The 72089-nt window shown below is 40.0% G+C and overlaps 3 protein-coding genes and 1 long non-coding RNA gene across 4 annotated transcripts in view; 2 read left to right on the top strand and 2 right to left on the bottom strand.

Moving 5' to 3' along the window:
• LOC124286165 overlaps positions 1–2378 on the top strand; it is an 8557-nt gene extending 6179 nt beyond the window's left edge. Inside the window, exons 9-10 of the mRNA XM_046722515.1 lie at positions 285–376; positions 2210–2378. Coding sequence (XP_046578471.1) covers positions 285–376; positions 2210–2378 — 261 coding nt within the window. The remainder of the gene's footprint in view (positions 1–284; positions 377–2209) is intronic.
• A 223-nt stretch (positions 2379–2601) lies between these two features.
• Positions 2602–12768, top strand: LOC124286155 (mucin-5AC-like). Its single transcript, XM_046722503.1, has 8 exons — positions 2602–2638; positions 3136–3243; positions 3636–3755; positions 6917–7675; positions 7708–9801; positions 10221–10238; positions 10552–10565; positions 11630–12768. The coding sequence occupies exons 1-8, from the start codon at positions 2614–2616 to the stop codon at positions 11900–11902; spliced, it is 3411 nt and encodes a 1136-aa protein (XP_046578459.1). The 5' UTR covers positions 2602–2613; the 3' UTR covers positions 11903–12768.
• A 5746-nt stretch (positions 12769–18514) lies between these two features.
• On the bottom strand, positions 18515–22410 carry LOC124286146. Its single transcript, XR_006900958.1, has 2 exons — positions 22374–22410; positions 18515–20105 (listed from the first exon to the last, which is right to left on the bottom strand). It is a non-coding gene; the product is annotated as an uncharacterized LOC124286146 (long non-coding RNA).
• Positions 22411–26428: 4018 nt separating this feature from the next.
• LOC124286158 (leucine repeat adapter protein 25-like) lies at positions 26429–43053 on the bottom strand. Its single transcript, XM_046722507.1, has 2 exons — positions 42632–43053; positions 26429–27127 (listed from the first exon to the last, which is right to left on the bottom strand). The coding sequence occupies exons 1-2, from the start codon at positions 42632–42634 to the stop codon at positions 26819–26821; spliced, it is 312 nt and encodes a 103-aa protein (XP_046578463.1). The 5' UTR covers positions 42635–43053; the 3' UTR covers positions 26429–26818.
• Positions 43054–72089: the final 29036 nt, after the last annotated feature.

The raw sequence follows: 72089 nt of genomic DNA, 5'->3' as shown, positions 1-72089 counted from the left end.
CAAAGGGACGCGACTCTATTTGTTGTGCCACAGGTGACATGGCTCACGTTTGACACACGTGTTATTTAATGCTCGATGCATAATTATTTAATCTACGCTATTATATAATTGTTATTGTCAATTTGAGCAGAATGAAATATTAAGCATATTAACATTGTCTTCAGGAATATCATAACAGATGGAACTATACCATCTGAAAGATGATGATCCCATGAGTCATCAGTATTCTAACACACTGTCCTTGTCGAGTCTATCATACCTACCCTCGTGTGCTCATGTTTCAGTCTACAGAGGCACACGCAGTATTTCCAGATCAAACTGTGTTAACGTGTCCACAGGATACTACCTGTACTATACCAGTCATGTTCACACATGGGTAAGTGTTAATACATATAGTACAGCAGTGTTCGTGCCACGTTTGGGGACAGTCTAAGAAACCTCCAACACGCAGTGTGGGGTTGTGACCATTTGATGTCCTGTAAAAAGGTGGACGTCGCTTCGACTTCCGTTCCACATTAAGCCGACACTTAAACCGTGATATATACTACCCATCAAAAGTTTAGACTCACTAAAAGCACTCACTATATGTTTGCATATATCTGTGGTTAAATCGAAGATGACTTTCTCCACTAACTTTGGGGGACCAACTGCAAACTTTATGCAGATGAATTGATGCAGATGAGGACCATGCATTAAATTGCTAAAAAGCATGTGCAAATTTCGTGCATGTGAACAGCTGTGTTGTGGTGTAAAATTTGTTGAAAATTCGCCAATTTTCACTCAGTTTCATCATTTTTTAAACACATGACAATAATCTTTTCAACGTTACGAATTTGGTTTGCAACACATCAGTTCATGCTCACCCTCTTGCAGATCTGTTTTTTTGCGATTCCATATACATTTGAATAAGAATTTCCATGCTTTCTGCAGATCTGTTTTGATTTAATATCGTTCAATAACATCAAATAGCCAAATCCGATTCTGAACCCACCTAAGAATTTTGCTTTTTAGATCTATGCATGCATGGCAAAATCCAAATTAGGTAATTTAGCTAACAGCTAAGAAACTTAACTTGAGGTATATCGATGATTTAATATCGTTCAATAACCATCAAATAGCCAAATCCCTTCCACTGATTTACCCACCTGAACTTGAAATTAAGGAGACACGTGAGTTTGCCTCGACTGTTTCATTTTTAGATCTATGCATAAAGATTCAGAGTGAAAACCCCCAACCCTCCACAAGGCTGTATGACAAAAGGGATGGTTTCAATTCGCAATAGTCAACTTTCGAATATCCCAACAGCTCCAGCATTCAGTGTTTACATTTTACAATTGTCCAATCGAGCATGCCCTTTTCACCAATATTTCAACGAGCTTCATCTCGCTCATAAGTTGTACGATCAAGGTTACAACACTCAAGGCCTCAGTAAAGCTTTCAAGCAGTTTTATGGTAGACATGTGGAGGACATTTCGACATTAGATGCATCAGTGACATAAATGATGTCCGATGCAATTCCCTATTTTTACTTGTACCATACGTTCCCGAATATTTCAGGTGAACTATTGACTAGACTCTATGGTTGGTTATGACGGTGCCACCTGGTCGACACGATACGCTCACCTTTTCGCCAACACCTGGTATCATCACTACTTCATAAACACATGCTCTGCCATCGTGGGGCGGTGGGGTAGCCTAGTGGTTTAAAGCGTTGGCTCGTCACGCCGAAGACCCGGGTTCGAATCCCCACATGGGTACAATGTGTGAAGCCCATTTCTGGTGTCCCCCGCCGTGATGTTGCCTGAATATTGCTAAAAGCGGCGTAAAACCAACTCCCTCACTCACCCAATTATTCAGCTAAACTGGTCTCCATCAATATGTTCATTGCCTCACAAGTCCTTCTGAGACATCCCGATTGGGACTGACGCGGTCAATCTTTCAGTCAGTCTGCCATCGTATGGCATGGTTGCAATCACAGGGTTGTCTGGTTGAGACTCGATATGAAATAGTGAAACATTGCTGAGTGCGGTATAAAACAACTTTCACTCACATATTACCGTATGACAAACTTCATAAATGGCAATTAAGAACTGCTCCTGGGGCAAAAGCAATGACATACTATATGATTTCAATAGCGATATGAAGTTACATGTGCAGGCCGTACACCATATGAACCATGTAGTGCTGAAGAAGTCATCTATTCCTTCAGCACTACGGGGGTCACTGTTTTCAACTCTACAACCCCGGGGGTTGGAGTCGGATCACTGAGACCGGTCAATGCCTCATTACAACCCACGGTCCAATCTGAAGTGAAAGTTGAAGCGTCAACACCGGGAAATCAAACCATCTGCCTCCAAGTATCAGCCCATGCAAGGTAGCAATTGTCAAGTCGCACATGTCAAGCTAAATTGGTACAAGAATACATAATTTTATCAATGTACAACTTGCATTATTATGATAACTCAATCTTCTTGAAACATTGACAAAAATATCAGTAAAGTTTGCCTCTCTCTATACACTAAAACAATTATCATTTCCAAAATGTATTATATACGTGTAGTTTACGATATTTATGTCAACCATATCCTTATATTCAGTCGCACGGTGTCCTGTATGGTGGTGGCAGTCATACCTACAGGTAGGCAGAGTGTTGTCAGTGTATTGAACTGCTAAATACTAGGATTTACTAAACGATAGGTCTTGCAGTAAACATTCTCACTCATTTTAATCACCTTACGTCATAATAACGTGATCAGTAGTTTACGGATCCTGTTCTAACATTTCCTCAAGGATGACCTTGACCTAAAGGGGCATAACTCTGGAAAATTGATGCTTCTATCTGGAAATGTCACTTGAAATATCACTTTGTTATTTCATGAAATAGATCAATGCAGACTTTAATGATATGCTCACATTGATTAAAATACAGTTCTATACATGGCTCCACGCAACACCTAGTTATAAAAGCATTGGTCTCCATTTGATCTATTGTAATAGGTTATCTCATAAGCCCATAGAATGCAGTCAGTAATGAATGTGTCTTGTATAATGCTCTTCATCTTGTTTTGACAATCGAATTTCGCAAAGTTATAATGCCATATAAGAAATGTTTATATTGGGATTACTTCTTTACAGATCCGTGTTTGAGTGAACCCTGTGGTTTGCATGGGGAGTGTTTCTCCAGCTGGGATACGTACAAATGTGTGTGCAAACCCCACATCACAGGCAAACACTGTGAAGTCGGTAAGGCCTACATACGTCATGTGCAACATCTGCTACCCCGCGCCGACTGGTGGCTACATAGACACTATACACGACTCCATATCGTACAAACAGGTTCCCGGCGATGCAAATTTTCACCAGCATGCAGATAATGGAATATTGTGGAAATTGTACATCCCGATCACGCAAACCATTTATCTTTGAATGCAGCAAAATCTTCCCATCGTATAACAATGAATGTTTAAGATATGCATGCGCTGATAAAACATAAGTAAAACGTGCCAGTGTCGTAATACGTAACTGACATCTTTTACCTTCCGTTTGTTAATATTTTAATGGTTAAATGTTTATCATGCCTGCTTTATATTTAAAGTGTGACTATCGATAACTGAGAAATGTGTTTCACACACCAGTCGTGGACATGTGCAAGTCTTCCCCCTGTCTGCACGGTACCTGCATGTCGTTCCCCATGGCTGTCGGTATGTACTTCTGCAAATGTGACGCTGGATGGTCCGACAAAAACTGCGATAAAGGTGATGCTTGTTGATATGTTTTCTTACAGATTTATTGAGTAAGTGAATACAAATTAACGCCATTCTAAACCCTATTCAAGGGAGATAACTGCTTTAACTTGTTCGTTATTAATATAACAATAAAACATACGAGTGGAATGAACTTTAATACACCAGAGGAGAAACTAATACAAAGCCACATGCGAGGGCTTAATACAGACAAGAATTATTCCTCCAAACATCCTGAAATGTAAAATAACCTGCTATTAACAGAGGTTAATGATGTGTTGTCCCCATATACATAAATCTGAGTAATTAGCCATAGCCTCAAAACAGTAATACTACTGGGTGGGTGGGCTGGTGAAAATTATGAGCGCTGTACCGCCATGAGGGCGGGGCGTGCTTACTTGTCTAACGTGCAATGGAAGGGAGATAACTCCAGCTGGACTTATGACGATAGGAAATCTAACGGAGGCAACTGTGCAAACATTTACTGCCTCACGTTAAAATATATTTTAAAATATTAAAATAACAATTTAACTTGTTCGTTATTAATATAACAATAAAACATACGAGTGGAATGAAAGATTGGCAACTTTTATACACCAGCGGAGAAACTAATACAAAGCCACATACGGGGGCTTAATACAGACAAGAATGATTCATCCAGCCCAGGGTATTAAACAGATTTATGGTAAGAGTAGAAAACTAGCAATAACATTGCAAAATTAAATAAATTTGGAAACTTAGTCACACTGTGGGGCTATACAGGAAACATACATACATTTGCTTGCATTTTTTTATCAATACTCATTTCTAGATACCTACAATAGGCTGAACTTCTCCAGTAACCTATCTTATGTATGAGCTCACCTGGCAAACCCAGCGCGAATGCCCAGGTGGTCCCATCTCTGCGAAAAGAATGACCGGACACTTGGTCAAGAATACCTTGGGAAACAAGAACATGTCTAACTATATCAATAAACAAACTGTAAGAAAGAGCAAAACCCTTGTTGTCACACATAAGTGGCTGAGTAGACGTGTCAGTACAACTAGCATGTAATGCAAGTAGATTTTTCATGGCTGCAGCAGGATTCAAAGGGTGATCACCCAGATCCGGTAAAAACACTTGTAGTACCTTTTCCCGAAATTGGAGCGTCTTAGACCACTTTAATGATACAGTAAAGCCCTATCCTGTCTCTCTACATCTCCAACTGTAATGTGCTTTTTGGGGTCAAAAAACACCAACACAAAGAAAATTTCCAGGACGCAACATTCCGAAGAATCCTAGTAAACATCCTAACCAAACAGATGCCCCTGTACAACAAGACATATCCAATCTACCCCTCAGTGTTAACAAGTGGGCTAGGCACAATAGGCGTTGCTCCCTGTTGTGCATCACCTACTTCCCTCTTTACACCCTTGAGTAGAAGAGATATTTGCCAATCACTGCCGACAGGATCTGGTAAATTGTTAGCCCGATGCAAAAATGTGATAGCACACAAATACTGCCTTACAGAGGCATATTTTAGGCCCTTAACATCCACCAGATATATACAAAGCAATAGAGTCAAATTCCATAGGCACAGGGTTGAGCCCAACGGTTTCACAAAACTGCATAAGACACTTTAGCTGACACTTATACGTCCGCTTCGAAGATTCTGCCCATGCCTGTCCTAAGAGTCTTGCCACTGTAGACTGTAATCGGTCAGCCAGTAGACCCCCAAATGGAAGAAATAAATTCTCTTGACATATGTCCTAACAGCATATCTTGATCAAAGGTTTGTAATTGTAAGTTACCCATGCTTTCAAATAGCTGGGTCAATCTGCCACTTTCATGTAGTCTAGATATAACATCTGCTAGGGTATTCTCAACACCTGGTATAAACTCTGCTTTCAGACTAAAGTTAAAGCATAGTTTTAGCCACTATCAATATCTCAACCATTGCATCGGGTAAGGATCCCTACATGAGCCTTTATTAATGAAAGCCTTAGGTGACTGGTTATCAGTCCTAACTACCACAGATTTGTTTGACCACACAGTACACCATCTTTCTGCGGCTAAACCACAGATATTGTCTCTTTAATGTTAATATGCATTTCATGAACCTCTGGCAAGTCTGTCTTCCAATTCATATGATAAAAGTCTCCATTAAAGTGACCGCCTGCCCCTTCATTACATGCATCTGTACCGACAGTTCTGAGGGGGCGATCATCCAAGAAAGAGAGCGAGCCATTGACAAAATGTCATGAAATGCAACCACCATGCAATGTCAGCATGAGTCCAACTTGCACTTTGACGATTTAGACTTCAAGCTATTTTTTAGGTCCAATACACGCCTAAAAATGTACGTCCTCCTTGTATCACCATACTAACCCAGCTTAAACGTCCCACAAGTTTTTCTAACTGGTGCTTACTTGCCCTAGCACGCTCAGAAAATTGCTCTAACTGACAATGTAGGTCTCGTAGCTTATCACTTGGCAATGCTAAGGTGCAGGTGCATGTATCGATAATGATACCCCAAAACACCAATCTCTGTGTAGGCCCTTCCACCTTGTTCCAATTTATCCAGAATCCAAGTTCTCGAACAACATCAACAAGTTTGCTCAAAGCAGCCGCACACACAGCAGATGACTCACAAATCACCAGAAAATCGTCTATGTATGCAATTACAGTGTATCCATACTTAACCTTCCTAATACGACATTATACGGCTTTTGGAAGCCCCAAAAGGCAGTTTAGTATCATACATGTAAGTATTGAACGAAATCCACGTTTCACAGTAGCGAGAAGTGTATGTTTACATATAGAAGCCTTCTTATACAAGCTTACATTACAATGGATATTACCCGTGATGGTCCGGGTTAGAATGAACCTTCAGTAACCCATGGTTGTCGTAAGAGGCGAGTAACGGGATCGGGTGGTCAGGCTGGCTGCTTGGTTGACACATGTCATCGGTTCCCAATAGCGCAGGTCGATGCTCATCCTGTTGATCACTGGATTGTCTGGTTGTCCTAATCCAGTTGTTATCAACGTTACTTCAAGTGAGTACTCCGAGTTATCAGTGACATGGAGGATATATATATTTGAAAGGACAACCGGTTGACCTATCTCAGAAAATATGATAATTTCAACTGTTGCAAACCTAATTATTATATTAAACATACATGTTATTTTCCAGGCTTGACCACAACATCTAACACGATGATCCCAAAATCCACACCAACGACTTCACCAACAGCCACACAATCGAATTCGCGAACAACCACATCAGCGAGTATGTTAGCAACCTCACCAACCAGTTCGCCAATAACCACACCGAGGAGTGAACTAACAACTTCACCAACGAATTCGCTAACAGCCACACCTACGAGTGCTTCAACAACCAAACCAACGACTGCAACGCCACCCAAAACCAGACCTGATAACGCTACGCCTACAATCACTCCAATGGTTATGCCAAAGGCCACACCAACAAGTGCCCCAACAACACCACCAACGTCTATTCCAGCAACAACACCAGTGAGTCAGCCCCCAACCACACCTGCGAGTGCGCCAACAACACCACCAACGTCTATTCCATCAGCAACACCAATGAGTAAGCCAGCAACCACACAAACAAGTGTGCCAACACCACCGACGTTTATTCCAGCATCAACACCAATGACTAACCCAGCAACAACACCTGCGAGTGCGCCAACAACACCACCAACGTCTATTCCAGCAGCAACACCAATGACTAAGCCAACAACCACACCAACGTCTATTCCATCAGCAACCACACCAACGTCTATTCCAGCAGCAACACCAGTGAGTAAGCCAGCAACCACACCTGCGAGTGCGCCAACAACACCACCAACGTTTATTCCAGCATCAACACCAATGAGTAAGAAGGCAAACACACACCAACGAGTGCGCCAACAACGCCACCAACATCTATTCCAGCAGCAACTCCAATGAGTAAGCCAGCAACCACACCTGCGAGTGCGCCAACAACACCACCAACGACTATTCCAGCATCAACTCCAATGAGTAAGCCAGCAACCACACCTGCGAGTGCGCCAACAACGCCACCAACGTCTATTCCAGCAGCAACACCAATGAGTAAGCCAGCAACCACACCTGCGAGTGCGCCAACAACACCACCAACGTCTATTCCAGCAGCAACACCAGTGAGTAAGCCAGCAACCACACCTGGGAGTGCGCCAACAACACCACCAACGTCTATTCCAGCAGTAACACCAGTGAGTAAGCCAGCAACCACACCTGGGAGTGCGCCAACAACACCACCAACGTCTATTCCAGCAGCAACACCAATGAGTAAGCCAGCAACCACACCAACGAGTGCGCCAACAACACCACCAACGTCTATTCCAGCAGTAACACCAGTGAGTAAGCCAGCAACCAAACCTGGGAGTGCGCCAACAACACCACCGACGTCTATTCCAGCAGCAACACCAATGAGTAGGCCAGCAACCACACCTGCGAGTGCCCCAACAACACCACCGACGTCTTTTCCAGCAGCAACACCAATGAGTAGGCCAGCAACCACACCTGCAAGTGCGCCAACAACACCACCGACGTCTATTCAAGCAGCAACACCAATGAGTAAGCCAGCAACCACACCTGCGAGTGCCCCAACAACACCACCAACGTCTATCCCAGCAGCAACACCAGTGAGTAAGCCAGCAACCACACCAACGAGTGCGTCAACAACACCACCAACTTCTATTCCAGCAGCAACACCAATGAGTAAGCCAGCAACCACACCTGCGAGTGCGCCAACAACACCACCAACGACTATCCCAGCAGCAACACCAATGAGTAAGCCAGCGACCGCACCAACGAGTGCGTCAACAACACCACCAACGTCTATTCAAGCACCAACACCAATGAGTAAGCCAGCAACCACACCAACGAGTGGGTCAACAACACCACCAACGTCTATTCCAGCAGCAACACCAATGAGTAAGCCAGCAACCACACCTGCAAGTGCGCCAACAACACCACCAACGTCTATCCCAGCATCAACACCAATGACTAACCCAGCAACCACACCTGCGAGTGCGCCAACAACACCACCAACGTCTATTCCAGCAGCAACACCAATGAGTAAGCCAGCAACCGCACCAACGAGTGCGTCAACAACACCATCAACGTCTATTCCAGCAGGAACACCAATGAGTAAGCCAGCAACCACACCTGCGAGTGCGCCAACAACACCACCAACGTCTATTCCATCAGCAACACCAATGAGTAAGCCAGCAACCACACCTGCGAGTGAGCCACCAACGCCACCAACGTCTATCCCAGCAGCAACACCAATGAGTAAGCCAGCAACCACACCTGCGAGTGCCCCAACAACGCCACCAACGTCTATTCCAGCAGCAACACCAATGAGTAAGCCAGCAACCACACCTGCGAGTGCGCCAACAACACCACCAACGTCTATTCCAGCAGCAATTCCAATGAGTAAGCCAGCAACCACACCTGCGAGTGAGCCACCAACGCCACCAACGTCTATCCCAGCAGCAACACCAATGAGTAAGCCAGCAACCACACCTGCGAGTGCCCCAACAACGCCACCGACGTCTATTCCAGCAGCAACACCAATGAGTAAGCCAGCAACCACACCTGCGAGTGAGCCAACAACACCACCAACGTCTATTCCAGCAGCAACACCAATGAGTAAGCCAGCAACCACACCTGCGAGTGAGCCAACAACGCCACCAACGTCTATCCCAGCAGGAACACCAATGAGTAAGCCAGCAACCACACCTGCGAGTGCCCCAACAACGCCACCGACGTCTATTCCAGCAGCAACACCAATGAGTAAGCCAGCAACCACACCTGCGAGTGAGCCACCAACGCCACCAACGTCTATCCCAGCAGCAACACCAATGAGTAAGCCAGCAACCACACCTGCGAGTGAGCCAACAACATCACCAACGTCTTCATCTGCTACACCGTTGACTACAACTCCATCATCAACCACACCAATACCCAATGCGCCAGCGGCTTCTTTTTCGATCACGACATCGAATACAGTTCAAGCTTCTGAAACAGGCAATATATTATTTCAAATTGCTGAATATACACCGAAAGTGCAATATTATATGTTAACTAGGTGGGGTCCCAGAAGGACATATAGTCACAGTGAATAATGTTTTTTAGGCCATCAGATAAAAAACATTCAGCTGTGACAGTAATCTGGCATTATTTGAAATTACTACTACAAATTTTATGAACACCCAATTTTTCATACTACAATAGTTAATTTGTCGTAGCGGGGTGGGGTGGGTTGTACATTGCGACACACAGCCTTACAAGTGTGTATGTTCTTTTACTCGTTTGGAGTAGTACATATATATTACATCGTTATGATGTTTGTTCTTGGTGTATATTATAGATACTTTCTAATGTGCTGCTGTTATGACATCAATGAATCGTGTAGAACTTAACAACAAATGTATTCTGTGTTTCAGGTGACTGTATTCTGGAAGGTGTGTATACATTTCAGTATTTGTATATAATTACTTAACACTGGTGTCATGACCATCTAAAGACAGGAAGTAGTACCATGTCTAGCGTCTTTGCTTGTAAGTGCCGACGAAAATGTGGAATGCGTGGTAACAATAGATTATGTTATATTTTGTGTTGTCTCTCTAAATTGTGTTCATGATATCGACCAGGGTTTGCATGTAAAAAATTGATTACTGAACGGCCGTTAGTTTAAAGTGGTGTAGAACAGTATTCATTTACTTGTTTTGGGTCTGGAAAAGATTTCATGATACATTTTGTACTTCTCTTTTATAGATGTGGACAAAATAGTGAGTATATAAACTACCATAGATTTACATTAGCCCAGTCAGTGAACGACTGTTGTCAGAAACCCAATATTTTAGTCGAAGTTCAATCCAATCTATTATTCTATATCAATCTATAATACGCTCACCTTTTCGCGAAAACTTGCTATCTGGTGAAAAATTGTTTTGCCTTTGCCTACGTGTGCCGGATGCAACCTGTCTACGAAAGATACCCTCACCTTTTACATCGATACCTAGTATCTTCACTATTGGATAGCAATTCATAACTTGGATCGCACTGTGATCTTGGAAGCTATTGCTTTTATTACTAGTGTGATCGGTGTGTTACATGGTCTCAATCAAAGTTATTATAATCTTCATTATCATTTTCAAATTAGTAGCTAGTATTTACATAATGTTCAAACTGAACATGTAACTTAGCCTTTCATTTTCAATCATAATTATGGAAGCTTCCAACTTAATCGGGCAGTAGCGTAGCCTAGTGGTTCAAGCGTTGGCATGTTACGCCAAAGACCTGGGTTCGATTTCCCACACGGGTACAATATGTGAAGCCCATATCTTGTGTCCCCGACGTGACTTTGCAGGAAACTTTATAAAAACCTTTTTACTTCATTAAATGCTCGGTGATAGTGCCGTGATCTGGACAAACACTATAACCTTATTTAGAGTGAGTGAATGAGTGATGGTTTTAGCAATATTCCAGCAATATCACGGCAGGGGACACCAGAAATCTTATTTATTGGAAGTGGGTTGGTGATTCAGTCATATCACGACGTGGCAGCTTAATATGGGAGGAAGACCAAAGTGAAACAAAATATTTATCGCAGGAAATTAACCGAACTGAAAGCCAGAACCACAGGTATGACGCTGACAGACCTAGGATTAAGATCAGGAGAGTCTGGGGTTCGAACCCATTAGTTATCGAATAGCCAATCGTGCGCCACATCGTACTACTGCCTTCATCCACCCATAAGCCACGCGATCAAAACACTTTTTCTATGTCCTTTAAACGATTTACCTCTTGCAATGACTTACTTACTAATGAACAACTTCAATCAATGTTTAAGCTACAGTTACATGGTGGAGTAGATGCTGATGCAACTTGTGTGTGTTTGGACCCGGCGACCAAGGAAGCTGTGACACTTGTGACACCCAGGGTCACGTCAAACAAAGGTTTTCTGAAGGCAGGAGGAATGGGATTTGGTGCCGGAAGTGCCGCCATGTTGCTAATGGCGCTAAGTTATCGGATCGTTAAGAAGCTGAAAGAGAGGAAGAGGAGAAGGACGGCGGATTCGTCAAAATCACTGTTTGTATCCAACCCCAATGTCGATTCTTTCTGAGCAAGTAAAGATGCACACAGGTGCGTATTAGTTACGATCAACGTAAAGGTATAAAGGATCTTACATTCACTGAGAAAAACCCAACACAAATTACAGTGTGTTTGGATCACCTGGCACCAAATTTTGGCCTATGAGATGAGATGAATCGTGAGATTATGAAAACATTAAGCAGGCAAACAGCTGATGTCTTTAAAAAATCATGTTTTGGGCTGATTCATCTAACAATTATATTGACCAACGATTTTCAAAGGGGCCAGATCCACCGACCATCACGAACATTGACGTTAGAGAACGGAGACCCCCTTTACCAGGCACAAAGTGGGCAGAGTTGTTCCCACCTCACAAGTTGGAAACTTTACACCAAGCTCATAGCTGGACTTTAAAATTTGCCTGTCAACCACATGAGGGGGGTATTTATCAGCGTTATGATCAATATTAATTTAAGCTTGTATTCTTTACATTTGCCTGAGCAACCACAAGAGTGGGATATTTATTAATAAACAACACCTGGTGATAATATGTGACATTTGATAAAGTATGTTCAGATCAATTATGAACTTTACTGACTAACAATAAAATCATACTTTAGGTATCGTACAAAACGATCAGTCTATTTCTCATGCATATTTCCTATCAACTTGTGTGACAGTTTCAGGAACCTACTAGTATTTGTCGAAAGAGTGCAGTGTTTGTACTGATTAGTTCTACGAATGCATGATTTATTTAATTCTTGATCGATATTTCTGTAACGTGTTAATGTTTAATATCATAACACATTCAACCCTGCTTCATAATGTTTTATATAATTAGGTATACACTAAGGTATTTTGTAACAATAGACATATCTCATTCCTCATCATATTTCTTCAGTTGATTTCTTAACTGTAAATATATAGTTATATCACTGTGGATCATACACGTGATATACTACTTGAAGAATGACGGCAACGTCTAGGTATCTTGATTGTCTCATACAGCCAGCAAACCAGTTAGCTCTATTCTACATTCTTTTCATTGTTGAATCAACTATTCTTAGTTTTAGAAACAAATGCCAATATAATTTGCATGAATAACAAATGCACATTCCATGGATCTGTATAGGAGAAATCAATAAACTAATAAATCAAAATCACAGCGTTTATACTTGTCCTTCTCCTTGCAATTGGGGCGGTGGGGTAGCCTAGTGGCTAAAGCGTTCGCTCGTCACACCTATGACCCGGGTTCGATTCCCCACATGGGCACAATGTGTGAAGCCCATTTCTGGTGTCCCCCGCCGTGATATCGCTGGAATATTGCTAAAAACGGCGTAAAACCATACTCACTCACTCACTCTCCTTGCAATCGTTATCAACTAAGAGGAAACCCGGGTTTTGAACTCCATGTAATCAATTATTTGGTATATAGACTAATATACTACATAAAGAAAATATAAGAACACCCGATTCTTTAACTTCTGTTAAAATGGCACGGGATGATTCGGGTGTTCTGACTTCAACGTCTTTTAATGGTATGACTACAGATAACTCGATGCATTTCTGATGACTGAGATACAGGATTTCACACGAGAAATTTGTTTTTATTGTAACAAACACACATTTATAAACACATAACATACAATGTTAAGCCATAATAAACGTGTTCATTATTTTTTATCTTATTTTTAAAAATGAAGACACGAAGAATGATGTATAAAATGATTAGAAATGTGATTCCACCCGCCGGATGATTGCAGGGGGATCAGACACATTGTTTACACAAATTCTGGAATTTCTTATCTACCGGAAACAAATTGTATATTTTAAAAACTGGGAATATTTGTCTAAATTACAGGTCTTTATGCAAACTATCATTTATTTGACTTGCTGCTGCGGGCATGTAGGAGTACGGGCACAACGTCCACAATGTACTGGATGTCATCTGAATTGGAGCCTTCGGTATTGTGGGGAACGTCATCACTGTGATAATAGACGTTGTGCTAATGGCATGTTTTCGGGCGAATCGATGACCACTCTCGACTTCCAAATAAAAACTAAATGGTGTTCGGAGATGCCCTAATGAACGTTTTATATATGTACGATTACGTCGTTCAGGAAGTTAATATTAGGTGTTGGACAGTGGGGTAGACTAGTGGTTAAAGCGTTCGCTCGTCACGCCGAAGACCTGACTTCTATTCTCCGATTGGGTGCAATGTGTGAAGCCAAATTCTGGTGTCCCCCGCCGTGAACCCCCACGCCCCACCCCCTTGCAAATTCCTGGATCCGCCCATGCAGTGACAGGCAGAATTGTGCTCCATTACTCTCCGTGGCGGTCACATGTCGGTACTATCACGGCTTCACGGCACTATTCGTGGTGATGATCATCGCTGAATTTGACCCCCTCTTTAACAATCTAGTCCGCCACCATCACATCGCACAACATTTAAACCCATTAGATATGATCGCATGCTCCCCAGCAAATATTGTCATATCATTTCCATTTGCAAATACCATATGGACCAGAAGATGTGCCTTGATGATTTCAACTATCCCCTACTTTGATGGCACAGAATGTTCCGTTTGCAAGACTGTGGCTCGCAGTTTTTGCAATGTCCGAGGCAGCCGCCCGGAGCGTCCGCCCGGAGAGCGGAAGGTCGCGGGTTCGATCCCCGACCGCGTCATACCAAAAGACGTTAAAATATGGTACTTGTTGGTCCCTGCCTGGCGCTCAGCATTAATGGGTACAAGGACTGGTCGGCTCGGAGTCAGTATAATGTGTCTGAGTGGGGTATTCATGCTTCACTGCGGCATGGTATCTCAGTGAGCTGGCACTATAAAACCAGCTTAAATCTGGGCTAGTACAAGCTGCCGCACATACACATACACACGCATGCACGTCGTCATATGAGCGAAATATTCTCAAGCACGACGTTAAACCCAATTTCACTTCACCTCACCCAAGGCGAGGACAGCACCTTTAAAGCATTCATGATGTACACCTGTGTGGGAGCAGCAACCATGCATTACCTAGTGTAATCGCTTCATCTTACTTAAGCCGTCTTCCAACAAAATCTCTGAAAGCATGTACATCTTATCAGATCTTGGTTACACGAGGGCTTCGCCCGGACCTTACAAGCATAAATGAGCCCACCCCAGCGGCCCAGTGGATACAGCGTCTGCTCGGAGGATGGCGGGACGGTAGTTCGATCCCCTGGCCACGTCATGTAAAGGACGCGACATGATGGTACTTGTTACCAAGGACTTGGTGTCAATGCAATATACCATGTCGGAGTAATTATTTGATGCTCAATTGTTGCATGTTCGGACTAGAATAACCAGCACACACACGTGCAAGGACGTCGCTAAATACTCGCAGTTCTCTTTTTACCTCATCTCACTGTATATTAAACACGCAGAATTTGTTTTTGTTAATACATGCACTTAATTGACATGGTTTTTTTCCAAAGTTCTGAATAGCACGGGCACATCATGTGTATGTTGGACCTTGATCTTATGCCGATCATTGTTATGGAATGCCAATGATCCGTATAGCCAGTGTTATATAAACTGCATACTGAAAGGCTCAAGTTGCCCAATTGTCGTGAGAGCATAAAGTCAGTGTTTCGAACCTCTTGCCGCGACATACTAACGTAAATAAATGATGATACTTGTTAGTTGTTACCAGGCCTGAGGCTTATGGACTAATCATCCAGACAATTTAGTAACCAGCATACGAGCAACGATTTGTCCCGATGGCACTCACTAAACCAAGCCAGGGAGCCTGACAACCAGATCCTGTTGGTCACAGATTACGACCAGTATAGTTTGCTAGGGGAACAGTTCTTAACCACAATAATCCCTACTGGTGTCTGGCTTTAGGTCTCCAGGGGATGAAGAAGCATGCAACACCCCCAGCCATGGGACATAAAGAACATAGCAGATGCCAACTGTGGTGTTGAATTTGTAAAGATAGAAAAAGGAGAGAGAGAGAGAGAGAGAGAGAGAGAGAGAGAGAGAGAGAGAGAGAGAGAGAGAGAGAGAGAGAGAGAGAGAGAGAGAGAGAGAGAGAGAGAGAGAGAGAGAGAGAGAGAGAGAGAGAGAGAGAGAGAGAGAGAGAGAGAGAGAGAGAGAGAGGGCATTGTTTACTAACATTTGCATAGGTAGGGTTGAATATCGGCCTCTGAATGGTCTTAATAAATCATTCCATGAATGAGTTTAGTTTTACGCTGCTTTTAGCAATATTCCAGCAATATCATGGCGGGGGACACCAGAAATGGGCTTCACACTTTGTACCCATGTGGGGAATAGAACCTGGGCCTTCGTCGTGATGACCTACCCCACCGAATTATCCACAATCACGAAGGCTGTCCCACCAAAATCAAGCCTAAAAACATGACAAGAGAAGTAAAACATGAAAATCAACTCTTTAATTGGTCCTTATAACTTGAATTGTACAAAAATACCGAAATATTACCACCTCCCCATCACAGCTGAACACAGTTCTAGATTAAATATTCATAAATAAGAGAAATCTTATCAGTGTACATCAGCCCGGCTTTTGCAGCCAACACAAAACACTGAAGTTATCCTGAAAAACTTAAAAAACTTGAGTTGGTTTTTGAATGTTACCATTGTGAATGCATGATTTTAATTCACTTCAAGTCAGCTGTATCACTCTTCAAATAACCACATCTGGGCAACACAAACCAGTGGTTGATATCATGAAGTGATATATACTACTCAAAAGACATAAGGAACACTTGGTTTTCTAAATATGACTACAGCAGATCTGTCATGGCCATAACAGAACAACATTAGTCATCTGACTGACTGAGTTTGGTTTTACGCCTCTTTTAGCAATATTCGAGCAACATCACGGCGGGGGACACCAGAAATAGGCTTCACACATTGTGCCCATTTGGGGATTCGAACCCGGGTCTTCGGCGTGACGCATTAGTCATCTGAAAAATATTGGCATTCTTTATCTCCTTTTGAGTAGTATATAAATAAACCAGGTCTACTTAATGTCCACAATGACACAGTATCAATAACCTGTTCCTATCTTCAAACCTCACACTGACACATTACATTAACATGCTCATTAGTCAGACTATTATGCTGCTCCCAGGCAGGGACTTGCCATTCTAAATATTAAAGTGGACTAAGGCACATAATGCATAAAACATACAACAAAACATTATGAAAACATCATTATGAACACCAGGAAAGAAAACTAACATCCAAAATTGTCAGCAAAATATTCATATATCAAACGTGCACTCGAACATGATTAAAGGTTCATATAAATGTCACAACTGTTTGTCCATAGATCCTGGGTGGTTCCCTTCCACACAGCTCTGACAACTGAAACTCCCGTACTCCAAACAGGTTTGCAATCAGAGCATTATAGCCATAATTTATGGCTAGGGTTGGTGATGATGATTTTTAAGGAGAGGCATATACAATGTGAATGACTGCTCCTACAATTTGTGTACCGAGTAAGAGACCTCCCCCTGCATGTCATGCACAAAATCAATGACCCTCCCAGCCCATAGGTTTGTAATATTTATATTTTAAAAAATGCTAGCCCCCCTTGTACATGTGTAGAAAAGCCCCCCTGCCTCCCCAAAACAAAATGGGCCTTCCAACCCACCCCACAAGGGGCATAAAAACCAATCATCACCCCACCGAGCCATAAATTATGAACGGTTCCTAACTGCTTTATGGAACTGCCCTTGTCCCCAACAAATACCAGTCACAGAACAAGACTAGGTTTGATTCAATGGGACAGACATTTGATCTCTCTGAATAATCTTTGTAGGAAACATCTTGCTGTACTTTAAGTAACAAAGCAACAGTGTATTGAACTTCATTGTACCTAGGTAAGGTTGTCAGAAAAATACTTATATAGTGCTTTATTTCCTACTGTATCAACTTTGCCTATTCAATGAAAGCCATAGGGTGTGAGACCATGTTTTTTCCCTCCTTGGTAGTCATTGAATAGTTGGAGTTGATTCAGTGATAAATAACAGTGTTCACACTTACTATGAGGGCCGGGGTAACCTGTGACGGTCTATCAACATGTTCATAGGACCGGGGTAACCTGTGACGGTCTATCAATGACTTGTAAACAGCCTGGCAAGTAGATATGCGTCGTAGTGTGGATTACTCACTTGCAAACAGCCTGGCAAGTTGATATGTGTGGTTGTTTGGATTACTCATAGAAACAGAACCTGTCATGGTTAGTGCCATGTTTGAATATACAGTGAAACCTGGATAGTCCAGAACCTGTTGATCCAAAATCTTTCACTTCCCAGATAATACACTTCATAATGTAGGTTAGTTGGTGTGTTGTTTAATGCCGCACTCAGCAATATTCCAGCTACATGGCGGCGGTCTGTAAGTAATGGAGTCTGGACCAGACAATCCAGTGATCAACAGCGTTTGTATTGGGATACGATGATATGTGTCAACCAAGTCAGCGAGCCTGACCACCTGATCCCGTTACTCGCCTCATATGACAAGGATGGGTTGCTGAAGATCAATTCTAACCCGGATCTTCAAGGGTGATAAATTAAATAGAGCATAACTACAAATGTAGCCATGATTCACTAAAATTTAACCCAAACCAGTGAAATCTGAATTCACAGTGCTTCATTACATTAAACATAATTTAATGAACAACTCGATCACATCTTATTATCTGTACATACAAATTAATATCAATTTACCTAAAGGTGTACAGAAAAATAAGTTTTTTTTCACAGCTGTTAGAAACAGTCAGTCACCGTGTTCATCAACACATACCCCAGATGGTGTGTGGGGACAAACGCGAGGTATAATGCAGGCATTCTGACTGACTGAGTTTGGTTTTACGCTGTTTTAGCAATATTCCAGCAACATCACGGCTGGGGACACCAGAAATGAGCTTCACACATTGTACCCATGTGGGGATTCGAACCCGGGTCTTCGGCGTGACGAGCCAACGCTTTAACCACTAGGCTACCCCACCACCCCACAGGCAGTCTGATAATACATGTGTGGGTAAATGTGGACTGAGAGGAAGATCACATATATCATCACAAGTTGTTTACATTGTATCTAACATACTGTCAACACCAGGCTGTGTAAACAAGGCCACCACAGGGAAATACAGTCTCCAGATATATTAGGTATTAGGGAGGACATTCATCACACACACTGGTTAGCAATGCTGTCATTTCTAAAGCAATAAGCTTTGGATGAAAGCATCTACCTGTACTTGGGATATTAGTTACTTAAAACTGTAGGTATTAACATTATTAGAATGTGAGTATTGCTGAATATTTACACGACTCAAGGAAAAGTTAATACTTCGAGTTTCATTTTGATTTAAGAAGCACTTTGTGAAAAAAAATGTTAAGCAGTTGTAATAAATGTTTTTCATATTTGATTTTCTTTGGTTTGAGAAAAGTTTAAGCTCAAAGACTTAGAGATAAAATTCACTTGAAATTAACTTTAAAAAATATTATACCCAGGAATTATCATAACCTTTGTTGACAAAATATTTTCACGAAATGATTACTTGTTCAACCAGTTGCAACCATGTTTGGTGATGGTCAAGGTTATATTGTTTGGAAGGTCCGAGTACAGGTTACAGTTTTCTCTCAAGTAAATAGAGCCATGGCATAGGTGTATCTCAGAGTTGGTGTTTAACACAGGGCTGAGCAATATATAGGCAATGTGTCCCTTGACAAGCATAAGTTGATGGGTCTTTTTCTAACCTGGAATTCCTACTTGACAGTACCCATAAGGCAACTAAGTATATCAGACCTAATTCAGACAAACAAAGGTCTATCTCCTCACTCCCCTTGTCTCAGGCCATTTGCCAGTCTTAGTAAGTTCAAGATTCAGGTCAAAATTTATATTTATCAACTACTGGTATATATTCATATACATTTCAACACTATGTTGCCTTCTATGGAACCTGTTTCATCAGATGACCAAGACTGGTTATTCTCCAGAGTTTTTGGTTTTTATTTTGTAATATTGCACTTCATAAAAAGTTTAAATTTCTATATCAAATACCAAAGTTGTTATTTCCTGGCATATACTTGTTGACTATCTCAAATGTGTTACTAATGCTGTTGGATGAGTTCATTTTATTTTGCATTACTCTACATGTACCTATTTTATGTAGAGTGAGAAGAACTTCACCTGCATTGAACTTCAGTTATGTCATATGTGAACTTCATGGGACAGGTTTAGTCCACAGTTGCATAAATACATTTTCAACCTACAATCAACAAATCTTAGCTAGTCTTACATTGAAACCTTTGATCAGCACATCCTTCAACAGCTAAGGGATGCAACTCTGCCTGGTGAATAATAATGCTTTGCACTATGGTTGTTCTTCAAAGTGAAATTACTTAACACAGCTGGAGAACACATGTAAATAAAATCAATAAATACTTCATAGCTGATACAAATATTATTCAAAAAGGATGAATTTCCATCTTTCAGAACAATTTATTTGGTCCCATGTCTTCAATGGTTCTTATCATGATTACATGGATTTCAGTATTAATTTTCGTCTCCAGGAAATCCTCTTTCACATGTGCGAGAATGATAATTTCTTGTTCTTAAAGTCATAATAAAAGGTAAAAGTCAGTTTGTATTTGTTTTGGTCAAATGATTGTATTGGTGAGCACACAAACAGAGCCAGTCTTGAAGTACATTTAACACATTGGGACAACTGCCATTCCCATCTATCACCACTGTGTCAGTTGAAACTAAGTATAAATATCACAGATATAACTATTGTTACTGCACAATATTGAAAAGTACACACTATTTACATATAGCAAAACTTGAGTTAATTCACACAACTGCACATCAAAAACACCAAGTAAATACATGTACAACATAATACTATACCTAGTCATTCTAATGACAGACCTTTATATTTTCTTATTCTATGGATGAGCCAGCTCAACATCACAAAAAAACACATCACTGAAAAATTATTTTAAACACCTTTTAGCTCACTGATTTGAAACTCTTTTTCTGTTTCTTTTTCAGGAATTTAATAAAGGCAGTATTTATTGACCAACAATAGGCACGTTAATATATTGGTGTGGCATGACATGCTTGCTAAGCAAGTACCACTGTAAACTTTGAAACATAATGGAATGTAAGTCCTTTGACTGACACAACTAACCAACATACATAGGCTGTTTCTGTTCTCCCAGAAAGGTGATATACTGATATATTTTGTACCTATTTGAAGTACACACTAAATTATTCATTCAAATGCTTTCCATTGCAAAATTTTGTATCTGAAAGAAGAATAAGTTGGATGTGGTGTAGTTTTTATAAAATTGATTGCAATTGTATCAAAACCATTGAAATCCTTTCACACAAGAATTTTGCATTTCAATTCATCATTCAAGTGTGAAACTAATGTTTAATGTCACATGAAAGACAATATTGGGTCATGTATGTATGTATGTAAGTATGTATGTATGTAAGTATGTATGTATGTATGTATGTATGTATGTATGTATGTATGTATGTATGTATGTATGTATGTATGTATGTATGTATGTATGCATGCATTTATTCTGGTTCTATACATGTTTAGCCTGTGGTAGAAACACAAGGAAACATTTTTACACGCTATCACTAAAATAAGCATAAGTGAAATATAAAACAAAATGAAAGAAATGAGTTGTTTTGATTCCTTCACTGAATTATAGTAGAGGTCTTGTTTAGAATATTATCATATTAATAAATAATTCAACCTTTAATGTCAGTGGACCTGTAAACTGAATGAAAAACCAACACCCTTCTGACTTAATTCACTTCCTCACAACAATGGACACACGTTCTATATCAACACGCTCTGTGTTCACCATGAGGAGTAGTAATCCTACCACCAGCCCATACAACCGGGTCAGTGAAACCTGAATACTTCCCCCTCAACACAATACAGACTGAAGCCAACTACACCTGTGATGTATGTATGCATGAGAGGTGTGGCGCTTCTGTGTCAACACAAAATAATCTGTACTTTCAATGGCCACCTCAGGAAACAAAGCTTAACTCTCATCCAGCAAGAGACACGGACTGCTTCTGTCATAAGTATTTTTTTTTAGCAAATTCAGGGCTTTGATAATATATTGAAACTTCAATTTTTTGTCTTTTAAAATGTTTGGTCTGATGAAACATGTACATGATTAATGATGACAATTGCTAACTTAAAAATCCTGTCAGACATGTTCAATAACACCAATGCACATTCAAAATAATTTACTGAAGGCAAGACAGATATGTACTGTTTTGATATGTCTTTAGTCAAAAGTATGACTCCCATAACACACATCTAAATAAAGAACCATCCATACAATCTGAACCCATTAATAATATATTATTATATTCCATGTTTCCTTCACCTGTCGTTTGATTCTGTTTCATTTATACTGTTGAAAATTCTCCCGTCAGTATGACTGACTGACTGAGTTTGGCTTTATGCCGCTTTTAGCAATATTTCAGCAACATCACGGCTGGGGACACCAGAAATGGGCTTCATACATTGTACCCATGTGGGGATTCGAACCTGGGTCTTCGGCGTGACGAGCCAACGCTTTAACCACTAGGCTACACACACACACACAACACACACACACACACACACCGTCATTATGAAGAAACTTTGAGATTAAACTTCAGTTAAACGTTCCCTATAGCATTTATACATGACAGGGAATAAGAATGTAAGCATTTCACAACCTTGAGTAACCAAAGCAACCAACAAGAAACTATTCTATTTATCTTTAAGTAGCAGTTTTTAAGTGGACGAAGTGTCAGTGAAGACGGCCTAAATGGATTTTATAATTTGTTTATGTTGTCAAAGCAATGTTTCAGTACAAGTGACCATACGTAGATACTTTTTACTTCTGGAGTGTTTCCATGCAGCCACTTGCTTGTCAACCAGAGTGTCAACCCTGCCTTCATTAACTTCCTTTTTGCCCACCATGTCTCATATTAGCCTACTGACATCCTGTAGCTGGCATCATGCCACCCACTGACCTAGGGACTGTGTGATGTCATAGTTCTACCATGGTAACGCCCTGTACTCAAGGGGGAATTCACGACTAGACACAGACACGCCACACATGTCCAGCTCAACAAACACATCAAAATTGTTGTAAAACTTGTGGGGTAAATATTCATTTGCAGAACTTTACTAAAGACACTGATCAACAACATTACACTGCATTAAAAATAGATTGACACAAAGTTTAAACCAGTGTCAGTTATCAAGCATGATCTGTGTCCATCATATCACAAGAGAAATCTGAAATATATTCCTGCATCATTTTAAATTCTGGCATCAGTAAATTTCAGTGATGTGCAGTATTTAAAAAAAAATCACAAGGCCTCATAAATGTTCTATTTCTTAGCCTCACGTGTTTAAGTAGAAGTCAATACAACTTAGCTTGGTACTCCCTGAACTGGTGATGGTCATCATAGTCTGTTTGCAGTGAAAACATACCGATGAATTTCACTTTAAGCGAAATAGTAAATCAAATACAGTGAACTTCAGATTGCGAATCGTCATAATTTTACCTTGCCAATTGAACGTTTAAAACTTATTCAACTTAGGATAAAAGTTGTTTTAACAAACGATCATAGTTTCAAATCGCTATTATTGGTTTGTATTACAAGGGGGTAAGCGCAGTAGTTGGAACAGTGAAACAAATGCACGTGCGGTACGTGATGAGCGTTAACTTAGGCCAACCCTGCTTTTTCTTGGTGTTTCATTTAATGTGTAAACCCCCTTGTAATACAAACCAATAATAGCGATTTGAAACTACGATTGTTTGTTAAACAACTTTTATTCTTAGTTGAATAAAATTCTGAGATTTAAATGTTCAAATGGCAAGGTAAAATTATGAGGATTCGCAATCTTAATTTCACTTTATTCGACTTACTTTTTTGTTAAAAGTGAAATTCATTGGTACGTTTTCACTGCAAACAGACTATAGTCCTATTGAAGATACACACTCAATGAGTGTCTCATACACAAAGATAACAGCATCTAAAGATACTAGGTATTTATGTGGTTTAGGTTGTTTCTTAATAGTAAGCTTATGCCAGATGCAAATTGTCAGATCAAGATGGAATAAACACAGCATTTTACTCTTAAGTATTTTTGATTATCCTTGGACAAACACCATAGAGTATATCTCACATACAACCTTTCTCTTTTGGTAAATCATTACAATCAAACTTTGGTCATATTTTGCTGGCATACTCCAATATATGTCTACTGTGATACATCATATGTTTCCATTAAATGTTACATTTTAATGCTGCAAGAACATTGTCAAGAATATATGATAATCAGTGAATGCTAAATGCATGTTTCCATGGTTACAAGCACAATGAGCAACTTGCATAACCACAAGTCATATACCCATATTCAACAATACATAAATGCATGCAGATAGGAGAGGATTATCACATTAAGCATATGCTAAATAACCATTATAATCCCCTACTTACTGAGATAATCTTCTTACTCATCATACAATGGTAAGGGCCAACCATTTGATATTCTTGAGGGTACACCAGCAAAACCAGTTACTTTTCAATAAAACTCTTAGCTCTTACATTTTTCTACCATGCAAGAATATATATTTTTGTATTAGACATTATTTTCTGAGCAGTTTAAGGCACAATTATATTTTTCATGCATTTCCTGAGAAAACGTAAATTTTATATAATAAATTCCACGGTGCCCCCAGAATATCAAATGGCAGCATATTTGACTGGAGGATATGTTTAACAAGACACACTAGAGCATGTTAACTAGATATGAACTCAAGATGGAAATCTCCCATTGTAAATGTCGTGGGAAAACAGGAATTTGTAATACATACTACAAATCTAATATTTGTTAACAAAACATAAAAAAATAAAACAATATAATCTCAGCTGGCACAAATACAATACGATGCCATTTAAGAATATGGAAGACAGTGACAACTTCATGTTATAACACTTCCCTTCTTCAATGAAAACACCAACCCATCCATAAAACCTCTAGGATGAAAGGAAGATATTTCTGCTGGCCATTTGTTCAGTGTAATAAGTATTCCCTTTCCCTCTTCTTGTATGGCATCAGAATATATCAAAACACAAAAAACCTGCAGATCAAGGTGCCAATACCATCTGTAATTACTCCAGTCCATAACAAAGAAAAACAAAAAATCTTCTAAATTCATGTACAAATTGGTCATTTTGAGCACTGTCTCATTGTTATTTTGGTATATGTTCATAATTACTCCAGACCAAATCTGACCTTGTTTCTAGTTTCACAATGACAGTCTTTCATTTTCTCTAGCCTCTTGACATATTAAAACCATGAAATAGAATTGAAAGCTGTCATCAGATCAGAGTTCACCAAACTACCAACAGATAAAGTTCATCATCTTGTAAAGTTAATATTTCAAGATTTCTGATAGTATGACTTGTTACACATATACTACTCAAAAAAGTTAAAGAACATCCATTTTTTTATATTACTGTTGTCAGTCTGTCATGTAGTATTCATATGAAGACATCAAGGTTTCCTTAACTTCTTTTGTGTAGTATACATTATTCAAGTAAGATTTTGTTCCAATTTTTTTTCTAAAGGCTCAACATTTTATATCCAGCGATCATCTGATAATGACAGGCAAACATACAAAAAACACTATCCTGATTATTAAGAAACCAAATTATCCTGAAATTAGAGAATCATACAGATAGCTTTTTATGAAAAGCATGAAACAGTACTGATTATACTGATAACTTCATTGAATCTGAGAATTAGATAACATTATCTTGCACATGAAGTCAAAATGGCAGATTCTATCACTTTGGATTGACAAATGGCGATAGGTTGAAAGGTCTGGCCTATTTTCTTCACATTCTCTATACTGAATTCAAGTTCTTTGAAATCATATATAGAGCAATTTTGAATAGCAGAAATCCTCACATTTTTGCCTCCATTAGAAGCCACAAGGTTCTCCATAAACTATATGGTATGGTCATGTTATCTACAGATCCGATATAGAAGTTATCTACAGCGTGTGTATAACGTGATAAATAGATTCACCTTTAACTGAGATAACAGTAAGTATTGAGGTAGCTAATCTAATAGTCATCCAACATGTTGCCCACATGCCAACGTAGGGCCTCCACTCAAACTAGTGAACTTAACTTGCAACTTCAGCACATGTTGACACTGTCAAATAAAACGTTGACAGCACTTGTCCAGTATATCATTATTACATCAAACATAACCAAAAAACACAGATTGGTATCTTTTGATTTAGGTTCAGGACATTAAGACTCCTTTCCCATCAGCCCAACACCAATATATACTTCTCAAAATAAGTTAAAGAACATCCATTTGTTTTTTATATGACTAAAGTTGATCTGTAATGGCCATCATAGGAAAAGATTGGATGTTCTTCAACTGTTTCTTAACAGTATATTTCCCTATTTCCTTATTCATTTCCTGTCTGTAAAATGACAAAACTTGTTCTGGGCAAATTGGACCAATGAGTGACCAACAGCAGCACACTGTAGAATGTGGACCAATAGGAATCCTAGATTATCGTCATATGTAAATTTTGCATAGTTGCATGACCAAGACATGTGAAGAGTTATTCTCACGCCAGTCCAGTTTCAGTTAAGGCAAATCTCCTGAGGCCAAACAAAGCTGCATGGGGGCTTGAAATCCTGATATCCACACACATCTTGGAAGTCTTCAAACATGAACACTGCTGGCCTATCCAAGCACTATACAACACATCACACCCAGACAGTGAATAACACATACAATAATCCTGTATCTGAACCACAATATGACATGTGTGATGGTAAAGTCATCACATGCATGCCAGCATCAGAACTCTGCATCAACTCTCTCCTTCAGCTGGTTGATCTGCTGGAGGAGGCTGGACGTGCTGCTGTGTATGGAGTTTGCCAGATGGTAGTCCGGTTCGGGCTGCATGTGGTAGTCCTGGTCGTTCCAGTCGCTGTCGTCGTTGAGGCTGGAGAAGGAGCCCACTCTGCTGGACATCCCCGTCCCGAAGGAACACTCAGAGTTTGTCTCGGAGTACCGGTCCTGCATGACCGCCTTGTACTCTTGGATGGCTTCGTGTAGTGACCACAACTGACACAACAATGACATATCCAGCTGCCGCAGGTCCACCTGAAACACAACATCACTGTTACCATGGTTACACAACTGACACAACAATGACATATCCAGCTGCCGCAGGTCCACCTGAAACACAACATCACTGTTACCATGGTTACACAACTGACACAACAATGACATATCCAGCTGCCGCAGGTCCACCTGAAACACAACATCACTGTTACCATGGTTACACAACTGACACAACAGTGACATGTCCAGCTGCCGCAGGTCCACCTGAAACACAACATAACTGTTACCATGGTTACAATAACCACAACAGTGACATGTCCAGCTGCCGCAGGTCCACCTGAAACACAACATCAGTTACCATGGTTACACAACTGACACAAGAATGACATGTCCAGCTCGCGCAGGTCCACCTGAAACACAACATCACTGTTACCATGGTTACACAACTGACACAACAATGACATGTCCAGCTGCGCAGGTCCACCTGAAACACAACATCACTGTTACCATGGTTACACAACTGACACGGCAATGACATGTCCAGCTGCTGCAGGTCCACCTGAAACACAACATCACTGTTACCATGGTTACACAACTGACACAACAATGACATATCCAGCTGCCGCAGGTCCACCTGAAACACAACATCACTGTTACCATGGTTACACAACTGACACAACAGTGACATGTCCAGCTGCCGCCGGGTCCACCTGAAACACAACATCACTGTTACCATGGTTACACAACTGACACAACAGTGACATGTCCAGCTGCCGCAGGTCCACCTGAAACACAACATAACTGTTACCATGGTTACACAACTGACACAACAGTGACATGTCCAGCTGCCGCGAGGTCCACCTGAAACACAACATCACTGTTACCATGGTTACACAACTCAATCACAACAGTGACATGTCCAGCTGCCGCGGGTCCACCTGAAACACAATATCACTGTTACCATGGTTACATGACACAAGAATGACATGTCCAGCCACCTGAAACACAACATAACTGTTACCATGGTTACACAACTGACACAACAATGACATGTCCAGCTGCCGCAGGTCCACCTGAAACACAACATAACTGTTACCATGGTTACACAACTGACACAACAGTGACATGTCCAGCTGCCGCAGGTCCACCTGAAACACAACATAACTGTTACCATGGTTACACAACTGACACAACAGTGACATGTCCAGCTGCCGCAGGTCCACCTGAAACACAACATAACTGTTACCATGGTTACACAACTGACACAACAGTGACATGTCCAGCTGCCGCAGGTCCACCTGAAACACAACATAACTGTTACCATGGTTACACAACAGTGACATGTCCAGCTGTCCCAGGTCCACCTGAAACACAACATTACTGTTACCATGGTTACATGCAATGAAAAACTGCACAAGGGTGGCGAGGCGAGCTGTTTCGCTTCTCTTTTCAACACTCTTTACATTACATAATAAGAATGAAATTGGATTACCAGAACTGACATCAGAGTGAGTGAGTGAGCATGGCTTTTATGACGCTATTAGCAATATTCCAGCAATATCAAGGCAGGGAACACCAGAAATGGGCTTCACACATAACTAACATCAGACATATGAAACGATCTCTGATGAACCTGTACTCAACTGTTTCTGTTATTTCAATCAATAAGAGCAACACACATACAAAATCGAGCACAAACAAATCACCATTGCATGAGGAGTATATCTTTCCATGTAATGAAGTTATTCTTTCAGTGAAAACTGTGGGAAGACAAGGAAACAAAACAACATCAACCTGTTGTGTAACATGATAAATAGATTCACCTTTAACTGAGATAACAGGAAGTATTGAGGTGGTGTGTGTGGTATTGTGTGTGTGTGTGTGTGTGTGCGTGTGTTTTAAATTTTAAACATTCTGAGTGAGTTGAGTGGAGTTGAGTTTTACGCCTTCACTCAGCAATATTCCAGCTATATGGCACGGTCTGTAAATAATCGAATCTGTGATCAACAGCATAAGCATCGATTGCATGTGGTAACTGATGACATGTGTCAACCAAGCCAGCGAATCTGACCACCCGCTTTTGAATATCAGAAATCCTCATAGTTTCCCCTCTATCGGAAGGCATAAGGTTCTCCATAAACCGTAAGTCGCTTCTTACAACAAGCATGGGTTACTGAAGATCAATTCTAACCTGGATCTTCATGGGTCAGTTAATATTCTGAATGCTAGTACCTTTTTGAAACACGCTATCAATAACAATGAATGAGTGAGTGAGTATAGGTTCATGTCGCTTTTAGCAATATTCCACCAATATCATGGCGGGGACACACATTGCACCCATGTGGGGAATCGAACCCGGTTCTTCATCGTGATGAATGAACACTTTAACCACTAGGCTAACCCCACCGCCCCTACAACAATGAACGCTCCCAGACATCACAAACTATACGTTCCAATGCCACTTATAGATCTCATACATGATCATGGACTTTTGAACATAGTGTCAGACTCAGACCATTAATGAATGTTTTCCCGATATTGATATACAAGATTTCAGTGTCTGTAACACACATGTTGAAACATAAACATACTGTAAAGTAAAATATCAGGCTGCAAATATCATTCAACAAAACATGTAATATAGTTATAAACATGACAATAGGAATCGTTTAGACCTATATTCTACATCCATCTGTTACCACTGACAATAGTGCTGAACTCTGGAAAAGAATAATTGATAACTATGTCATCACAACACAAGCTGAAATCTATCGCCCTACTGTACTTAACCCAATAAACAACAATCCCCTACCAAAGCACTAAGAGTTGGCACATCAGAATTTAACAAATGTACTCTGCCAGGAAAGAAAGAATGTATGAACTTGAAAATTGGATTGACTCAAAGATTACAAATGTTATGAAAACATTACAAGGCTGAAAACAGTTTCCGAAAACACTGCAAACTATTAAGGTTGAAAACACAACTATGTTATACGCATCAAATACATAACCATCGAATAACGATTTCATTTGTTTTGTCTTTACCTACCATCAAACACTTTCACTTTCTTTATTCATAGGTTTATCATTTCAGGTAAGCAAGTTGTGTCTCAGATGGGTTTCATGTGTGACAGCCATCACAGGTATGAACCAGCAATACAAGACAATAATTATACTCACAATATGGCTGAAATACTGGCAATGTGACATTAAATTTTAACTCACTCACTCAAAAATATAATTTTACATTACTATATTTTCCCTGTCAGTTTCATTTCAACCGTTCATGTGTGTAAAACAATTTAATGTAAATCATAAAATGAATGCAAAGTTCATATTGTCCCTTGCTTGTATTAATAAAGTGAGACAGGCATTTTGGGATATCATCATCTGCACATTGGCAAAACCGATGACATCAGATATAGACACTGCTTCTTGCCAAGTTTGTGGTGAAGCGCGATTAGATTGTTTACCTAACTTGATGCCAGTGTTATGACAGTTGCCAACCTTGTATTGTCTTTGGTTTTTGCAACCTTTTGAAACAATAACATTGTTACACCCACACAGAGAACATGACTCACACAGTAACATGAATAAAACTGCGTATTTATCTCGAAAGGATGGAGATAACTTGTGTAATGTCACTTGGAAAATGTGCAAGCTTCTCCTGCAATCAGTTTCCTTATTTGGAAGTTAGATCACAAGCAGTTGATGTGAAGTCTTGTCTTTGTGCCTTTCTATAGGAAAACCTTGGCATATTCCTGTCATACTGTTTAGGTCAATATGAAGGCAACAAGGTGAGGTGAGGTGAAATTGGGTTTTACATTGTGCTTGAGAATATTTCGCTCATATGATGACATGCGTGCATGTGTGTGTATGTGAGGCTGCTTGTACTAGCCCAGACTTAAGCTGGTTTTATAGTGCTAGCCCACTGAGATACCATGCCACAGTGAAGCATGAATACCCCACTCAGACACATTATACTGACTCCGAGTCGACCAGTCCTTGTTGTACCCATTAATGCCGAGCACCAGGCAGGCACCAACAAGTACCATATATTAACGTCTTTTTGGTATGACGCGGTCGGGGATCAAACCCACGACCTTCCGCTCTTCGGCCCATGGCAACAAGGATCAGTATGACAACCAGAATACATAGAAAGTAGTCAATGGTTCTTATTTCAACTGACTGACATAAATTTCTAGAAAGACAATACCCTGCAGGTAACTTTACTTTACATGTTCCTTACATGTACTACTCAAAAGAAGTTAAAGAAAATCTGATTTTAAAAAATTAATCATGGTTTTTCCTAAACTTCTTTTGAGCAGACCATCCATGTTGCTTTTGACTGATCAATTTATGTCCACACTGAGAGGATTTATACTGTAAGGACCACTAGGCGATCCATGTCTCCAGTAACCCAGGTTTGCCACAGGGGCAACTAATGTAATGGTCCGCCCGAGAGCGGAGGTTGGTGGGTTGGATCCCCCCACCGGCCATACCAAAAGACGTTAAAATATGGTACTTGTTGGTCCCTGCCTGGCGCCAAGCATTCATGGGTACAACAAGGACTGGTCATCCTCAGAGTCAGTATAATGTGTCTGAGTGGGGTATCCATACTTCACGGTTGCGGCATGGTATCTTAGTGGGCTTGTTCTATAAAACCAGCTTAAGTCTGGCTGAGTATAAGCAGCCGCACATACAATTACACACAACCATGCACACTCGTCCATATGAGCCGAAATATTCTCAAGCACGATCGTCTAAATCCAATTTCACCTCACCTCACTAATGTAATGGGATGGTCAGGCTCACTGACTTGGTCAATGCAGCATGTCATTGGCTGAGTGGGTTAGATGGCTGACTTTGTGTGCTGGCGATTAGGTGCCTGACTCTGAGGGTGTGGGTTCGGATCCCAGATGGGACTCAACCCAACAAAAGTGCTAGAATCTGTACTTTACTAAAAACGTGTAAATCCCAAATATAACATGTGTTATAACATGACCACTTTCTAAATGGCATTGTGTATCTATACTGTTATACAGTTGGGATATGTCTGAATGTAGTGTTAAAAAACAAACAAGCAAGACTACCTTTATTATCCAGTCATATAATGAACACAACAAAAAAATGTATACCATATTTCTACCAAGCCAAATTTTACCATTCAATTACACTTATTTTCACACATTATCATTTTCTTAATAAAGGTAGCAAAATAAGGTATCAGCTGTGTCCTATATCTGGTTCTGATTGATGACTGTCATGAAGTGGACCGCCAAAAGCCGTCAGTCTTCAAATATTATTAAATGACCAAGGCACTTTTTTGATCCAATATGGTATGACAGTTCCCACAGCCATGGCAACAATATATATGATAATTAAGCCTCCAGATGCCACGTGACTGTGGGCTATCAGGATTGCTGTCACTAACTGCTGCGAGACATATGTCACACAACGGCACAGGTACAATATGACTAATACAGACATTTCAGTATTACAATCACAAATATGGATTTGTATCGATAATTAAATCTATACAGCTATCCATGCATGAAGTCTTTGTGTTGCTTCTACAACTCTCTACTGACTCAGGGAGTTAATAGTCACTCAACAAGCTCTGCAATCACTGCTTGTGTGCAAATAAAGATCACATATTGCATATCACGGTTGATCACAGTTAGGCTACATAGAAAATGACATACTGTTTGGTGTCTCCAATACCAATTTTCATGAGACTTTTTAAAATACTTTTTGCTTGCTATGCATGGCTATCATAATAGGGTTACTGGACCAATATGCCTCAGGTGTACCATTATCATATGCTGAGACAGACACAAGAAAGGTATTGTTCCCGTATATTACTGTAGATAAGCCAATCTCATAGATGAGATCCTAACTTGACTCTTAAAATCAGTATCAAAATGTTATGTTTTGTAGATAAGCCGAACCATCGACCTTCGCTCATCTTTCATTCTAGACTAACAACTAGTCTCTGAAATGAACACATTTTACTGAAAAAAGTTCATAGTAAAAATAAAAAAATAATGAAAAGGAGCCCTGAGACTTTCTTCATTTTCAGAGGAAATCTAGACTTGCCACATTTTCTAGACTTGCGTGGGCTTTCTTGGATATATTTGCTTCAGGGTCTGTACGACAGACTACTTTCCTTCGTGATCAGTTATTGGAAATAGAGTGTCAAGAAAACCATATTGAATTACGCCAGTTAATCCTGTTGTTACCCTATCTGACAGACTGCCATTTCTGGTCCTCATAGTTCGGCTTATCTACGGTAATATACGGTAAATTACAGCAAATCTGAAATTTTAGATTTTCAAGTCAACATGAAAATCTTATAGCTTTATGGAGACAGACAGTCTGATAACAGAAATGTCGTCCAAATGCTCTGCTATCAAGCTACACACAGATATGGAAAACTAAACTTCAAGGCCTCTTAGAGACAATCAACCATCACTTTCAACTCCTACTTGAGTCAATAGCCTTTGTCTGTTTTAATTTAAAAACATAGAGAAATGTTAACATCACAAATTTTCCAGCAAGATATATTTTCACAACGACCAATAAAACACATTAAGTCTGTCCTGCATTCTAATACATTGTTATGCAAGTATACGTCATTCTGTACACATTTCAGACTTTTCAAGCTGGTTTAATGATTTTCAAGTGCTTTCAGGTTGACATTAAACATCAAGGCTTTTCAAATGGGTCCTCAGAATCCAAGCCTTTTCATGATTGTGAACCTACAACAAAAAAGCTACTCTATTCTTTCTTTCTGCATAATAAATGCACACAAGAAGAACAGCAGGGAAACTGCACAGGAACACAATCTGCAACTCAACCCCATCTACAGAGCTGAATATTCGCGCACCTGCCACACTCCAATAAAACCTTTCACCAAATAGCCCCAATCAGACCCAATCACACAAAAATCACCATTCCCATTAGGCTCAATTCAGCATTGAAAATCGTCTTAAACTGTAATAAACATGGCTCATTATTCATTGTGAAGCCTATCAATACCGGTACAACCCTGCCGGACTATTTGCATCACACAGACGTCTTTGTATCCGGCCACTTGCATCAGTAACTGTGTAAAGAAGTTGGAAGGCGCACCTCCGAGACCAGCGAAGCATTTCACCAGAAGGTGTAATTGGAGACTAATCTTTCACTCCCACAACAAAAAAGGCTCTGTTTTGTTTCGCTGTGAACCTGCATAGGTGACAAGCCTCATGGGTATTATCCCTGTTTGCTAGCAGTAATGATACCCAATGATATTTATACAGGATCACTACACGGCAATCTGAGCCAGAAGCACCTTCTTGCTTAGTTTCAGAAGATTGGAGAAAAACCTGAATTTTTATTAATGATAATCTGTTTCAAGATTATAAATAACTTGGTTAATGTTTGAAAAGGGTTGCATTATTTAGAACCTGAGGCTGCATTTAATATTTTGAATTATAACTTCATCACTATTCAGGGCTCGATTTAGTGCTTTGTTACTTGCACTGGTGCAACTCAATATCACAAAGTGCAACCTAGTTATTAGTCAAAAGTGCACCATGTGCGAGTCATTTTTTGAGAAATAAATCAATAACAAATCTAAGTATGTCAGTTCATTTTTCTTCTAAACTTTGAATAGCTATGGCACCGAGACATTGCCATTTATAGACACTTCTCGGCTATGACAGCTTTTGTAAACAGGGATCAGCTGTGTATCTGTGTTGCTATGATATCATGGGTACTACGTAACAGAATTATGTTTATGTGCTCCAAAACCTCTGATGTTTTAGCACACGTTTTTTGCAACTGGAATTTGGCTTGTGCAACTAGGTTTTTATCTTAGGTTGCACCTGGTGCAAGTAGGTTAACATCCCTGAAATAAAGCCCTGCTGTTAGCTCTTTCAAACATGTTAATTGGTCTTATTCATCCAACTAGAACTTTGATTGTCATCATCACTATCATCATCATCATCAAGTTAGTACCATGATTACTGTTTCTAAACTAATTGAGGAAACGTTATATTTAAAGAGAGACTGGAATTAAAAGGCCTAAGTTTTTTGCCTCCCCACAAAAGACAATTTCATATGTTTCACAAATTATGCATTTTCCCACATTAACACACCCATTGTGACTCACTGACATGTGCCACCCATCCTGTTGCAAACCGAGCTGTCAGTTTTCCATGTACATATTCCCAAGCACTCAACAGTGTTATACTGTACCCTACCCCGCTGAGAGTAGAACAGATCATGTATGGCAAGGAAGAACTCACAGACTGACAAATGCTGAGTTCATATCCTTGTTTGAATATGAAAGTGTCTGTACAGGGCAGGGCAACAAATGTCATATTTTGGGACACACTGAAATGGAGCACAAGGAAAACATAACTTATCAGGGCTTGATTTAATGCTTTGTTACTTGCACTGGTGCAACCATATATTACAAAGTGCAACCTAGTTATTTGTTTAACTTGCACCAGGTACAAGTCAATTTTTTAGATATAAATCAACAATAAATCTAACATTATAAGCATAATTATGTCAGCTCATTTTTCTTCATAAACTTTGAACAATTCAATAGCATATTTCTTTCACTACATATTGCAATAAAAGCAGTGCAACTGGAATTTGGCTGGTGCAACTAGGTTTTTATCTTAGGTTGCACCTGGGGCATGTAGGTTAACATCTCTTAAATCAAACCCTGCTTATCTTGCATCTATGTTTCACTGATGACAAACACACATACATGAACAGAACCAAGCCGCTGGATTGACACTTTTTGTACAAAATTCTGGAATGAATCTATGTCAGTTTCCCCTGATTTCCAGCACATATGAAAATCCTGACAGCGTTGACTCAGTATATGTCAGAGTTGACAGATTATTTCAGATAATAACCTTACGCCACTTTACAGATATTGATAAATGTCTACAACAGATTACTCCCCAAGTTATAAAACTTCCTGGTGATAACCTTCACAGGTGTCTGTTAAGATAATCTTAGCAATGATAAAACAGAGGTCGTAGAAATGTTCAACAGACAGGTTCCCATCACATTTCAAATTGAAGATAAGTAAAATTATTTTTCAGCCCTTCAATATGTCATCATCCAGATAGTATCTTTTGAAATTGCATTGCCATGAATAAACCACACAACCATGTTAACAGAAATCTGCTTACACAGTTTTATTTACTTTGATAGAAAATATGTGTTTCCAACATACTTGGCGGAACAAGTGCATGTACTGCTCTAGCTGTCGAGATTATGATTACAGGGCAGGGGTCTTAAACATAGCAATCCTTGCGCTATGGTGATCATAACTCCCATACTCGAACACAGACTTGCAACTGTCTTTGAGCCGAGATTACTTTGAGGAACATAGCCCAGGATTTGTTCTCATGATTGTCTTAAGGAACAGAAAATATGGGCGGATACAGAAATTGGCACTTAGTGTGTCTATGTACTCATTAGGCCATTCCAATTTTTTCATATGTTTCTCATCTCCAACCTCAACCAAACAGAAGGCAGGCGGGAGAAAATAATATAGAAATGAAATTTTTTTTTCACTTATTTCAAAATTATTATCACTTGATAACAGTCTTTAAATTCATTTTTGATGTAAATCGAATCGTTTTGCTTCAGAAACATTCATTTGATAAATATCAATGAAGAAAGATCAAGCTGACCTAGGTTTGTTATTAGAGAGCAAGAGTACGAGTATTCTCTTTATCCCATCAGGGCATACGCTTCAACAGTGCCTGGGAAAATTGAGATAAGAAAGTTTGTATTATTTCAATTCCAAATGAAAATTCAGGACGGGCATTAGATGGCATACAGACTGAAAAAGAAATGGACCATTGTAAATGCTTTAAGTCACTGACAGGTTAAAAACTTGACTGCTTTATTTTCTGATACCGGAAAACAACATTTACACTGATCATTCTCATAGCCCAAGGGATCTGCTCCACTGTGATGACGGAATATTTAAACCAGTTTTCCTACTTTATGAACTTTACACAAATATCACTAGCGTTGAGGAGATAAGTTGATGAGCCACTGTGGAGCTGCCTGTAACCCAAAACTCCTTATCATCCTAACACTATCTTCCTACAACATGTTCACTGTGGTAGAGATGTGCTCATACCTCAGCTGGCCCTCCCTCTACCAGTACAGCCTGACACACCCTTATCAATCACTACTGCCTCACTATAACACTGGTTACCATTCCCTCAGATGGTAAACTTCAAAGTGATCCCAGAGTGACTAAAATTGATGGTCAACCCTGGTCATTGTTTGCAGATGGACATTTAACTCCTAAGCCTACAGAAGTGGAGATCATGGGATTATATTTCCTTACAATTCTGCTCACTGTTTGTTATCAGCTAACACTGAACATTCAAAGGATCAAAAGAATATTTACATGCTCCTCCTCTTATGATGAAACATGTCCAATTATCAGTTCAAAGCTAGCTCTCTGTGTCTTAGTCCTTGTCAAACATGTTATACTACTGAAAAGAGTTGAAGATCACTGGATTTTTCATATTTCTGAAGTTGATCTGTCACGCTGTGACAGATTATTCTATAACTGAATTAGATCAATTATAGAATTATGAAAGAATCAGATGGTTTGTAACGTGTTTTGATTAGTATATAGGCCTATAACAGATAAGTAATATTCACATTAAAATATACTCAAAAAAATTCTTTTATTCTGAAATCTTTGTAAAATATATCAATATACATGTATGTACCAGTCTCAATTATCCACCAAAACAGACTCAATTATTAACCGACCGCTGCCCTATAGCTGGAATATTGATGGCGTTAAACAACAAACAACCCAAGCTTACAAATTTATGAATAATTCCTTTTATCACCTTTTCATGTAGTCACTATAGTAGTGCTTCAGATTCTTCTAGCTAACTCTGACACGTGAAAGTCCGGGTTAGTATGAATCTTCAGTAACCCATGCTTGTCGGAAAAGGCGACAAACGGGAACGGGTGGTCAGGCTCTCTCTGGCTTGGTTGACACATGTCATCAGTTCCCAATTGTGCAGATCGATGCTCATGCTGTTGATCACTGGATTGTCTGGTCCTGACTCGATTATTTACAGACCGCCACCATATAGCTGGAATATTACTGAGTGCAGCGTAAAACTAAACTCACTCGCTCATTCACTCTAGCTAACTACTTTCCGAGGTCACTTTCAACAATCCCTACTTAAAACATGAGTGAGTTAAGATATACAGTCATGCCAGCAGTATTTCAGCCATATCGTCACTTGAACAAGTTATGCAGTCATATTTCAAAAACTGCCATCAAGGAGAGCATAATAAATAGCAACATATTACAGACTGATTGAAAAACTAGTTTTATTACTATTTGACTATTTGGCGATACAATATGAAAAAGGGGCCATAGATCATCAGTCACAAAGAAAAGGTCACCATACTAGGAACCATGTGGACTTCTGGGGCCTTTGTTACTATGGTTCTCAAGCAGGGTTTACCCCTACTGAAACAAGAAATAATGCTAAAACAAGAAGCTACAATGCAGACTGACGACACAAGTTTATTGTGTTTGGTGTGTTTGGTTTGTTTGTTGTTAAATGCCGCACTCAGCCACATTCCAGCTATATGGCAATGGTCTCTAAATAGTTGACTCAGGACCAGATAATCTAGTGATCAACAGCATGAGCATCGATCTATGCAATTTGGATACGATGACATGCGTCAACAAAGTCAGCAAGTCTGACGACCCGATCACGTTAGTTACATGGGTCGCTGAAGACAAATTCCAAACCGGATCTTCATGGATCTTGGACACAAAACCTTAATCATATTTAATGAGGTTTATGCAAGGATCAAAGTATTACGCTAATGGTACAGGTGCAAGGCTTATCACTAAATAACCCTTCGTGCTTAATGTTAGCATGTGGCACACCCAAATTTCATAATCACCACCAACTTAATCTTTCCACAACACATAAACATAGATCACACCATGCTTAAGCAGTATGAGTTGGTAATCCATACGTGTTATGCTTAGATATGATTTTCAGAAGAAGATAAAGGACACCTGATTCTTTCATACTGCTAAAGTTAATCTGTGACAGATTATATAGTACAGTATATCGCCATGTTTTTCATACCTAGGATTAGTGGGTATGGAGGGTCCCCTTATGCATGTGGCGGAAGATCATACAGTATTTTCTAGCTGTATCACTAGCTGGTGATGTCAATCAGCATATATCCGATAGTCACTAGAGTTGTTTGACAGTTCAACTTGACATTTCATCCTAAATTAACTGTTCCAAGAACTCTTTGGTAGGGCTGCGCAATATAACCAGTTTACCGGTATTTACCGGTTCAGACATGAAAACGATACGTATTGTGATACACTGATCGAAAACCGGTATTTTGACATGCATTCGGAAAGCTTCGTACGGAAAACTTCGGATATGTCCGGAAGTTTTGGCGACCCCTAACAACGAACAATTTATTGTGGTGCCAAGGACAAAAGCTTCAGTATGGCAGCATTTGGGGTTGAAAAACTTCACGGTAACTGGAAGTATTGATAAGACTAACGCGGTATGTAAAATATGCAATGGTAAAGTGAAATGCTCAAGCGGGACGATTAAAAGTTTTTAATTAAGCTTAATCAAGCATAATAATTTTGTTCTGTTTTTTTGCTTTATAAATCAAGCATTACCTCGAGTATGAGCAGTTTTTTTGTTAAAAAAAATCTTCTTGCAATATATTGCAATACATATCGCAATATATGCTTTCGCATCGCAATATATCGCAATATGAATGCAATACCCACCCCTACTATTTGGGCACATAGACACTGTACACGAACTCCTGCATCATGAAAACTGTTGCAAGTCAAAAACCATCGTTACTATACGCAAGGTTTGTTTGTTTGTTTACTGTTTAACACTGCATCAGCAATATTTCAGCTGTATACGATGGTTGTAAATAATCGAGTCTGGACCATACAATCTGGTGATCAACATCATGAGCATTGATCAAGGCAATTAAGATATATAAGCAATGATCCGTGCAGTTAGTTTACAATGACACGCACGTAATCAGCCAAGTCAACAAGCCTGACATCTGATCACAATTTCCCAGTCAGCTGACAAGGTGAAAAAAAGCAAGTTTTCGCCAATGGAGATCAGGAAGTAAGCACGAGGGGATCATCTCAACTTTTCCGATACAATTTTGCATAGCAGTTAATTTTACTTACATAGTTCATTCAGTTCATTGTGAAAACAATGTATTTTACAATAACTGGGCTCTTTAAATTCTTCAAAATAGTTTATTCCAGTCCCTATAAATTACACTTTATGGACTGTAGTGAAATTTAACTTCTGTATTTTAATGTTGAGATGTCTGAAGTGTCAATTAAACAGAACATACATCATTATCAGCTGACATCATTAATCAAATATTTGACATTTATGTTTGAGGAAATGACAGACATTAAGTTCCTATAATGATGCATTCAGACAAAACCGCAGCATCAAACTCAGTCCTGTGTGTTCCGCGCAGCATCTCTTACTATGTCATTTATCAGAGACACAAAACTTTTTCCTTTGATGTGATCATTCCCATCCATAACTTCCTCCATTAAAAGACATGCACTCAGATAAGAGTTACTGATGTTGACAGCTGAACCTTGCACAGGGCTCCAGAGAATATTTGAAGTATCAGGTAATTATTTACAAGTACCAATCTTTCACATTGGGTACTGACACTTTTCTACAGGTATTCTATAGATGTTTTCTCCCTTAGGTCGTGTCCATCAGGTCTTATTAAACCCATGCATAGACACAAATGTTCAAATGCTGTTTCTGGGGACCTCGGAATTTGTATCTGTGCACAGTCCCAAATGTGCAACCCGTCGCATAAACTCACAACAGAGACATTTAATTATTAATATGAGAAGTAGCATGTTTTTATGCATTATTGACAGCAGTAGAGTCCATGTGTGAATGCATTAAATCAGTAATGAAAGATCTGTACAGAAACACAGGTATGTAGTATGAAAAGGTGACACATAGGGCAAGTCTGTATAGCATTGTTACACTTTGTTTTTTAAACAAATCTTAACATATTTGTACACAAAAAAAAATAAAATTATTGAGCAATGGACTACTAGGCCCCGTTTCACTAAGCTCTCGGAAACCTAAGATCTTGTAACTTTTCTCGTAACATTTGTACCTCCTATGTTGTAACACTGACTTACGACAGTCGTAGTGCTATGAGAGCTTTGTGAAATGGACCTAGGTGATTCATTTGGCATATTTTACATGTTTGTACAAATCATTTTACATGTTTGTCAGCATCAGTAACAATTTAAGAAAGCTGTTTTAGAGCTGATGCTAACAGCATTGTTATATGATATAATATCAGCTCAGTGATTGAGAAAAGCTGCTGTAAGTCTTAGACTCTAGTTTTTGCAACTCCACACTTAGTATGTGTGACTGCAACCTGTAAACAATCAAGCCTGGACCAGACAATTCATTCAGTATCATAGGCAAAGACCTACACAGTCTCGGTACAATGACACATACCCAACCAAGGTGTCTTTTCAGAAAAGAATAGGTTGTTGGGGGTATAATCTAACATGTAGTTCCCACAACATACCACTTTTGTATATTTATTTGCTAATGAACAAAGGATCTTTACTTGAATCTGCCATCTGAACCAATGACTGGCAGATGCTGGCACTGCTAAGGGACATCACTCTGTACAGCAAGGATATTTAGACCACTTTCATAAGCCACCCTAATGTATTTCAAACAGCCATGACAATACCTTTAACTTACTGTGGACGGAATATTATTCATATTGGGTTAATGCCACCCAACACAGAAAACTTTAAACAAATTCTGCAGGATGTTTTACTACTGTATGACATGTATGCAAATGTATAACTGTGGATTCAGGGGTGGCGGCGCGCAGGCCAGTGGTTAAAGTGTTTGCTCCTCATGCTGAACACCTGGGTTTTTGTTTCCCCACATGGGTACAATGTGTGAAGCCCATTTCTGGTGTTCCCCCGTGATATTGCTGGAATATTACTAAAAGCCGTGTTAAAACATACTCACTCACTTACAGTGGATTCACAAGCAGAAAAAGAAAACAAATGAATCTTATTTGATTGATCATGTAATGCACTCCTTGGACATAATTTGTTTATACAGGCATTGCTATGTACATATTACCACAACTATTATATACCGACTTAAAAGCAGATCGGTTTTGATTCTTGTAAATGTCTAAAACCTAAATTGTACTGTAACCATATAAAGTTTAATACAAACGCACACACGCCCGCAAAATACGTGCTCACAAAATACATTCCCCAATAATATATAACATTTCAATATATTTGACGAGCAGATTACAAACAACGCCTTGAAAGTTTATATCGTTAACGCTGACTCCATATGATTAACATGGTTACAATGTGCCCTTCCCGACGCGTTATAACGAGGTACGCATGCAACCTACCATTTCTCTCCTTAGAGTTGTGAGTGAAGCGTTGAGTCTTGAAAATGATGATATTGGATGAGGGGTAGAGATCGGAGACTCCACCTCACCGTTCACAACGTTTGTAGTGGGTGGGGGCCACTTTCACCCTGGTCCGCCTCACAAAGAGACTCTTGAGCCAGTTCCTCTAACAGGTTTGCTTTTAAAGTGTGCATCTTTTCCGTCTCTCGCCACTGGGAACTGTCCGACCCTAACAAGCCGCTAAAACACCGGGGTAGGGGTGGTAAACCGGGTATTTGCGACATGGCCGACGTGGTGTCGTTGTCTTCTGACATCTATGTGATTCGGTCAGCCCAGTCGGCATTCATGACACAGCTGGCATCGAACGTTCGTCCAAACTCAAAGTTTCTCAAGTTTTCACTCCACCGTTCTTCTCTCTTACTGCGCCCTCTTTCCGAAGGGAGATAACTGTTGCGGGCAACATTTCGTAAACGAACAGGTGCGCGAAATCACTGTTGTTGGGCTGTTGTATAAGGTGGACAAAGCTCGAGCCGATTGAAAGTCACAACAAACTATTTTCCAGTGTTCAAAATTCTCACTGCTGAATCCTACATCAATCTAACAGTTGATGATGATCCCAATTATATTGTATCTCAATTTTACACAACAAGCATATTTTACTGACAAGATCTACTTATAGAAACTACTTATAGTAACTAAGCTCTTTAGTTTATACTCTCTCTTAATTGGCGCTTCAGGAAACTTACAGAGGTCTAGAATTCGTGTTTATTGGTTACAAATAGTAATTAACGTACTACAATCAATATACTAATCATCTTTCTTCACAATTTCGCTCGAGGTACATTATATAATATTCCCTTTAGATGTACGAAAGATACTAGATAACAATGGTTCCAAATACAGACTTTTACACCATATCTTGCCAACAAACATTTTTTTAGAAAAGATAGGAAATAAAGACACTAGTAATTGCAGTTTTTGCTCCGAAGATATAGAAACAACTATCCACTTATTCTGGTCTTGCAGCAAGGTGAACCATATATGGAAAAAACTTGAGAACTGGCTACATGCTAAAGCACAAATAAAACTCAAAATTGAAAGGAAACATGTAATGCTTGGTTACCCAAATAAAAACAATGATCCAATAAATATCATCTTAATTCTCTTCAAGGAACTAATTTTTCGAAATAAGTTTAACAACATTATGCCATCTTTTCAAGTTTTTCAACATAAACTGTTTGAATATTATATGTTAACAAAATGTTTGTCAATAATTAGTTGTAATATCAATGCTTTCTACACGTTCTGGTCGTCATGCCATGATTTATTCTGCTAAATTTATTTGATTGTTCATCATGTATACTGGAATATCACTGTTATTTGTTTGTATAAAATGTTGAAAAATGCAACAAAATAAAAAACTATAATTTTTTAATATAATATACAGTTTGAGGTTATCGTATACACCAGCCCGAAATATAGGGGAAAAAACTTAACCACATGACACCTCACCCACGTGTACCACACACCTTCATGATGCATGACATCTCAAGTTGATTGAGGTTTTCTACTATGCAGGTTCCCATCTTAAATTAACTAGTTGTTCGCATGAAGGAACCCCAGTGGTTTGACAGTGAGTGCCAAGAATCCAAAAGGCAGAAATACTATCAATTAAATCAGTTTAGACGTGCTAGGTCTGGTGTCTGTCTACAAAACTACCTTGCCGCCCAAAAATCCTTCCGTACATTATGTCGTGACAAGGAGTTGCAACACAAACGGGTTGTTATTGGCGATATTCAAGGTGCTCTAGAAACGAAGGATAATAAGGTCTTTGGGGGGTAAAGTACAGTCTCTTTTACGTTCAACAGCCTCTCAAGTGAATATATCAGTTGACACATGGTTCACGTATTTTATGAATTTATTAAATCCTGTCACGCTGCCAACAACAGCTTTTGATAAGTGTGTTGAAGGATGTGTAAAATCCCATGATGTTGAGCAATGTAGTGATTGTAGGGAACCAGATTTTCTCTCAGATCCTATAAATCAGGATGAAATTATGAAGGCAATAGATTCTCTGAAGTGTGGAAAGGCTCCTGGCATGGATGGTAGCCCTCCAGAGTTTTATAAGTTTCTTCCAATGATTGTTCTATACTTAGAAATGTTATTTAATGCTGTGCTGGATAGTGGGATTTTCCCGGATAGTTGGAATGTTGGAGTCATAGTGCCTTTGTATAAGAAGGGTGACAGGCAAAACCTAAACAACTACAGGGGAATTTCTTTATTATGTGTAATGGGTAAAATATTCACTAGTATTCTAGATTCACGTATTCGAGTTTGGCTGGACTTAAACAAAACTTTACACGAGTCACAGGCAGGTTTTAGAAATGGCTACTCAACATTTGATAATATTTTCATTCTACAGTCGCTTGTCCAAAAGTACCTAAGGAAACCTGGTCATAGGTTTTATGCTTCATTTATTGATTTTCGGTAAGATCTTTCATAGTAAGATCTTTAGGCTCTTAAGAGACATGTATAATAAGGTCAAAGCGTGCGTCCGAGTTGGCAGTAATAGGTCGGATATATTCACAATTTCACATGGCGTCAGACAAGGGTGTATGTTGAGTCCGGTATTGTTTATATATTTTATAAATGAGTTAGTAGAGGAAATGCAAAATAGTGGTATAAGGGGTATATTTGTCAAATCGGAACTGGACGACATTTAACTGCTGCTCTTTGCCGATGATGTCACCTTGGTAGATGATTCTGTCGTAGGGCCGCAGCGAAAATTAGATTTCCTACATAAATTTTGTTTGAAATGGGGTTCTGGAGGTGAATTTAGATAAGTCTCAAATTATTGTCTTTAGAAATGGTGGCTATCTTAGAAGTACAGAGAAATAGTTTTATGATGGTCAGGAAATGAAAGTTGTTAGCTATTATAAGTATTTGGGTGTCATATTTTCCTCAAGGCTAGTATGGTCTAAAGCTTGTGAAACTCTGTCGTTAACAGCAATTAAAGCGAGCTTTTCTGTCAAACAAATGTTGATAAAGTTTGACGCACCTCATGAAATGGCTAAGAACATATTTGACACGAAAATAGCACCTATTTTGTTTTATGGCGCTGAAATTTGGGGATATACATATAGAGCAGATATTGAAAAGCTACAGGGCTCGTTCTTCAAGAAGTATTTAGGTTTAGGAAAATTTGTGTCTACAAAAGCTGTGTTAGGGGAGTTGGGCAGTTATCAAATGGCTGTTAATTATTTTAGTCGTTGTAGCAGGTACTGGTGTAGACTCGTGAGAATGAGTAGGCCATAGGTATCCTCGAGCTTGTTATGAAAAGCTTAAAGTCTTTGACGAAAATGGAAATGTTTTCTTAAAGCTTATTCATCGTACAAGTCAGTTTTGGAAACAGAAGTGTATATAACTGCGTTGTACACTAATAGAGACTTGAGGCGAATTTTATGTAAATTTCGTTGCTTATCGCACAAATTGGGTGTCCAACAGTTGCGTTTCAATAAAGACAATGTCGATAATACTATTGCAGTATGTATCAAGTGTCATTTAGATGTCGTAGAAGACGAATACCACTTATTATTAGTAAGTCCTTATTACCCTACAAGTCGGATGAGTTTATACCTGGATATTATCATATATATCCATCTGTCTTTAAGTTTAAGCAGTTTTTATGCACCCAAAATGTGAATGTTATTAAAAGTCTAGCAATCTATCTGAAGAGAAATCAACCTGTTTGACTGCTATATATTGATGTACTATATTTATGTATATGTATTGAATGCGCACAAACAAAAACTTATGTATTTTTTGTACTCTGTGCCATGAGGCCATTATGCGAATACACTGATGCATGACACCTCACCCACGTGTACCGCACACGTTCATGATGCATGACACCTCACCCACGTGTACCACACACCCTCCTGATGCATGATATCTCACTCACGTGTACCGCATGCCTTCATGATGCATGCCACCTCATCCCCGTGTACCATGCACACACTTTCATGATGCATGACACCTCACCCACGTGTACCATACACTTTAATGATGCATGACATCTCAACTACGTGTACCTCCCACCTTCATGATGCATGACACCTCACACACGTGTACCGCCATCTTCATGATGCACAACACCTCACCCACGTGTACCTCACACCTTAATGGGGCACAATTACCTCACCCACGTGTACTACACACCTTCATGATGAATGACACCTCACCCACATGTGCCTCACACCTTAATGGGGCACGACTACCTCACCCACGTATACTGCACACCTTCATGATGCATGACACCTCACCCACGTGTACTAAACATCTTCATGATGCAGGACACCTCACCAACGTGGACCACACACCTTCATGGTGCATGCCACCTCACCCACGTATACTGCACACCTTCATGATGCATGACACCTCACCCACGTGTACCACAAACCTTAATGGGGTACGGCAACTCATCCCTGTGTACCACACACCCTCCTGATGCATGATATCTCACTCACGTGTACCGCATGCCTTCATGATGCACGACACATCATACACATGTACCGCACACCTTTATGATGCATGACACCTCATCACTGTGTACCATGCACACACTTTCATGATGCATGACACATCACCCACGTGTACTGCACACGTTCATACTGCATGACACCCCATCCACGTGAACCGCACACGTTCATGATGCATGACACCTCACCCACGTGTACCGCACACGTTCATGATGCATGACACCTCACCACATGTACCGGATGCCTTCATGATGCATGACACCTCACCAATGTATACTACACCCCTTCATGATGCATGACACCTCACCCACGTGTACCACACACCCTTATGATGCATGACACCTCACCCACGTGTACCGCATGCCTTCATGATGCATGACACCTGACCCACGTGGACCACACACCCTGCTGATGAATGACACCTCACCCACGTGTACCGCATGCTTTCACGATGCATGACACCTCACCCACATGTACAGCACACGTTCATGATTCACGACACCTCACCCACGTGTACCACACACCTTCATGATGCATGACACCTCACCCACGTGTACCCTCACCCTCATGATGCATGACAACTCACCCACGTGTACCGCATGCCTTCATGATGCATGGCACCTCACCCATGTATACTAAGCTCCTTCATGATGCATGACACCTTATCCCTGTGTACCATGCACACACTTTCATGATGCACGACACCTCACCCACATGTACCCCACACATTCATGATGCATGACACCTCACCCACATGTACCACACACCCTCATGATGCATGACACCTCACCCACATGTACCCCACACCCTCATGATGCACGACACCTCACCCATGTATACTACACTCCTTCATGATGCATGACACCTTATCCCTGTGTACCATGCACACACTTTCATGATGGACGACACCTCAACCACGTGTACCGCATGCCTTCATGATGCATGACACCTCATCCACTTGTACCACACACCCTCATGATGCACGACACCTCACCCATGTATACTACACTCCTTCAAGATGCATGACACCTTATCCCTGTGTACCATGCACACACTTTCATGATGGACGACACCTCAACCACGTGTACCGCATGCCTTCATGATGCATGACACCTCATCCACGTGTACCACACACCCCTTATGATGCACGACACCTCACCCATGTATACTACACTCCTTCAAGATGCATGACACCTTATCCCTGTGTACCATGCACACACTTTCATGATGGACGACACCTCAACCACGTGTACCGCATGCCTTCATGATGCATGACACCTCATCCACGTGTACCACACACCCTTATGATGCACGACACCTCACCCATGTATACTACACTCCTTCAAGATGCATGACACCTTATCCCTGTGTACCATGCACACACTTTCATGATGGACGACACCTCAACCACGTGTACCGCATGCCTTCATGATGCATGACACCTCATCCACGTGTACCACACACCCTTATGATGCACGACACCTCACCCATGTATACTACACTCCTTCAAGATGCATGACACCTTATCCCTGTGTACCATGCACACACTTTCATGATGGACGACACCTCAACCACGTGTACCGCATGCCTTCATGATGCATGACACCTCATCCACGTGTACCACACACCCTTATGATGCACGACACCTCACCCATGTATACTACACTCCTTCAAGATGCATGACACCTTATCCCTGTGTACCATGCACACACTTTCATGATGCACGACACCTCACCCACGTGTACCGCATACCTTCATGATGCATGACACCTCATCCACGTGTACCACACACCCTTATGATGCATGACATCTCATTCAAGTATACCGCAGGCCTTCATGATGGATAACACATCATACACATGCACGATACACCTTGATAGGGCATGACGCCTCAGCCCTGTGTACCACACACCTCCACGATGCATGACACCTCACCCACGTGTACCACACACGTTCATAATGCATAACACCTGACCTACGTGTATTACAGGGCCTCAAGGGCTATGGCACCTCGCCCCTATGTCAAACACAGCATCATTGTCTGTAAACGCCTCATTGTTGTGTACACCACAGACTCAAACCCATTTTCTTGTATGAGTTCCCATCATATTATAACCATAGGTTTGACAATCTCTATTGGTGATGATACCAGGTTACTCGGAAAGATAAGCGGATCCTGCTCTAACTGTGGCACCCGTCAGAAACACCTGCAGATACATGTCAAGTGTTCACCTGAACAGGCACGGTCACATAAGGTTCTAAGTTAAAATAGAGAATTTCTTGAGTTTGGTCCCTCAAATGTGACATTCGGTGATTTGATTTTTGTTGAATGACGGGTACACGTGTTGCGCGTGGTTCTCGCCTTTGATCGTAGCACGTGCATATCTAATATCTAAGATGGTATAATTCGCCTGATTCCAATTACATTGTTTCACACACTGCAAATAATCCGATTCTCATTGTATATTCTTATATACGTTAACAGGTACGAATCCCATTTTATTAGATCATATACTGCAAAACAGCCGATTCCCATTTATATTCTTATATACTTTAGCAAATCCGATTCCCATTATATTATATTATATACTGCGAGACATCAGAATCCTTTATACTGTAACACGACTGATTCCCATGTTACTGCATACATCATATATTATACACCCGTTCATCAATTGATTATCTGACATTATGTAACACATCCAATCTAATTTTGTTCCGTTTCAAAATCAAGAATAAGATCTACATACACGATCGTGAACATTTCAAGGCCAAGCGTCCGCCCGGAGAGCGGAAGGTCGCGGGTTCGATCCCCGACCGCGTAATACCAAAAGACGTTAAAATATGGTACTTGTTGGTCCCTGCCTGGCGCTCGGCATTAATGGGTACAACAAGGACTGGTCGGCTCGGAGTCAGTATAATGTGTCTGAGTGGGGTATTCATGCTTCACTGCGGCATGGTATCTCAGTGGGCTAGCACTATAAAACCAGCTTCAGTGTGGGCTAGTACAAGCAGCCGCACATACACATACAGACGCATGCACGTCGTCATGTGAGCGAAATATTCTCAAGTACGACGTTAAACGCAATTTCACCTCACCTTAAGGCCTAGGTCACTGTCATTGTTGTTAGAATAGATCCTCCATTGGATGTTGACAAACGAAATTGTCGGCAATATCACGCCAGCATGGGCGAGCTGCCTGTACAGAGGGAGTTTACGTACGCTTCCTATACTCATCTGAAAGAAGATAAGCCGTTTGATGCGGCGGTAAAATCTGCACTGTCTACCTCTGTTGGTATAGTAATGACCGCATACTCCATTATTTTCAAGGATTTGCTCAATAGGCTATATCAACACGTCTGTATTACATACATCAAGTGTAAGTGTAAAGCAGACCTACTTAAGTGTTGTACGGAACTCACATGGAATACAGTGCCTCACGAAGTGTGTTATGTGCAGTCAGGGAGGGGCGTAGCTACCATTATAAAAAAAACCCAGGCTTACACATGATTATTGCTCAAAATAGTTGGGCAAGCACTCAATATACTATTTAAATATAAAGCTTTGCAACCTATCGGGCTTACACGAAAAAATTGGCTTGCTACGCGCCTGACAATGCATTAAAAATTGTGGCCGATAGGTCGTTATTGTACGGTAAAGTGAGTGAGTATGGTTTTACGCCGGTTTTAGCAATATTCCAGCAATATCACAGCGGGGGACACCAGGAATCCGCTTGACATATTGTACCCATGTGGGGAATCGAGCCCGGGTCTTCGACGTGACGAGCGAACGCTTTAATCACATGCCTATCCCACCGCCCTTCTCTGTAAAAGAACCTTTTATGAAGATACTAGTGTATCAGCTCCGGTAACTACAAAGACCGAGGATAACAAATCCACTATAATAAAAATATTATGAGGAAATACAAGGAGGAAAAATTGTAACGCCCGAAGTAAAAACACCCAAACAAAAGAAAAACAAAATACGGAAATATGATACGTACGAACATGGTTGTAAAGTAGCTGTAGTTTATTTTGAGACAATGATTGAATTTATAAAGAAGAAAATGTCGTTACAGTTCAACTCAAAGACCACTAATTATTTACTGAGCAATCAGTGCAGGCAGGCAAGAGTAGGTTTATGCTGTTGTATTGTTGTTTGTTGTCAAAACGGACGTTACACATCAGTGTTTACTGCTTGTGATATCACTCTATGGAGGTTCAAGTTTGTTATGATCCACTGCAACCAATGCTCGTTGCCAAAGGCGACCACATAGATTGGTCTGGTAAGGCTCGCTGACTTACTTAATTGCGTGTCATTGCATGGATGGTTGTATGTCCAGACTTGATTACTTACAGGGGTCATTCATATAAACGGAATACTGCTGAATGCGGTGTTACACCACAATCTTCCAATCTTCCAAGCAACCAAACAAACTAACAAAACAAACAACACACGCCCGGTTCAGTCGTTACCTCAACTTGCGAAACCTTTAAACATGAAATTTGATTAATTCCTTTAAAAAAAAAATCAAAACGATCTTCAGAAAACCTGTTTAATATATTTCCATCCTAGAACTTTGAAATGTTCAATTTGTGAAGAAGCTGAGTCACGTGTTTCTTGAAAATAACACGACACAATAAACTTCTAAATGACGATTTCTCTTGTCCTTGAGCACACACTTCTCCAACTCACTGCTGTGGCTTTAATGTCCTTCTATCACCGAGGTTCCTTGTGGGAAAGTCAGTCACGTTTGAAGTTAAAGAGTTTAATTAATTCTATTTCAGTATCATTTCTTTATACGTGCAAATGGAAACTATGCGTGCATAAAATGTCGTTTCTATCAAATTGAGACAAACAATGACAGATTCAGCAGCGTCATAAATAAATTAGTTTTACATCTTTTGATCAGGCAAATTGATTCATCTAAGACGGTCATAAACTTTGGAATTGTCTAACATGTAGTTTTCCAATTACAAAAGATTTAAGATTCATTAAAACGATTGCAAAACCCACTCTCGTACTTCAAAGAACTTGTGTCTTTGACTCTCTTCACAATTCCCAGAGAGAATCACGGGCGGACATAACAGAGCGCGTGCTTCGTGCTGGGTCCTTCCTAGAAATACTGTTTATACATTTTAGAAATTGCAAAATTGATTTTTCAAAATTAATAGACGACCAGTGAATTTCACTCAAACGGTATGTTCAATGAAACCACAATCAGACTAAATTCATGTCAAAAGAGGGCGAATTATATAATCTTAAAAGTAAGGGATACTGGAAATGACGGAAAGTAATATAGTAATATCTACTAGTGTAATAAATATTAGTTTCTAGGAATGTTATATGATAATAATCAACGAATTTGGAACACATATCAGCCTGTAGTGTATATGACATCAGATATTGTGACCGCCAAAGAAGACTTTTAGATTAGTAGTGCGAAATGCCTCTAAGGTTTCTCAGACATTCACACCCTCGACGAGGCATTATGCGTATGAGGGTGTAATGGCAATTTAGGGAGTCCCATTCCTCTTGCAGCACCTGACCAAGTTCAGGCAAAGTGGTTTGCGGCCTCTGACATTGACATTCACGACTCCATGGCATGCCCAAGAAGTTTTCAGATAGACATCTTAGCTGTTTGCAATGGAATCCTGGAAGGGACATTGTCGCGTTGTCGGATTCCATAGTTTGCCAACAGTCGCAAATGGATCTTGTGTTACTGAAGGTGGCCATTGACGATTCGTGTTGTTTTTGTTTGCTTGTTGTTTAACGCCGCACTCAGCAATATTCCAGCTATATGCTGGTGGTCTGTAAATAATAAAGTCTGGACCAGACAATCTAATGATCAACAGCATGAGAATCGATCTACGCAACTGAGATACAATGACATGTGTCAACCAAGTCAGCGAGTCTGACCACCCGATCCTACAAGCGTGGGTTCCTGAAGACCAATCCAAACCTGAATCTTTGAGCACGGTCGTTATCGTATTGAAAGAAAGAAAAACGTCAATGGGTGTCAGTGGTACTGTAGTATGTACTGTCCAGCGACCCTCCCTTACACAGTACGGGTTTGATTAGTCATAGTAACGCCACACCACGCCAAAACCGCCACCGCTAAATCTGCCATTAAGTCTCAGGTTAGATATTCGTTTCGGCGTTGCCAAATACGACAACGCGTACCAAGGAAGAACAAAGCGAATCGGAGTTCACTTGAAAGCATGACACGTATCAACGTCTATTTGCAACGATGTGTTCATTATTGACATTTGTTGGCAATATCATGATGTATAAGGGCCATCACAACACGCGGCCGCCAAGTTTCTGGATGATTTTTAACTGTCTGGCCCGTAATTCGCACTCTGGTATCGTGATGAAGTGTGTAGCAGTTTGACTGGCCGTTTGAGCTCGATTTAGTAGAGTCTGGGTTTGGATCAGGCAATCCTGTTCTATTGTCGTTGACCTTGGATCTTGAACGGGGTCGATCATCACCTTTTGGGGCTTTTGGTACGTGTGCCATAGTCTGCTAATCACACACTGTGAAACATTGAACGTATTGGCCACTGCACGCCAAACATCTACCAGTTTCCAAACATGACAATAGTTGTAGACGCTCCGCGTGTTCCAGAGGCATCGCCAGCTCAGACATAAACAAGGCTTGACAACGATATAAGGATTTACACCGAAATGTCGCATCATAACAGAATAGGATGTTGTAATCCTTGAAATATCCTCCCTTTACCAACCTCTTCAATGCCAATCAAACAGTTGTTTTGTTTCTCCGATGTATTTTCGTCCAAGGTTGTTCTTTCACTTTAGCTTCCTTTGAAATTGTGTTTGATCTTGAGAAATAGTTAACATGAAATAATAAATTCCTTTATGAGTTATTTGTAAGTTTCTATTCATCAGATAAACCAAAGACACTGACTATTCAAAAATAATTTTACCTCTTGGTCTATTACTGACACGTTTCATGCCGTGTTCATCTGCTCTTGTCTTTGTTCTAAAAGAAAGAAGCCTTTGATTTTTCAAAATCAATAATTAACGTACACTTTACTTTACTCAAATGATGCACATAATGTTAAGTCTTTAACAAGCACATTTACTGTAAGAAATGTAAATATAGCAAAATTCCGGTTAGTCACGTGACTACGACTGTATTTTATTTATTTAATTATACCCTGTGGAAGAACTGAGAAACACTTGTTTTCCTGCCCGGGGCTTAGTCTGAAGAGAAGAACGTGTCTCACTAGGGTATCAAGAGTACACTGTAGCATGGTATCTCAGTGGGTAGGCTAGCAATATCAATATGGGACACACACACACACGCACGCACGCACACGCAAACACACGCACGCACGCAAACGCACGCACACGCATGCATGCACACGCACCAGGCACATGTACATGTATGTCACATGTACTGAGTTATAGTGTAATATTTACTGTGTTCAGGCTGTGAACGAGCTTTATGCATGGATGAGAATGTAGTTATATTGTTCCGATGACCAAGTATCTTGCCTGCAGACATCAAGTTGGACAGCGTTACCATTTCTGTCCACTTCTAGTCATTAGCATGCTCCAGTCGTAAATCAACGCGTTAGCAGTGGCCAGAAATCACCGAAAGATTAACCGCGTCAGTCCCAATCGGGGTGTCTCAGAAGGACTTGTGAGGCAATGAACATGTCCTTGATTCGTTTTTATTTGTGAGTGAGTGAGTTTAGTTTTACGCCGCTTTTAGCAATATTCCACCAATATTACGGCGGTCCAGAAATGGGCTTCAAACATTGTACCCATGTGGGGAATCGAACCAGGATCTTCGTCGTGACGAGCGAACGCTTTAACCACAAGTTTACCCCACTGTCTCTTTCAGCTAAATAGAATAATCTCACCTTAAGAAATCGTGGCACTGACCCCTAGGTTGCTGTTACCCACCGTGGCCGCTTCACGGGCAGGTGGATAGCTTGTCTGCTGCGTCATAACAAACGACGTTCAAATCTGGTACTTGTTGTTTCCCAGCCTAACACTCGGCACCAAGAGGATTTAACAGGGACTGGCGTGCTTGGAGTCAGTCTGCTGTGTCAGGGTGGGGTATTCATGATATACTGACATTCGGTATCTCACTGGATCAGCACTACGGAACGGGATTAGTCTGGACAAGAACAAATGGAGTCGTGTAGAGAGTATAGGTCGCTATGGAAGTGAAGTAATCTTCAACGAGAGACGTTAAGCCCCAGTTAACTTTACTACATCAAGTGTATGTATCTAGTTTCGTACAAGGTCCAGTGCATAGTTTGAAGAGTGAGGGAATAGTATTTCATTAATTGCACAAACACCAAAACTAATTTATTTTCTGGCCGATACAACAATTGACTTACGACCAGTCAATGTTTTCTACTCACAAACAGTTAATTTACTGTTTAGAAAGAAATGCACATACGCTCGGTGAACCTGTCCATCTCTGATAATATGATTAAAGTATGTCAACCTAAAATGAGAAGCGAAAGAAAATATACTTTTCAGAAGATGCTATGATTTCGTGAAATTTAATTTAAAACATCTTATGTTAGCAGTATTACATCGAAAGCATGAACTGTACTGGTAAATAGTCTACGCGGTTTCTTTTTTTTCAAAATAATATTTGGATAGGTACAAACTTTATGAATGAACAACTTCTTTATTCAGGTGATGCAGCGTTTCCATACAGATTATTGTATCGTTGTCAAGCTGGCATCTGTATCGAAACGTCACATCACCTGAATAAAGAAGTTGTTCATCCTTATCTGTTTGTCCTTATATGACTCTCCACCTTCTTAAATGCCACTCAAAGAAAAAATGTTTTGATTTAAAACTTATGATATATACTGTTTTTCCGCATTATACACAACTCCTGACATATCTTATTCTCTTCAAATATACATTCGTATGTAAAAATGCACAAATGTCCACAGGACACAATCGCATAGGTGTGTAAATTTGCATCAGGAGTAAATGTCTTTGAAGTCAATAGGCTGTGCAAATGTAAAGGTAATTGAACAGGTGCAATTGGCAACAAATACATATTCTCACCCTTGTGGAATACTTCAGTGTTGGTAAAAACTATGGGCACGGTCAATGCCATCCGATCTTTATGTTTCTAAACACATATAGTTGAATACCCACCCAGGCGATTTGGGCGATATTGGTCATCTCTTGGCGTCTCTCTTGGTCAAATATCGGAATATGAGTTTCTTTGAATGAACAGCTCCATTTCCTTGCAACCATTAATGACCAAGACACATACTTGTCCATTCACTAAATACTTCACCCATGATGATCCGTGTTAGAATTGGCCTTCAGCAACCCATGCTTGCCGTAAGAGACGCCATAAGGGATCGAGTGGTCATTCTCGCTGACTTGGTTGACACATGTCATCTTATCCAAATTGCGTAGATCGATGTTCACGATGTCAACACTGGATCTAGACTCGATTATGTTCAGACCGCCGTCATAAAGCTGGGATATTGCTGAGTGCGGCGTTAAACAACAAACAAACAAAAAGATCATTGAAACTGCAAACCAGAATCCATGCTACACATGTCAAAGTATGACTCTCCTAAACCAGGCATCACCATAGGTTTACTTAATACTGATATTATAGATTTACTTATACTGATATTATTAGTTTACTTAATGGTGATATTATAGGTTTACTTAATACTGATATTATAGGTATATTTAATACTGATATTATAGGTTTACTGACATAAAATTTCTTACAATTATCATACTGCTTATACACATCTTAGAAATGCAATCTGCATAATCGCCAAGCAATAGATATTTTGCATGTCATCTGTCTGCTCATACAAAATTAATTAAATTAGTACAAAACTAGATCACGAACGCACACACACACACACACGCACGCACACACACACGCACGCACGCACGCACGCACGCACACACACAGCCACACACACACACAGATTGTTCAGATGAATGTTACGACAGGTCAGGTTAACCCAAAAGCAAACAAGTCGAACCTAGAAAAAAGATTCTCTTCTTGAGAACTATCAGATATTGAGGAGAAGATAAACGGTTTGTCCCGACGGTATAGCGAATGAACACACCATATGCTGAAGAAACGCTAGTACTTTTACATCTGGCCACAATACGCCATTATTTCGTTGATGAAGACAACGCCGCTAAACAAATCAAGCCATTTATCATCTTCCCAGAACACAGGAGAGGAAACATCAATATAATAGTTTAACTGCTTTCAGCAAACTGCAGAAGAAACGCTACTTCAGTGTATGACGTGAACTATCAGTGCATCTGACACATCATTGGCACACCCAATACAGCTAGTTACACACTTCAAAGGGTCACACAGCACTTCCATAATTAAAACATGTATCGAATACTTTAACAGACAATGAAACGGCATTTGGGAGAATTTGCCTTGATAGACTATGAATAAAATTGCATGTTTTGTACATTCCTCTTTGGCAAAATTTCAAAAGAATTAAACCTGGTGATATGGCTCAAGGTCGGCTCCTGACAGCCAAGCTATATCCTGTTTGTTTAGACGAATTCTTTAATTGGGGAGAACGATATGTTAAGGTTTTATTGTTTGTTTTACTTAGTCTTCCAACGGATAACACAACTGTTGTAAAACGAATAAATCAGGAAATGGGTCGAAGTTCAAACTAGAAACTTGGATGTAACAAAGTTAATAATGAAATATTGGTACTGGTGTCTCGTACACAAAAGGAATTTTAATGTTTAAATCACCACTGGTTTTAACGTTTAGGAGCTCAGTACATAATGAAGCCACATGTGCCCTTCCATGTTCTAAATGTTGTAAATTTGCCTCTAATGTTTTATTGAGTTTCCTAAATAGAATATTTTAAGCCCGGTTAGCCATTACAATTTTTAATATTATGCAAAATTACAGTTGTGTTATTTCTCACACGTGAACGAAAATATATTACTTCACGTTCGTAAGGTTTTGGTCACGTGTTTTATAGCGAGGAAGGCCTACAACTTTAGCATCATTTCATGGCAAGCATTCAACCTAGAAAGTCTTATTTCACTTTGGCAAAGACTGAGGAGACAATTTCCTTGCCTCCTTGGTCTGACAGTAATTGCCGGCTTATACAAATTGTATGGAAGATCGACAGAGATACGGCTTAATGGGAAACTATGTACCATAATGGTATTAAATGCGCAATGCCATTTAGAAAGTGGTCAAATGTAACATATGTTATATTTGGGATTACAGATTCTATGTAAAGTACAGATTCTAGTACTTTTGGTGGGTTGAGTCCCATCCGGGATTCGAATCCACACCCTCAGAGTCAGGCACCTAATCGCCAGCACACAAAGTCAGACGCCTAGACCGCTCAGCCACCGCGGCTTCCACAAAAAATGGAAGTCGGACAACTGGTAGTCTATACTGCGGACTTTGTGTACCCCTCTGATAGGTGTTAAATGGCATTGCTCCCACGGCCGAAAGCTATGAAATACGAAATGCCATTTAGAAAAAGAAAGTGTAATCCCAAATATAACATTTGTTACATTTGACCACTTTCTGAATGGCATGCTACATAGAAATGTGTGTGACTTCGGGTTGCAAGAGAAACTATTGCGAACGTGTACTTAATTTTCCAGATTGCACTGAGAAATAACTAACGATTATTGCGTTTCTCATCTTCGTAAAATAACATCATTTGTTTTATACCTGAAACAGTGATGACGAAACTGATTATGAGCAAACTTAATAAACTAAAACATTACCTGGTCATATGATTTCTCTAATAAATCACACGATCTGCAGACATAACAGGCAGCTCTATTCCCCATAACAAAACAACCCGTTTTTCAAATTTGTTGTAAATCAGTTGATAATGCAACATGGAACGTCACTTCCATCCTATGATCACGTGAACCCAGAACAGATTTAATGATTTATATATGAGCTGAAACATGAGCCAACCGCCCTTTTTATGACCTCTGAACATGATACAGGACAACACTGTGACCGACACCTGATAACTATATCATCAGATATAGCACAACACCTACCATGGTATAATCGCGATAACGGCACAACACAGTGGAAGGAGATGGTATCGTGAATAATGCAATAACCATTCACGCTTATTGCTGTAGTACTGACGTCATGGAAACGTGCGTCTGTGAACAAGATAAGCATCGTGTTTACAGATTCCTGAACTCGGTGTTGATAAACACTTGACTTCGCTGAGGCTCAGGATCGTTCTATGATAGTGATGGCAAAGAAAAGAGATTTATGTTATTCATAATTATCCACTTTGTGTTAACACGATGTGATTATTGATTACTTGACACCTATCACATTTAAGAAAGACTTATAAATATTTAGATTTTTCAAATATAGAAAAATAGGATTCAGATATGGGAGTACAACCAGAAGTATACCGTCCCTGAAGGAAAGTTTAATTTAAATTCAACACTGCGTCAATAGTAGAAATGATGTACGTATTCGTGGGCAAGAGATTTACATTAGGCACATTCCGAACATGCTTCCAGTTGGAAGATGATATGGTGGACGATGATACAACCCTTTCCTCCACTGGTGAAATGAGAGGTGAAATGGAGTTCAAGATTATAGCACTTATATAGCGGCGTGTGTATGTATGTGTTCTGGAATGGAGTTTTTTCCTTTTTAAATGTTTACATATGTATGTTAATTCCTCAAGACCCAAATTACATTTATAGGTATAACAATCCACGAACAAAACGGTTCAAGAGAGACAAACTCAATCAGGTTCCTTTTTTGTGAATCTCTTGGAACAAGCAATGTAACATGAGAAACATACAAATGGACATACAGTGCACATGGTTATAGTGCCACTGGTTATAACACCAACTTGGTTATAACGCCATGATTTTCTACAATGGATTTCCACCCACTACAATTTCCTGGATATATCACCAAACTGACTATGACCAAGTGAGTAACCGGTATTCACAACTAACCGGTATTCAGTGTACAATTTACGGTATTCTAGCGGAAAACGAGCCCTCGTTAATCCGTATTCTCAGAGTGACTAGTGAACATTTTACCATAGAATGCCATACTTGTCTGGAACCAAAGGAGTGCAACACCACTGTCAGCAATTACCAGATAGCCATCGAGATGTCATTCCAGGCATTCAATAAGGCTTACATTATCGTACTGGTCTTTACGACAATGGGGTTTTCAACACTTCCCGAGGTGTAGTTATAACTCTGGTTTATGGTAAACAATGGTACTTAAGAGGGAATGTTCCTAACTGTTGTAAGCAATCCATGGAAATGTCCTCTTGTTAGTTTCAAAATGAGCCTGTACACACTGCATGAAGGGTGACATTCTATAACAATACAATATTCTTGAATAATGTAAGAAATATGCGAGGTTAAGATTGGTCCCTTAGACATATTGGTTATTACTGTTATACTGTTCAATGCTTTCCATGATGCGCATGTTAAACAATGTCTATTGAGTTGTTGTTGATGGAACTCATCGTGAATATGGATACCCGTGAGAATCCGGGTTAGAATAGGTCTTCAGCTACCCATGCTTGTCGTAAGAGGCGATTAACGGGATCGGGTAGTCAGGATCGCTGACTTGGTTGATGTCAATGTATCCTAACGGCGTAGATAGGTGCTCATGATGTTGATTACTGGATTGTTATTGGATTACTTACAGAACGACGCTAAATAGCTAGAATATTGCTGAGTGCGGTGTAAAAAAAAAAAGAAAAAAAGAAAAACAACGACAGCAACAAAAATAGATACAAACAAACACACAAAACCCCAAAACAAACACCCCATCTATATCGCACAGCTGACCAGGTGGTAACCATGTGTGACACGTGGGTCATCGTACCCGTTAGCGTGGATTGCTGTTCATTCTATCAATCAGCGGTTTGTCGTTTACCATGAATCATGCATCCTCGATAATCTCCAGGGTATACGTAACGATCACTCTCCACTATACCCTGGATGCATCCACGGCTTGGCCCGATGATTTTATTACCTCCCTTGGCTGGCTTTTTATCCTATCAGGTGTCTTAGCTGGGAAGTTGAGCGTACCAGTCACAACTCACTTTCGCTTCTTAAATTATCTAACCGATTAAACTTGGCAACACAATTGATGCAGATGTACTCTGAAAGAGGTACAAGGAGTTCTTTTATATATTTTTTGAAAATTTCAGATTTGTCAATTTGTCTGTATTATTTCCGCAAAAATCTGAGTGGCACTGCGAACAAACCTTCGCATCTGCGACCGGATGTAACGGCGGCTTAGCTGATTGGTTGCTATGGGAATGCGGAGCCAGCAAAGGGAAACAATATAATCATCGGGCCAAGCCGTGGATGCATCCAGGGTATAGTGGAGAGTGATCGTAACGTATACCCTGGAGATTATCGAGGATGTTGATCAAGAGCTACTATCAGTTTCCGCGAGGACATGGTTTATCGCACAAGTTTCCTGCTTCCTGCTTGTGGAACAGTACCATCATACCACCAGCTGGAATTTAAAATAGTTGACATACAAGTCTACTCAATTCAGTGTTTGTTGACATATAAGTCTACTCAATTCAGTGTTTACATGACATAACAGTCACGTTAACATCCCAACTTCTGTTTTTCCCTCGTAAAATGACATCCAACAAAACATCTAAAATAGTTGACTTCTAAATCATTCTGTACAACGAAACCATGTTCGCTTTTTGGAGATATTTTTTCTTTATCAACTGCTGTTGTAAGAGTTCATGCTTGTAATTGTTTACATGGCAAACGTTTCCGTTTACCTTCAACAATACGTCGTATATCAGTTGCCAAGTTTTTCTCAAACACCGCCATAGGAAAAAACGGGATGTTTACGTCTGTAAAGTGTATTGTGAAAGAGATGTCAAAAGAAGAAATATACCAGTTATTTCCGTGCAAAAGGTGAAACTGAAATGGAAAGAGGATTGCATGTGTTCATATGGATGATCTTTGACAGCCAAAACAGTGTAATAACGTGATCATTACAGATTATGGGACTGAAGGTGTCCCAGTAAGTATAATTCAAAACCGTTCCCTGCTTGCTTAGAAAATGCTTACTTTATAGTCGGAATTGTAGAATGGACTGTTTTGGTAAGGATTCCTTATTTGAATGTGACAGTTTTCTCATTAACAGGGGTCTGGTATCTCTTATTGAGCGACAGTCATTAGCCATAAGGCTTGTCGGTTCTATACATCGGCATCATGGACGACAACCCTTTACGCCAAACTTCCTCCCGTTGGTCCATATCATCACGTTATCCCTCTGTCTGGAAGAAGTGACCACAGACGGGACTTCTCGTGAACGATACGTCAAGAACGTCGTCAGCATGTTGAAACCTGGCCACAGTTTGCCTATTGGAGGGGAACCGTCTATGTAGTGATCAAAGACGTTCATCAGGGTTTGGAGTTGAGGTCAATATGGAAGAGGATGGAACTGAGATGAAGATGATCCAGTAACGAGTATTGACGTAGATGACAGTTATAGGGATGTTAGGTGAAAACGTTCCCGTTACCTTGTGACTACTTTTACATGTTCAGTGTGATCGGGGGCGGTGGGGTAGCCTAGTGGTTAAAGCGTTGGCTCGTCACGCCGAAGACCCGGGTTCGATTCCCCACATGGGCACAATGTGTTAAGCCCATTTCTGGTGTCCCCCGTCGTGATATCGCTGGAATATTGCTAAAAGCGGCGTAAAACTAAACTCAGTTAGTCAGTCAGTGGGACCGGGGTGTGATGTAGATTATTGACTATTGCAAAGATTTAGTTTCAATATTGAGTGCGGCTGAAATGTGTTTATCCATTTACTAACACATATGAGAATGCACGCTCTATGATAAAGTTTCTTTTGTCCTACTGAAAATGTTACTGGCAAGTATTGTCATAAAAGTTATCAAACGTACCGAGAGCATTTTTGTAGAAAATACAACATACAATTTAATAACAGAATCCAAAGAAAATATAGTAGTACTTAAACCAAGGATTTCCCTTTCTGACACTTCATTTAAAGCTGTTCAGCAAATGTTGAAAGGAAAACTGATTCTCACTTATATCACTACTTCAAACAATTTCACACAGTTTACCATGGTTGTTTCTATGAAGAAACGCCAAAAGGCCTGGGCCTAGATTTTCGAAGCTCTCTTAGCGCTAAGATAGTCGTAAGTTAATGTTATTGTATGGCACTTACGAATATCTTACCGCTAAGAGAGCTTCGAAAATCTAGGCCTTGGTCTTACGTGACCGTTGCTTAATGTTCTTGTCAGGAGTTTTCTGCAATTGGACTTTTAGAATGTACAACCAGCCATGTGTTCTCTTTTCTTCTTAACAAATTAGCTTTAAATGGACATACGGTCCTCAGTTACTGGATATCACAGTTGAATGTATTTGATGATAGCATCCTTTTGTACTCAAGTATTATTATTGTGTATTCTTTGGTCGAAAGGTACATCCACTATCAGGGAAGATGTCAAATTTGGTAAATATCACTTGTCAGATCGAAGGTCCGGGTTCGATTCCTGACATCGGTACGATATGTGAAGCCCATATATATCTGGTGTCCACGACCTTAATGTTTTTTTGAATATTGCTACTTTTAAGTACTGGTTTCGACTGCTAAATTGCGTTGATATGGATTTCCAAAGAAAGGTAACAATATCATGTTAATCTTTGAAAGAAATAGAAAACAAAGTAAGATCATGTCACTTACACAAAGACTGAAGAATGAATAGATATTTACCTAAATAAAATTTACACTGATACAAAATTATATATATTTTAATATATATACTGCAATGATAAGTAATTATATACCTATAGCGACCTATTGCATTGTCTCAAAAATACAACAAATCATGTCATATAACAATTAACTAACTAAATCTTCCATATAGTCTGTGGATACAAGTCCAGCAGCCGTGTTCAGCACCAAATATGGAGCCCATGCTTTTTGGTGAATGTCAAACGTGAACAACCTGCCTCACAGACCATGAATGTACAGGTATGGCTTAGCATGCTATCTCCGGGCTGGTCAATGTCTATCAAAGCCAATCTGGGCTTCACCTGTGACGTCAAGGAACCAGGTTTTTCAGCACTCTCAACACACACCATTCACAAACAATGTTGGCACCGTTGCTCCGCTTCCTTGTTGTGAGAGGAAATTCCTGGATGAGGCACACGTTGCCAGGTCTGTCTTCGCCACGCGTTTCCCAGGAAAACATTAACAAAGGAAACACCAATATGATTTTGATCTGGGCTTGATCGGAACTGTGTTCAGAAAGGTTAAGCCAGACGGTGGTCCAATTCATATGTGTACTTGACATGTGAAACAGATTTACGATGTCAGGAGTCTGACGTTTGGAACATGTAAAGGAGTCGAATAACTGGAGGCCTACTTAATTGATTTGTTAGTCATATTACAATGGTACACATATAGGAGGCGTAGTAGTAGTAGTAGTAGTAGTAGTAGTAGTAGTAGCAGCAGCAGCAGCAGCAACAGAAGCAGTGGAAGTAGGAGTAGTAACAGCAGTACAAACAGCAGCAGAAGTAGTAGTAGTTTGTTTGTTGTATAATGCCCTAGTCATCAATATTCTAGCTTTATGAGGCGGTCTGTAAATAATCGAGTGTGGACCAGACAATCCAGTGATCAACAGCATGAGCATCGATCTACGCATTTGGGATACGATGTCATGTGTCAACCAAGTCAGCGAGCATGACAGCCTGATACCGTCAGTCGCCTCTTACGACAAGCAAGGGTTGACTAATGCTAGTAGTAGTAGTAGTAGTAGTAGTAGTAGTAGTAGTAGTAGTAGTAGTAGTAGTAGTAGTGTTTGCCTTGAAATATTTGCGTGACATTTTATATTTAAGATACAGGAGGGCTAAGTATTAACTTTAGCAGCCATTATAGTAATCGGATTACACAAACATCCGATAACGAGATAGTTAACAGTAAAGAACATGTTGAGGTACTGAGACCCAGTTGAATTTACGCTAGCAAGGGACATAATTCCAATCCTATTACTGGTCCGAATGAGCAGTCATCATTCCGATCGAACGTATACACTGTTATTAGTGTCATTAAAAGCAGCTCCACCGTAATTATTACCGAGACCATTTGGGAAGCATTGCCATTTCCATGAAATTAATGCTGATAGATTTCAACCCTGAAAACGTTTAGGGGAATGATCCTTCAAACATACCCAATAGAAACTTTACAGTCATGATGATGAGTTAAAGTAGCTTTCCCGGGGGCACTAAAACAGCTTCGGTGTCCACAGTTCAGACACGACGGTTTGAACATCAAGGAACAGTATAGTAGCGACCTTCACAAACAGGAGGAACTCTCCTTTATCTCGCCTCATTGGAGTGAATCTGTTTAATGATTCAGCTGAGCGGATATAGTTGTGGGGCAACTCTAATGGGAAGATTGGCTCATGAATTACCACACTATATTCAAACAGTGCTGTATTGGTTTGAAACTGGTCGGGCTGCCTAGGTTCCACAAAGAGTCCATGTTATAGTTTCTGAGTGAGCATACACTGCACTAACTAATCATGCTTGTGCTGCTTTGTGTATATTTCTAATGTCATCAGAATGGAGAGTTGCGGGAATAGGGTCACGATGTCGATTCCTTGACTCCTGGATGTTGGAACACCTGTAGCCCTGCACTCTAAGTGATTTGTTTGGTTGTTGGTTGTTGTTTAACGCCACACTCAGCAATATTGCAACTATATAGCAGCGGTCTGTAAATAATTAAAACTGGAACATACAGTCCAGTGACCAACAGCATGAGCATCGATCTTCGCAAAAGGGATACGATGACTGTGTCAGCCACCGTTAGTCGCCGCTAACGACAGTCATTGGTTGCTGAAGGCCAATTCTAACCCGGATCTTCTCGGGTCACTCAAGGTGAGGACAGGGCAGTGTTTTATCCTCATTTCGGCCTTGGCCAACTGTAGAATCTTCAGGCAGACAGACAGACAGATAGACAGACAGAGAGACAGATATAAATAGTAGACTGTCAAATATTGATTCTCGACTTGCTTGAGTGACGTATTGTGGAATTCCCAATCACATCTGTGATGACATTCTAATGTGTTTTTGCAAAGTCTTAGGGCAAATAACTATTGTTAATATCATGTTAATACTACAATATTCACACAAAGAATTTCACTACAAGTAATGTTTTTGATGAATTCTTGAATATTGAGCAACAATCAATTGATCACTATGGCAGTTTTAGCTGTACTTGAAATAACACATGTGTTGTATTGAAAACGATGTCAATATGCTCATCATACATGATGCCACTTTTTCCACATTTCACGAAACCTAATATCTGAGTCCTTACACACTTATTTCTGATGATTCATGATTTTATCTTTCATTGCTCTCTTTCCAAATCACGCAAGTTCATATCATTGAATTATACAGTTGATTAACGGTTTCCTTGGGAATTATCAGCCTCCGTTTTAAAAAATGATGGTTTCATAATATCATTATGAACGTAGTGTGCAGCGACAGCGTGGTAATGGCAACTGCTTGTGAATATGGCGGCGTGCGACATGACTGCCGAGCTCTCAGTGCAGGATCACGTCACTGCCTGCTGGGTCATCTATCACAGATCATATTTTTGTTTCCAGATGATTAATCCTGGCTTGAGATAAATGTTTGTGTTTGTTTGATCGATACTGCTATGATTGGAAGTTGTGGCGAGAACTAATGGGGATGTCAATCACCAGGGATGTTTGGAGTAGGCCAGACACCAGTCATTGTGCATCGCGGTAGATGCAGTGCCTGGGTAATATATGTATTGACAGGTAACACAGGATGTTATGACTAGTAACATCGGATGTAGTGACTGGTAACATCGGATGTAGTGACTAGTAACATAGGATGTACTGACTGGTAACATAGGATGTAGTGACTGGTAACATGGAATGTAACGATTGGTAACATCTGATGAAGTGACTGCTAACAGAATGAAGTGGCTGGTAACATGATGTAGTGACTGGTAACATAGGATGTAGTGACTGGTAACATCTGATGTAGTGACTGGTAACATAATGTGACTGCATGAGTGACTGGTAACATAGAATGTAGCGATTGGTAACATCGGATTTAGTGACTGGTAACATAATGTAGTGACTGGTAACATAGGATGTAGTGGCTGGTAACATGATGTAGTGACTGGTAACATAATGTAGTGACTGGTAACATATGATGTAGTGACTGGTAACATAGGATGTAGTGACTGGTAACGTAGGATGTAGTGACTGGTAATATGATGTAGTGATTGGTAACATCGGATGTAGTGACTGGTAACAAAGGATCAGAGACTGGTAACATCTGATGTAGTGACCGGTAACATGATGTAGTGACTGGTAACATAGAATGTAGCCATTGGTAACATCTGATGTAGTGACTGGTAACATGATGTAGTGACTGGTAACATAGGAACATATGTAGCTACTGGTAACATAGGATGTAGTGACTGGTAATATGATGTAGTGACTGGTAACAGGATGTAGTGACCGATAACATAGGATGTGGTGACCGATAATATAGGATGTAGTGACTGGTAACATCTGATGTAGTGACTGGGAACATGATGTAGTGACTGGTAACATAGAATGTAGCGATTGGTAACATCTGATGTAGTGACTGGTAACAGAATGTAGTGACTGGTAACATGATGTAGTGACTGGTAACATAGGATGTAGTGACTGGTAATATGATGTAGTGACTGGTAACATAGGATGTAGTGACTGGTAATATGATGTAGTGACTGGTAACATAGGATGTAGTGACTGGTAATATGATGTAGTGACGGGTAACATCGGATGTAGTGACGGGTAACATAGGATGTAGTGACTGGTAACATCGGATGTAGTGACTGGTAATATGATGTAGTGACTGGTAACATCAGATGTAGTGACGGGTAATATAGGATGTAGTGACTGGTAACATAGGATGTAGTGACTGGTAACATCGGATGTAGTGACCGGTAATATAGGATGTAGTGACTGGTAACATAGGATGTAGTGACTGGTAACATGGGATAGATGACTGGTAAGATCTGATGTAGTGACTGGTAACATAGCATGCAGTGACTGATAACAGGATGTAGTGACTGGTAACAGAGAATGTAGTGTCTGGTTCACAAAAGACGTTAATGAACTATAGATCAACTACAATAATGCACAAGTACCGGGCGTTCTTTAATTCTTTTGAGCAGTATATCGAATAATAATTGCATAACTTGATCACTGAACACGATGTCCTTTGCGACTTTTCCTTAGACTACAACTAAATCATTTGTTAGTGACATTTACCATCAGGACATCACTAACAGTTGCAGTTGCAGCTATTTTGATACGCGAGATAAAACTTGTGAAAGTAAATGCGTCATAAGAAAGTCGTAAAAAGTTCATCATCGCCAACTTCCGGAATCTTTATTGTCAGATCATCACAGTTTTGCATGTCTTGCGTGATTACAATGCCATTTGCTATTATCAGTTTTTAACTTCAGGAAAACATCACCTTCCCTGAAATAGATTATTGGTTGTTACGGGATACCAATGCATTATCTGTCACTGCATTTACGTTACTGAAAGCGTCTCTGGCAGTTTTGACGAACACTGCATTCGTGATGATGGGTCATTCGTTCTGTAATGGGTTTTCTTATCAAACTTCGGAAAAAGCTCTAAATCGTTCTGTTATAATAACCGTAGCTTGTCAGAATAGATTGTGATACCGAGATACAACTGAAACAGTAATTGTTACAAAGAAATATGAGAGGAAAATTAACCGATTAAGATATTCAATTTCCTTGGCAAGGCTACCGGAACTGCCGTGACACTGTTTCCATCAACATGGTGATGCCGTGTGGGCTGTTGTGTAGGGAATAACCTGTCGGTGCTGTTCCTATGTCTCGTCGGTCTTATTGGTTGTATTATTATGACTTAGTTTTTGCATGTTTTTGGTTGTCCCCTATTTGGAAGCGTCCACAGCAACAATCCTAAAGTCGATCGTCTTACTAAGGCTCGGTTCTTGTCATAAGAATATTGTCTCCAGGGTGGGGTATCATGAGAAAGAATGTGATGACTGTCAAAAGACTGGCATGTTCCATTCATCCTAAAATACTTCACTAACTACCTATCCAACAGAAAATGAACTTTTAATACTATCCTTTACTTAACAGGGTACTATATGTCAACGGATATCGTCCTGGACAGTCTCTTACATCAAGATTCATAATTCAAACTAAAAGTCTTGTCTCAAAAAGTAAAATATTCGGATTTCTGACCATTGCCCTTGTCCCAGCCGACCTGTGAAACCCCCTACCAACTACAGTGTGTCCTTTTGCTACTTCAATTAAAGCCACATGTTTTGATACAATGCGCTTTGCGGATGTGTTGTGCATTATGTAAATGGGCAAGTGTATTAGTTTCCGTTGTATGGTGTTCATTGTACATGTTCTTAAGGCAGAAAAGCCGACCTCATTGACAGATTAATGAGATGTCTCATTTCTTACGTTCTGTGTTACTTGTCTCGTTACCCGTTATATAGTCTACTGATATGAGCGTTAGTCAGATGTTATTTATGTTTTTATTCTCGGCTACCAAGATCTAGAAAATACTGATGATTTCAGATGTTGCTTGTCACGCAGATGGTCTAAAAATATAAACGAAAAAAAACTCATAATCATAAGAAATATCTCCCGACGGAGGCCATGGTAGGGTTGCTACTATATCATGAATGGGAATGTGTTTAATATGAATCATTAGTGAATCATAGTGATGACACGAGGTGTTCGCGAAAAGGTGTGTACATCCTGCCCTACCACTACCACCATCACAAACACATGCAAATGCAAGTCAATTGTTCCCCAATATCGGAACATTGTGACAAAATGTAAATGCAAAGGAATTGTATCTGACATCAGTTTTGTCAAATGCGCCAAAAACAACACCAAGATTCTACACATATTACGATATTTGTAAACTGATCGAATCTGAGTCATATGAACCAGTGGTTGGCTTATGAGCAAAGCCCAACGCCTTAGAGGTAGCTGCCACTACATCAATCAAGTCACAGAACCTGACCTTTCGATCACCTCTTCGACAGGGAGCAGACTGCTGTTGACCTCTTCTGACCAGGGAACCCCACAGGTTAGCGAGATGTCTGGCGAGGGTATGTAGACCTAATGAACAGACCCCTGCCGTGAAATAAGTCCATGTATCCCCGCTATGTCCAATGTGAAGCTGTATAACTGCCCTCCTCCCAGGTTGAGCCTGATTACATTAGAGCTACGTAGATGTTGTGTACCGGGTAATTAACGGTGACCTCGGACAAACATATATATCAGGATTCCGGTTATTTTATTAACAATAGGCTTGCACTCTGAATAACATTTATTGTACAGTTTGGATGGCTACTGTAACACGCAAATAGACATTGACATTGTGAATAGCAGAATCTATGCAGTAAGGTCTGTTAATATATAGGAAGAGATACAAATTATGACAAACTCAGACTCACCAAGCAAGAAATCTGCTCGTTCACAATGGTCTCCAATGGTTGAATCTCTGTACAGCTTCTGAGAGGGAGCTGACTGTGTCAGATATATGTATATGATTACCTATAAGGTATTTCCTATTCACAAGCTTGTTTGTAACGTTGTGTGATGAATCGTAAGAGCGCACGTACGTCAAGGTACCATATAATGTACCGCCAATTGAATTTACAACTTAAACCACTTGTGATACATTTGATCTGTTTAAGAACGAATGCATTAAACTGACAGCTACACTCTACAGCATCCTTATATATTGATGAAATCACGGATGACGGACGTCTCCATCTACATATGACGTCAAGAAGGTATGGAAAATGTGTCTCATGAATTCGTGAACAGATACTGATGATGATAAACACATAATACAGTAATCTACGGCTATAACGAATACAAGGGAACAGCAAGTTTAGCTCAGTATAACCGTAGTTCGTTATTCCCATTGTAAATTTATTATGCAGCAGTGGACAGGACACTCCCCCCCCCCAAAATAAAAAAAATATAAAAAAATAAATAAATAAAATATACTAATTTTAAAAAAAATCAACGCAGTTTACTGTACATTTAAACTGAGTAGTCTACATACAGATTTTGCTGATGGAATGTATTGATACAAAATGCTGAAAGTATTTTATGTCTATTCCACGATGAAGAGATGCAGTTTTGTCCTGCTGGATATGTTCTCGAAAGCTCGTGTTCCTACTCCTTCACATGGTACACATTAAATAAATACTGTTGGTTTTATGTCATTGATATGCCATTGAGTTACTGAACAAAGGGATTTGACTGAACGTTTATTGTTCTGTTTTATTTCAAATCACATAAACTTCATGTAAGAATGTTGATATATCCACCAGCACTACACTTACAATGAAGTTATGCCACAGAAGACGCGCTTTATATAACTCCATTTCGTTTCCATCGATTTCTTTATAGGTTTGATGCCATACAGATCACTCTACGTGTTTAATTGACTGGAACTTTCCCGTTGTTGTTGGTGGACAAGCCTTTGAAGTAATTCCGTCGGCGTCGACCTCTTTCTTCCGTCTTGTGTTGAGAGGACGGGTCGCCGTGTGATCTAAGACCGTAGTTCTACGTTTCCCGTCCTTTATCAGTCTCAGGATCAGCGGCTCCTGCGTTCGAACCTAGACGCCCCATCATTATACTTGGATATTCAGCACCATGCTGCAAAGGTTTACCTTCTAAAACCATCGGCAGTTGGCCCTTTCATATGTCAATCAGGTGACGATCCGTGGTTTAACTGATATATTAAAACATTGGAAGGATTTTAAG

The sequence above is a fragment of the Haliotis rubra genome, unplaced genomic scaffold (assembly GCF_003918875.1).
Source record: "Haliotis rubra isolate DU_JTF1 unplaced genomic scaffold, ASM391887v1 Scf377, whole genome shotgun sequence".
NCBI classification, from domain to species: Eukaryota; Metazoa; Mollusca; class Gastropoda; order Lepetellida; family Haliotidae; genus Haliotis; species Haliotis rubra.
This window is presented reverse-complemented; position numbering and strand designations above follow the sequence as displayed.

Coding starts and splice junctions, on each gene's coding strand:
- LOC124286155 (XM_046722503.1), top strand. CDS start 2,614: ATGGTGGTGGCAGTCATACCTACAG. Junction 3,244..3,635: donor AGGCAAACACTGTGAAGTCG/GTAAGGCCTACA, acceptor TTCACACACCAG/TCGTGGACATGTGCAAGTCT. Junction 3,756..6,916: donor CGACAAAAACTGCGATAAAG/GTGATGCTTGTT, acceptor GTTATTTTCCAG/GCTTGACCACAACATCTAAC.